The sequence below is a fragment of the Hemicordylus capensis genome, chromosome 1 (genome assembly GCF_027244095.1).
Source record: "Hemicordylus capensis ecotype Gifberg chromosome 1, rHemCap1.1.pri, whole genome shotgun sequence".
NCBI lineage: Eukaryota > Metazoa > Chordata > Lepidosauria > Squamata > Cordylidae > Hemicordylus > Hemicordylus capensis.
In genome coordinates this window covers 403,244,468-403,305,415 of record NC_069657.1, presented here as the reverse complement: position 1 = coordinate 403,305,415, position 60,948 = coordinate 403,244,468, and the positions used below count along the sequence as shown (strand labels likewise).

Sequence of the window (60,948 nt, the reverse complement as noted above, 5' to 3'; positions counted from 1 at the left end):
TGTTCAGTGTGATGACCTTTGTGGAGAATTTTCTCCAAAGTGGGGATTCTCTCCAAATGTCAGCGTTTTCAGAGTCTCCCTAAAGGAAAACTGAAATTCTGTTTCAGGGATTACTCCAAAGTAGAACTTTCAAAGCATTTTCTCAGACTGTATTTTCATATTCCAAGGCCTGAACAGAGTCTGTGTCTTTTGGAGAATCTTCTGAAAATGTTATTAGTGGACATGGCTAGAGCTCTCACTCATCAGGGTTCAGCTCTCTTCCTGAGGGCAGCAGGGCTGTCTTTAGAGAGCCGTGGCAGGGTGTGGGCCCCCCTTCCAGTTAATTCTAATGCGGGTTAAAAGAGCAGGACCTGGGGCGGTTGTCCTGCTTGCCATGCCCTAAGGACAGCCCTGGAGGGCAGAGCTGCTAACTGGGGGCAGGTGAGAAAAGAACCTCCTTGTCCTCGACCTGGATGTACCAGGAGGCCCAGTAAGGGAATCATCACCCCACCTGCCTGTGCCTATCTGCCCACAGATCTGCTATTCCGCCTCACTGTCAGTGATGAGCACCCGACTGGCCCCAATACACATCCTTGAGGGCAGCACTCTTTGGCTTGAATACATTTCCACTCCAATCAAAAGCAATGTCTGAGTGGTGCTACAAGGAGCATGTCTGTAAATATTCTAAAATGCAAATGTAGATAAATTTTCTTTGAAGAATTGCTTCTGATGAGTTCGGGAGGTGTGTGTGTGTGTGTGTGTATGTGTGTGTGTGTGTGTGTTCCCATTTTGTCATCATGTGCGTGTGTATAACAAGGTGGGGTGTGGCGAGTTTGAGTCTTTGCTAAGCCCCAGCTGTGTAGGATGGTTTTTCCTTCTACCTCATTCCAAAGGTGCGGAAGGAATCTGGGTAGGGCATGCTTGTCCTACCCAGCTGGAGCTTAGTAAATGACCAAGCTCCTCACCTCCAAGTTCCTTTACACTCACACACAATCAGGAAAAAAAAGAGTGCACACAGCTCCTGAAGCTGGGTAGGATGTTTGTCCTACACAATTATTGTGTGAACAAGCGTAATGAAAACATTTAAGTAAAACTCAAACATTATGGTGTTGGGCATAGGAAATAAATGATATACCAGTATGGTGATATCTTCTATTCCCAGGTGACCAACCAGTGGTATCCCAGATGTTGCTGAACTACAACTCCTATTACCCCGAGCCACAATAAACAGTAGCTGGGGATGATGGGAGTTGTAGACAAGCAACATCTGGAGTGCCACCAGTTTGGAACCCCTGTTCTATCTGATCAGCACCTGACCCGGGAACCCAAATAGTCTGGGCTTCTTCAGAACTTGGAGGAATATTCCAAGAGCACAGACCTACAATTGACCCTGCGATTGTGCCATAGAACACTGTGCCAATAACTGCAAAGCAGTAGAGAATATGTCAGCAGAAGAGTAATGTCATAAAGAAGAGCCCAGAAGTGGAGTTCTGTGATATAACAGGAAAGAATGCTGCATGCAAATGAGGTGGGTTTATGACATGTGCTGCCCCAGTTCAGAGTGTGGACCTTGTAAGTGGCCAGAGACAGCAGGTGGAAGCGTTTCCTTAGTGTGGTTCTCAATGGATACAGTGAAGGGCTTGGGTGGCCTCCACAGAGGAAGGGCTTTGACAACAGGGTCAGTATTGTCACTGCTGAAGGTACTCTTGCTGCTGCTGCCCTCCCCATTGCCAGCCAGTGCTGGAAATAAAGAGAAAAAACATAACAATACATTAGTCATAGGCATGAGATTGGAGAGCACGGACAAACCAGTGGCCAATGCCATGAAAAATGGCATCATACAAGTAGTGGAGGGAAGCAACATCCAGCTCAAGATCTTTGGGCAGGACTTCAATGTGCAGACCTGGGAAGTAGTCTACTTTGCTGAGGTTCCTGAATTCCATAATGCCTCCTGCAATAAAATGAGCAGTGACTTGGTGGTAAAGTCATCCATTGATGCCATACAGGAGGCTTCTGTGGTGCTGAATGTGGCAGTTGAGACCCTGAGGAAGCCAGCCAAATTCAAAACCTATATGATGTGTCTTGATCTCCCTGAGCCACAGCCATGGAAGTTCACTAACAAGGATTTATTCATCCAAGTGCTTAAGGAAGAGAAACCGCTCCTGCCTCATTGGTTACTAATCTGCTCAATCTTTGTCCTCGTAGGGCTTTCGGGCATGTTCAGTGGCCTCAACCTGGGCCTGATGTCATTGAATCCCATGGAGCTGCGCATTGTGCAAAAGTGTGGCACAGCCAAGGAGAGGAAATATGCCACCAGGATTGAACCCATCCGCAGGAAAGGCAATTACTTGCTGTGCTCTTTACTGCTCAGCAACATTTTAGTCAACAACTGTCTCACCATGTTGTTTGACACCATCATTGGCAAAAACATCCTGGCCATCCTAGCCTCTACCGTTTGCATTGTCCTCCTTGGAGAGATTCTCCCCCAGTCCATCTGCTCTCGTCATGGCTTGGCTGTGGGGGCCAACACCGTTGGGATCATGAGGTTTGTCATGATTGTGACATTTCCACTCTCTTACCCTATCAGCAGATTCCTGGACTTTTTGCTTGGCAAAGAAATGGGCACCATCTACAATCGAGAAAAGCTGATGGAGATGCTGAAGCTGACAGCATCTAACGACCTGATGAAGGAGGAGTTGAACATTATCCAGGGGGCTCTGGAGCTGAGGAACAAAACAGTGGAGCATGTCATGACTCCATTACAGGACTGCTTCATGATCAACAGCAATGCCGTCCTGGATTTCAACACAATGACTGAGATCATGGAGAGCGGCTACACTCGCATCCCCATTTATGATCAGGATAGGTCCAATATTGTGGATATGTTATATGTCAAGGATCTGGCATTCGTTGACCCTGATATCAGCACCCCTCTCAAGACTATCACAAAGTTTTATAACCACCCAATCCATTATGTCTCCCACAGTACCAAATTGGATGAAGTGCTTGGAGAATTCAAAAAAGGTAAAATGGTGGGACCAACATCAAGTGCTTTGCTCATGTTCTATTTGCAAGTTTTAGCAGACACAACTTTAAAAATAGACCAACTTGTGATTTTTAGGATAGTTAAAAGGAATTGGCCATCAACCAGAGCATGTGAGGTCAAGACAGATAATATTTAAGGATGTAAGATTGCTATCCCCAGTCCACACACACACACACACACACACACACACACACACACACGTTCTGACCAGAAAAAAAAGTTATGCAGGGTATGTTGGTATGGTGTAGACTGAGTTGGAGAAATGCCAACTATGTCCGGTGCCTATTGGATAGAATCTGTGTCATCATAACATGCCTCCCCCTTCCCAAGCTTTACAAGTAGTTTTTGTAGCAGATTACAGCCTTTGTCTCAGAGCAAACCCATGTGAGGGGAAGAAAAATGCTGAGTCATCATCTCTATGCTTTCCGAGCAAAGGCTTCTCCCAAAACCTTCCTGTAAATCTTGGAAGTTTCTAAGGCTGCTGCCACCACCCAATTATCAGCAGAGTTTCACACACACACACACACACACACACACTTGGGTGGAAATACCAGGGGAAATTCTCCTTCTTTTGCTATTGGAAAAGTATACAAAAACCTTCCATGTGCAAGCTTACATGTGGTGAGAAAACTGGTAGTTGCTGAAAGTATGAGGTGTGTTGCACAGAGAAACTCCCTCCTCACCTCCCACTTTCCTGAGTTAAAAATCCACTCAGAGAGGCTTGCAAAATGCAAAGAACAAAGAGGGGAAAACTTTATTCAAATGCTACAGACTGCTTCGGTTTGAGGCTCCCTCAGCTTTTAGTTACAGGTAAAATAAATACTCAGTAGGTTACAAGAATACTTCAAAAAGCACCCCAGCTGATGTTGGGGCAGCACACTTTAAAAATCATGGTTGCCCAGTTGCAAAGAACATGGATGTAGGAAAATACAGAAGCACCTTTAAAAGTTTACAGATAGACCATTCTTGAACATTATCAGGGATTTACAAAGCACACAAAATAAATATAAGTTTCTAATGCAAAATCTGACTAACAAATGGTTCCCTAGGCTGAATCCCTTTTTCCTTGAAAACTCACCCACCATCTGATGAGAATCAAGCTTCCTGCAATCCTGTCTCTCAAGGATCTTCAGAGGTCATTCCATGAGAGAAATCTCCAGGCTAGCTTTTGCTCACAAGGGAGCAAAACTCCATTGCTCCTCACTAAGCTTTACTGCCTATGCTTCTCCTACCTCCAGCCTAGCTTCTTCTAACAAAGGAACCTTCTCTTCCTTCTCATGGCTCTCTAGGTCCCACCCACCTGATGTGCTGATTGGCTGAGCCCTGGAGTTCACCAGCCTCAGCCTGTCAGTCAGAACAGGGTTCACTTCCAGTTTACTCTTTAGTGGGAGGGCTGGCTGGTCACTACAGTGTTAAATTGTGTTCAATTTATATTTTTTTGTAAGGTGAAAGAGCATTCCATATTCACATATATACATACAGTTTAGTTGCAGCTATTGCTACTCAAAGAGGTACCACCAATTACTGAATGAAGGTTTCACATACTTTTTCATGCAAGGATGTTTATCTTTCTGTAGTGTGAATATTCATAATATACCCTTTTTGCTTGAGTTATTTAGTGGGGTTGCCTTTTTCTCTTAACAAGGTTCAATTTAGAATCTAATCATGTTTTGAATAAGAGTTGTGCTAACATACAGACCATCTTAGGGGGTTCACAAGCCTTTTCTCAGCAATGGTATGCATCTTAAAAAGAAAATGAAAGACATAGCTGGACAGCCTAATGATGCACAAAAGGAGGGGCAACATCTGCTGGATAATCTCCTTGGATTAAGAAACAACTTCCCCATCTTTGCTGCTGTGTATGTTTGCCACACCAGTGGCAAAGATGGGCTCAAACTGCAAGTGAAGGATCTACTATTACTGCTTTTAAAATGTGATGTGAGTCTTCTCTCTGAATTGCTTTAGTTAAGGGAGAATGGAAATAAGAGGGAATGTGGGAACAAAAGGGTGAAAGGGAAATAACAGGTTGGATTCAACAATGGAGCCAACCAGTTATTGACAATCAGTAGGGCTCTTCTCACAATCAAGAAAGGAGAAGCCTCCTACTTTAATTTGGGAGCCATGCAAGCTCCAAACTGGCCATCATGAGAATTCTTTAAGCAAGGGAGGAGGAGGAGGGAGGAGGAGGAGGAAATGCTAGTCTGTGAGCAAGGTATGGAGACAGGTGGCAGGGTGAGCCCAGAACCTGTAACCAGCTCCTGAGTGAGGGTGGAGGGAAAGTACTACCCATGCCTCCCTCCTCTGTACCCAGCTCATAGGCAACCATTTTCCCCTCCCAAGTTTGTAGAATTCTCACGATGGCCAATCAGAAGCATGCCCAGCTCCCAAATTAGGGTTGGAAGCTTCTCCCATCATAATGCTCATCATGAGAATTGCCCTAATAGATGGTAGAGTTGGGTACCATCAAATAGGTGAGGCACTTCACTATGGTGCTTTTTGCATGTGCATGGAGATCAACGCTACAGTGACTGAGTGATGGTGTATATGGTTTAGAAGGCTTTTAGAAAAGGAAACTGGGTATTCCCATTAGGAGGAACCTGCTAACTTTAAGGCCTGTTCCAACAGTAGAATTTCTGCTTCAAGAACTATCTGCCTCATGCAGTGGTGAGCTTTTTTTTTTTTTTGGCCTGCCTATCCTCCAAAGATTCTCCTTCACTGGAAGTTTTCAAACAAAGGCTGGACAATCATCTACCAGGGAGGCTATAGCAGAATCCCTGCACTTTGCAGGGGGTTGGACTAGAAGACCGCCAAGATGCCTTCCAGCTCTAAAATTCTATGTCTATAAAACAAGGGGAGGAGTCAACTGACCTCTGTGCTTTGCTGGCTGCACTCACCAGCAGTGCTATGCCCACTGCACTGACCTTGTGGCATGCACAGAGACAAAGCACAATGTTTAATGAGACGTGGAATCTGCTTATTTTATAAGCTTGTTCACACAATCTGAAACAGGGTCAGAGGAGCTGCCAGCCAGGCAGCTAGACTCACTCCTGATTGGTGGTCATGTGGACCCAGAAAGCAAGGAAGGAGGAAGGAAAAGTAGGAGGTGGGAGATTGTGTAGGAGGTGGGAGATGAGTAGGACAGGCAAGCCAACCCACATTCTGACCCCAGTATTTTACCAAGGGTGGATGAACCCCCCTCCTGCCTTATACATGATCCCTCTTTCTTCCTCCTTCTTTGTTTTATAAGTTCACATGATTGCCGATCAGGAGCACACTTGGCTCTCCTACTCTGGCTGGCAGATTCCCTGACCCTGTTTTGGGTTGTGTGAACGTGCCTAGAATCTTTATTTGGGGATATTTAGCTTGCCTTTCCACTCAGATAGTGCCCAGTTACAGCTTACAATGAGAAAAAAGTACAATTGATCAAGAAAAAACAACAATAAAAACATGAGGATGTTCCTTCACCCTCCTGGGTTGGTCTCCCTTGCCTTGCCTTGCAACAGCAGCAGCGGAGAAGGAGGGGGGCTAGATGGCCCAAAGTTCCTCCTGTTGCTCTCACAGCTGCCTTGGGCTGCTTCTGCTGCATTTATAACTCTGTGTCCAGTTGATTGCAGAACACCATTGGCCGAGCCCCAGTGTGGAAGCAATCCACAAGGAGACATGGATGCTCAACCATATTGATGCCTTGGCTTCCGTGTATTGTACTTTTTCCTGGAAAAGGGATGGTCTGTTTAAATTCTCCACACTCCTGAACGAGCACTGCTGTTTCTTTATGGACAGAGTCCTTTTCCTAGCATGGAAATAACAGTGATAGAAAAAGCTTCACCTGTTGCATTTTGCCTGTAATGCAGCTGTTAAAATCACAGAACTTCTGGGCAACATCCAGACGAATGAAGCGCCAGTGCTATGTGAGCTGCGTTTCAGCTGAGTTCCCAACTAGTGAATGCAGCCGTGTTGTTTGTGGGGAGAGGGTGAATTTCAACACTTCCCCCTTCCCTGGAAGTCCTCTGTACCATCTGAACATATGTTCCCAAGGGTTGTGCAATCCTTGGACATATTTTTGGGAGGCACAGAAAAAGCCTGACACATCCACTAGGCAGACCTAGATGGTCACCTAGGCCACCAACCCTTGGAACAGGGAGGCACTACATTCCTCCCCTCTCCAAGCAACCATTGACATGTGTGACTTGCTGGGAGTGCTTATTTGCTCTCCTCCCCAGAGGGGGAGTGGGGACATGCTGTGTGGTGTGTGTGTGTCGGGGGGGGGGCAGTGGGCAAAGCCAACTATGCCTTGCCTTGCCTTGCTCTATCTCCCACCCCAAGTCTCTCCCATTCTGGTGAATGAGCAACCTATGCAGCTCAAGTTAAAGCCAGGACTCTGCACTTCTTGCATACCTGCCAATCTGTCTCTATTTTCCCATGCAGGTGAATGTTGGCAGGTATGTTCTTGGCTATCGAGTGGGGTAGGGGGGCATGGCCAGGCACCAAAGTAAAACTCCACTTAGGGTGCCAAAAACCCTACGGCCAGCCCTGGGCACACAGTCCTTCTGGAAGAAGGGCAAGTTGTCCAATTAGCCCCTTCCCTTGCCTGCATAAGTGCCAGTGTTGCATTGGTCTAACCCAGCAGAAGCATCAGTGCATCTCACATAGAGTGAAAGGCACAGTAGAAGGCAGGCAGGCAGGCAGTCCAAGTTCATGCCATTGAGCAGGGCAGGACAAATTCCGGCAGTCCAAGGTCAAGCCAGTAAGCAATGAGTACAGAGGGCTGAGCAGGCAAAGCCAGGCAGGCCAAAGTGAATCTGGTAAGCAGCAGGTGCGGAGGGCAAGGCAAAGGCAGAGTCAGACAGGCGGAGGTCAAAAGCAGTCAGGGCTGGGGACCAGAGGACTGGCTGACAGCAGCCAATCCAAGAAGAGCTCCCCTGTTGCTCCAATAGAGGCCTAGAGCAGACTGCAGACTTGTATACAGTGTCGCCAAGGTCCGTAGGGTAACTCCACCCCCAAGAGCAAGACTTGGATGATTTAAAGGGGCTTCACCTGATGCCTTGTCTCTGGCCCTGGCAGGACTACGATGCCTTGGTTTCACTTGCAGATTTCTCCCCTTCCGAGCTGAATGGCAGTGCAGTGTCTTCTGGCCTTACAAAGGAGGGCTGGAGCTTGGGGTCCTGCACCCCATCTCCTTCCTTGTCCATGATCCCCTCCAGCGTGGATGAGGGGCCATAGCTATGGGCTGTGACACATATTCACTGTCTCTCCTGTCTCCTTAGCATAAAGCTGAGGTGAGACAGGCATCCTCCTTTGAGAAGCAGGAGTTAGGGGAATATGAGGCTGACCGTGGACCTTGGACAGGCTGCCACCACCTTCTCCCTTTGTGGCAACCCCCCTTCGCTGCACACCTGCCACACCCCTTGCACCAGTGTTACAAGCACGTCAATGCAGGGGGCATGGCCAGCACTGGGGAAGGGACGTGTGACCCCTCACCCTTTCCCAGCCCGCCTTTCCCAGTGAGGGAGAGAAAGGAAGAACCCAGTCAGCAAGCAAAGCACTGGCTGGTTGGCTGGGAAAGGGTGAGGGGCCGTGAGCCTCTTGCTCCATGCCTGCAAGCACGTCATTCACAGCCCAGGGGTTTGTTCCTCATCTCATCCCAATGGTAGGTGTGCCACTGGCAGGAATTGCAATCCAACTGTTGGAATTGCAGTAGTAGCTGGATTCTTCCTAGCCAGAAATCATCCCCTTTCACTCCTAAAGGGAGGCAAGGAGGAATTAATAAATAAGAAGATATAATGGCGATGAAATACACATACTCCCATTCTTCAGATGAAAATCATAGACCACTTCAATGCATCCAATAAAAATAAATAAAAGAGCTTACAAATGGAGCAAACACATTCCAATGTCCAAACTTCATTGTCAATGCTCTATTTCAAGCAGCTGGGGGCACTTGAGAATAAATACAGTAAGGGAAACTAGATAACCAATCCAAGGACAGGAGAAAAGTGAGGGGGGGGGGAAGGAGATGAGTAAATTTTCAAAAAGTAACCCTTTTATTGACCAATACATTTCATTGCCTCTCTCATTTTCTCCTTAACATTAATAGAGGGCTGTAAATGTTCAGTATACATATCCTCGTTAATCTTACGCTGCACTATATTTCTTCAACAGCTAGAATAAGCACCAGGTGTAGTTCTCTAAGATAAATGCTGAAGAATTAGTTAGAAGTAATAGTTACAAACTTCCAATGGATCAATCTAAGAAAATAAGATTAGAGAAAGGGTTACCTGTACTTAAAGTTCCTTATGTGACTGACAGATTTATCTGGCAAACATGAAAGATTTTGAGAAAAGAGGATATGAAAATTAATGTAATTTGCACAGCACCCATGACTTTAAAACAGCATTTGGTCAAGACCAGTGGTCCCTCTAACAGGGATTCCCAGATGTTGTTGACTACAACTCCCAGCATCTCCAGCTGCAATAGCCTTTGGGAATCTGGAAATGTTAGAGGGAACACAGGTCAAAACTAGACATTATGATAGGGATTGTCTGATTTGTGAGAAAGAGGAGGGTTGGTGCCAAGTTAAGCAAACAGTGTATACTTTTGTATGCATGGAATGGGAGGAATTTTATATTGAGGAGACAGGGAGACCCCTGTTAAAAAGGTATAACATGCATTAAGCTGAAGTGCAATATAACAAAGATTGAATGAAACCCTGGGCAAAACATATGAAATAAAAATGTGAAGGAAGAGTTGCACAAACCAAGGTGCTTATTCTATGTTTCTTTTCTGTTGAATGTAAAGGATTGGGGATGGGTAATGAAATCTGAGCTGGGAATGCCATCAGTTTTCCACATGGAAGCAAAGTGCTTTGTACAAAGTATAATAAGAAATTTTAGATACTATATTAACAAGACAGAACAGCCATGTCCTGAAGCCAAGGGAATACTGAATGCATTATACATTGAATATAATACTTTAAATGTTTTATTAAATTAAAGTTTAATAAAAATTCACCCCTTGCCACAGTAATCTAACCAGTGTCTGTCCTACAGGTAAATCTCACCTGGCCATTGTCCAGAAGCAGAAGGAAGATGACAATGAATCCATCCATGATGTGATGGGTGTGGTGACCCTGGAGGATGTGATTGAGCAAATCATCAATTCGGAGATCATGGATGAATCCAATCTCTACGGTTAGGTTCATTCCCTCCTCTTCATTTTTCTAAGAAACAGCAGGGTGTGTGTGTGTGTGTGTGTGTGTGTGTGTGTGTGTGTGTGTGTGAGAGAGAGAGAGAGAGAGAGAGAGAGAGAGACTACCAGCTCCGTCACCTGGAAGTCCTAGGATCCCCCGCATGAGTGTGCGGAGCATTCTTGGGAGAGCTCCAAGGCCGGAAGGCTGCTTGTAGACTCCTGGTTGGGGGTCTACTCATGTGTTGCCATGGTGCGGCACACAATCAGTAACACAGGGTTAGTAGAGCGCTTTAAGAGGCTATATACACATATATATATATGTGTGTGTGTGTGTTTGTATCAGAAGGAACAATGAAAACACAATTTTTACATATATACTTGGTAAAGTATGTTATATTATATCACAAGCCTAATTGTACTGGAAATACCTTTAAATGAAAATATATTATGATTTCTTACTTAGGATTCATGAAAACCTTTAATATTTTTTAAAGAGCAGCTGAACAGAAAGAGCAATATAACATTCACTGTGTCTGCATATTATATAGAATTTAAAACATTTTCATTCTCCTTCATTTTTCAACCAATTATGTAAAATTTGAAATTTAAAAAAGTATTTAAAAAAATTATTCAGAAGCTCAACCATAAGGTAGAGGCCCTGAGCTGTAGCTTACTTAGCTCGTAACTAAATCTAGCACGGTTCATGGCAATCCTGGAAATAGTTGTATTGGAAATGGAGTTTTAATGTGCTACACAAATGGCAGTTGTCATCTCTGAGATAGGGTAGGTGAGCTGTTATTGCTAGCGATATGTGTTTGTTGTTGTTTACAGTGTATATCAACTTATACATATCCCTAGCAATGGAAGCCCATCTAGCCTGTTTCAGAGATTAATGCCATTTTTGCCTCAAACTATCTCAGGAAGGTGGGAGGAACAAAGGGTCATGCAGTGGGTAAAACAATTTCCCCTTTCTGTTGAAAAATATTGAATAATCTGTGATCAACATTACCTTTTATGATTTAGAATATATATAGTATTGAAGAGGCATGGCTATTTCATGGATTGTCAGCAGATGGTGCTAAGAACTTATGCAACATTCTTGAACGTTATGGAGATTGCTCATTACATCTCCCATCAGAATTTGCTCTGAAGTAGGGATGTGCAAATTGATTTTAAAAGACTTTTTAAAAATTTCAAATTGCGATTTGTACCTGAATCTAGCTGATTTGGGTGATTTGGAGACAAAACAATTCACCCCTATGGTCCATTGGCTAGATTCAGATCCAAATTGAATTGCGCCTGATTTGATTCAAATTGATTCAAGATTCGGATCCCTCCTATTAATTTCCCCAGATTCCCAGCTTTCATTTAAAAAAACAAAGCTAAGCTCTAGCCCTTGTAGAAGTGGAGTTATGGAGCAAAATGTGTGGTCACTATTTTTCAAATGTTTGGATTATTTGGTGTATAATAACTTTCCCTCAATGAATCCCTATGAGGATTCATTATACATCTTCATTTCTTCTATTCATTTTGACTGTCTTTTGGACAGTGGAACACAGGAAGCTGCCATATACTGAGTCAGACTATTGGTCTAGCTAGCTCAGTATTGTCTTCACAGACTGGCAGTATCTTCTCCAAGGTTGCAGGCAGAAATCTCTGTCAGCCCTATCTTGGAGATGCCAGGGAGGGAACTTGGAACCTTCTGCTCTTCCCAGAGTGGCTCCATCCCCTGAGGGGAATATCTTACAGTGCTCACACTTCTAGTCTCCTATTCATATGCAACCAGGGCAGACCCTGCTTAGCTAAGGGGACAAGTCATGCTTGCTACCACAAGACCAGCTCTCCTCCCATGCCAGTGCCAACTGTCAACTGCTATGTGCCAGCCACACACCCCTCCCACCGCAAGGCAGTGGGGTACTTCTCAGTTTACATTCTAGGGTTTCCCCCCCAAGTGTTTAGGCTCTTTGGTGTCTAATAACCTTTCCTCATAATGAATCCCTATGAGGATTCATTACACACCAAAGAGTCTAAACACCTCAAAAATTCCTAAAATATAAATTGAGTACTCAGCAGCTTGTGGGTTGGGGGGTAGTTGGAGCATGGGATGCCACTAATTCCCCACCCCCACCTGCAAAGCAGTGGGGTCAAAATTGTTGGAAATTCTCTGTGGTGAGAGAATCCCTTTCTCATTAGAGCAGAGTGCACAGAGGCACAACACAGCGGTAGTCTAGTTAGACGTGCGTGTGTGCTGAGAGTAAAGTAACTTGGAGCCAATTCATAGTTTCAAATCAATATATAAGGCATTTATTAAGGAACTCCATTCTAGATAGGAAAGTGAGGAGTTAGGATCTCTAATCTATATATCTAGCTGGATGCAGATGGATTCTGCATCTTCTCTGCACATAAGGTGCAGGGAGAGAGGCTTGCCATGTTGCAAGGTAGGAGAGCAGGTAGGGAAGAGAGAGAGGAAGGAAGTTGAATCCCTAAGAGTAGCAATCTACATTTCAAAGGGATAGCATGAGAGCAGTGGAGAAGTGATGACCAATGTCTTGACTCTCTAGCCCTCTGACTTACTAGTCTGTCCTCCACTGTCTGAGACAAAGAGACAGTGCAAAGTCCTTTAACTTGGCTTTTTGGTGTCTAATAACCTTTCCTCATAATGAATCCCTATGAGGATTCATTACACACCAAAGAGTCTAAACACCTCAAAAATTCCTAAAACATAGATTGAGTATCCAGCGGCTTGTGGGTTGGGGGGTAGTTGGAACATGGGATGCCACTAATTCCACCCCCCCCACCTGCAAAGCAGTGGGGTCAAAATGAACTGAAGAAATGAAAGTGTGTAATGAAGACACCAAAGAATATAAACACTTCAAAAATACCTAAAAAATAAATTGAGTACCTCAGTGTGTGTGTGGGGGGGGAGGGGGGAGTTGACATCGCAGTTGACAGTTGGCACTGTCCAGAGATAGTCAAAATGAACAGAAGAAACAAAGGTGTATAATGAATCCTCATAGGGATTTATTATGAGGAAAAGTAACTGAACACCAAAGAATCTAAACATTTTAATATTCCTAAAAATTAAAATGAGTGCCCCACTGTCTTGCAGGTGGGGGGTGAGTGGGGGTATAGTTATTATTATTTCTTGTTTACACAGTCAGACAGGTGTTACTGACTGGTTTGTTTTATCCAGACATCGAGTCCTTTCCAAGGACCTGGGATGGCTGAATTTTATCATCAATACTGTTGGTTATTATAGATATTGTCGCATTGTTATTATTACATTTATATCCCGCTCTTCCTCCAAGGAGCCCAGAGCAGTGTACTACATACTTGTGTTTCTCCTCACAACAACCCTGTGAAGTATGTTAGGCTGAGAGAGAAGCAACTGGCCCAGAGTCACCCAGCCAGTTTCATGGCTGAATGGGGATTTGAACTTGGGTCTCCCCAGTCCTAGTCCAGCACTATAACCACTACACCACGCTGGCACTGTCCAGTGACAGTCAAAATGAACTGAAGAAATGAAGGTGTGCAATTAATCCTCATAGGGATTCATTATGAGGAAAAGTTATTATACACCAAAGAATCTGAACACTTGAAAAATGACTGCACATTTTGCTCCATAACTCCACTTCTACAAGGGCTATAGCTTAGCTCCCCCCCCCTTTTTTAAATGAAAGCTGGAGATCCATGTTAGGGTTAGGATATGGTGATGTTGAATCCCCATTATTTCCTATGGTGGAAATGTTCAAAATCAGTAAAAACTAAAACAATTCATTAAACATGAACCAAGTGTCCCACTACCTTGAAATCTGGTTTATAGGTGGCACCCATGGGGTAGGTGGCACCCAAATATGGTGCCCCTAGGACCTTGTTAAGTGGCCCAAATTGATCCATATTGAATCAAAGCAAATACAAATAGAATCTGGGGTGATTTGTGGCGGCGGGGGGGGGGGGTAGATTTGGACACAAAATAAATCAGGGGTGATTTGTTTTGGGCACAAATCGAATTAAAAAAACATTGATTTGTGCACATCCCTACTCTGAAGTCAGAATCAATCATCATCTAGAAGGGTCCAAGGAATAGGAAGGTGAACATTCTTTTAGATGAAATCTGTAAGGTTAACATTCTTTCAACTCTAATGATGCACTGTACACATGTGTGCACATACACACACAGACAGTCCTTCCTATAATCATATCCAGAATATTGCATAATGACTATTAGCTTCCTTTTTCATCACCTTCCTTCTTCATCACCTTCCATCTTCATCACTTTCTTTCTTCATCACCTTCCAGCTGAAAGTTGCACCAGAAAACGAATCGTCTACTCAAGGAAATGGGATTTCTCTGCCTTTAAGGACAGTGACAGTGATGTCAAAGCAAAGATCAGCCCTCAGCAACTACTGGCTGCAGTCCGCTTTCTCTCCACAGGTAGACGCCTCAGGGACCATCTGTACCATTGAGTAGGGGCCACTTAGCATGGCGGAGACATCTGCTGTGCCTGATAGGGGTACAACTACAGCCATTTGCTCACCAATACTGTGGGTCTTGGTCTAGTAACCCCAGCCTATATACTAGGCTTGTTCACACAACTGTTGGCCAGCTAGAAGAAGAGGTCTGGGTAGGAGGGTCAGCCACACTCCCAGTTTTCAATCATGTGCTTGCAAACCTTAAGGTAGGAGGTGAGAAGAATGATTGTGTGCAAGGCGACAGCTGGGTAGCATGAGTGCACCCTACCCAGATTCTCTCCCCAGCTTTTTACTGAGGTAGGAGAACAAACCATCCTATCCATCTGCTGCCTCGCACATGATCATTCTCTCACATTCTAACTTAATGTTTACAAGCATATGACCACAAATTGGGAGCATGTCCAGCTCTCCTACCTAAGCTGGGCACTTATTCTACCCTCCTGGCAGTCATGTGAAGACGCCTACTTATTTCACACCACACCCTTCCATCTGTGGCTGCATCCCCTTCAAAGATGCAGACATGAAGAAGCAGTATAATACAGAAAAGTAACTCTGGCTACATACAGAGCTATACATACTCCCTTTCCCTCTGAGCTGTGTTCTTGTAGAGCTCTCATTAATTTCAAGTGGGGTTGCGTAGGGAGATGTCCCAGGTGGATCATGCCTATCATGGGTCAGAGCTGCCTACTTTAACCACTCCTGCAAACAGCACCCTTGGTTGGCCACCTGACTTTGCCACATGGCTGGCTGGCTCTGAGAAAGAGTCAATAGGAACATAAGAAACTGCCTTATACTGTCAGACCATTGGTCTATCTAGCTCAGTATTGTCTTCACAGACTGGCAGTGGCTTCTCCAAGGTTGCAGGCAGGAATCTCTCTCGGCCCAATCTTGGAGAAGCCAGGGAGGGAACTTGAAACCTTCTGCTCTTCCCAGAGTGGCTTCATCCCCTGAGGGGAATATCTTGCAGTGCTCACACATCAAGTCTCCCATTCATATGCAACCAGGGCAGACCCTGCTTAGCTATGGGGACAAGTCATGCTTGCTACCACAAGACCAGCTCTCCTCTCCATGAAAGATGCTCACCCTTCCTGGAGTCCCCCTTTAGCGATTCTTGTTGACTGCTGTGTTCTCTCCTTGTCATGCAGAGGTGGTACAATTCTCCCCAGTCCTCATTTCCGAGAAGTATCTGCTGCGTCTCCTTAAGCACCGTGATGTCATCTGCGAGCTGAAGCTCAGCGAAGAGAACAAGAATGTCCCTCCCCGTCTCTATTTGTACCAAAAGAATAAGCCGGCCAATTACTTCATTCTCATCTTGCAGGTACCTTGCTGAGGTGCTCTATTCCTACAGCAAGCAAAGCAACCAGGAAAATGGAAGCTGTTCCTCCCACCAAGCAGATGCCTGGTGCTGGAGTCATCTCATATGGCCCATGACTGGTGGCCAATTTAAATGTTATGGCTTCCGCATGGGGGCCATCCTAAAACGCTTCCAGTCAGGGGCATTGTTGCTAGTACTTAAAACGGGTTTTAAACAGGTTTTGTTTTAAAACAAAACACACTTTCCCCGAAAAGATCTCTCTTCAATTATTTAACCCGCTGCCACCATCTATCCATTTTCGGACAGAAAGAAAAAATAATCCCTTTTAAAACCCCTTTAAAATAAACCCTGGAAATGAGGTTTATGTGATCATGGGGTGGGAGCAGTAGGAATAGACAACCAGAGACAAAATATAAAAGAACCAAAACAAAATTACTTCAATGTAGGGAACAAAATATGATGGCGCTTTATGTTAATATAGGATATACTAGTGTTGCTTGCTTGCTACAGTTACAGAGAAGTGAAGGAATGAAACAGGGGCGGAGCCACCATTGAGCGAGCGGGTTCAAAGATCTCAGGCCTCCAATGAAAAGGGCCGCTGGAGGCCCCATTGCTCGTGGCATCACATGCGAAGGCAGCGTGGCCTGATTGCCAAGAGGCCCACCCCAGTCCTCCCCCTCTCATTTCCAGGCAGTGATTGCTGCCTGACAGCATTTATTTCCCTTCCTCTCCCTCCAGCAAGGGAGAGGAAGTAGTGTTACGCAAAGGGGGTGTGGCCCGGGCTTTGGGTAAGCCTGAACAAGCTGTCCCCCTTTCATGTCAGCCCTGGGGGGTGATGTTGTCTGCCCCCCCTCGCTCACCCCTCCAATGCCCCCCTCCCGGCCCTCCAGCAGTGGCATGCCTGCCTTTGCTAGGAAAGCATGCAGCAGTACAATGGCAGGATGGGGAGAGTTTGTAGCCTTTAACCCTTTGTGCTTGAGGTCAACTCTGGGCCCGAGTGAACAGCGTGTGACCCGTGACAAGCACACGTGGGGCGGGGTGGCCTGTGGCCCACCCAAGCATTAGTGGCACATGTGCAACTGCCTTACCTGCCCATATTGTAGCTATGCGCCTGGAGCTACCTCCTGCTTCTGAAGCATAGTTTGGATCAATTGCTGAGAAAGCCCCGATGCAGTATAGGTACTTCCGGGCCGATCCCTCTGATCAAGCAGGGTTTAAGATTCTAACACTGCCTCTTTGTTACAGGGGAAGGTGGAGATAGTAGCTGGCAAAGAAAACATTAAGTCTGAGAATGGGCCTTTCTCTTACTTTGGGGCAATGGCCCTGAGCTCATCTCTTGTGGCAGGTAAGCTGCAATTCTCCTCCCTCTGAGCCATCCATGCACTGGATATGTGCATCCCATATGGACTTTAATCAATCCCAAATTACCAGGAGAAAAATGACACCAAGGAAAGAACATGGCATTATTGCCTGGAATTTTGGGAAGAAGTACTAGCCAGGGGATCCCCAGAGATTATTGGACGACAACTCCCATCCCGCCCGCCTGCTGCAATGGCTGAAGACAATTGTGGCTGGCGATGATGACATTTGTCATCCAACATCTGGGAACTCAAGGCTGGGAACCCTTAGGCTAGCCCTTTTGTGGGCAGCATGAAGAGAAACTCTGTTTATTCTGATTTTATTATTTTCAGTTAGTGTGCATGCGTGAAATATGTGGCCCATAGGCTGTGCCACAGAGTACCATTGTGCACACTTCTACATGTGGGACTACAGAGTACAGGTATGTGATTTTTCTATAGCTACTCCCCTCAGGCTGTGTTGAGCCAAGACAGGCAAGCTGACTGGGGACTAGACCACAAAAGAGGCAGCTGTGGCACGGAGACATTTGGTGATGAGGCAGCAGCCACTGTGTTGAATGGTATAAAAGAGGAATGTTGGAAGCTGCCATCGACTGAGTCAGACTATTGGTCCACCGAGCTCAATATTGTCTACACTGAGTGGCAGCAGCTCTCCAAGGTTTTAGGCAAGAGCCTTTCCCAGCCCAACCTGGAGATCGCAAAGCAGATGCTCTACCACTGAGCTACAGCCCCGTCTCCTAAAATAATCAGTTAATATAGGAAGCTGCCTAATACAGAGTCAGACCACTGGTCTGTCTAGCTCAGTATTGTCAGCAGCTCGCCAAAGTTTTAGGCAGGAGTCTTTCTTTGCTCTACCTGGGGATGCCATGGATTGAACCTGGGACCTTCTGCGTGCAATGCAGATGCTCTACCACTGAGCTATGGCCCCACACCTTACAGGAGTTACAGGAACATCTTACGGTGCTCACATGTAGTCTTCCATCCAAATCCAAACCAAGGCAGACCCTTCTTAGCATGGGGGACAATTCATGTTTGCTACTACTGGAAGACCAGCTTTCCTCCCCAAAGATGTGCAAGCAAAGGAAGTTGAAGAGTGTGCAGGTGGGCTGAGGGAAGGTGCAAAGAGGGAAAGGGAGCAGGGTGGAGGATACATTTCCTGCCTCATTGTGCCCTCTTCTCTGTCTTTAGAATCCAGCTCCATGGGTCACCTGAGCAATATCAGTCCCCAGACTTCAATTAGCCACCAGGACCATCAGGATCACATGACACGAACCTTCAGAAGTAGTATAACCAACAACTTTGTCCTCCCTAGCCCCAGCAATTTCCAGTACATGCCGGACTTCAGTGTCTGTGCCCTCACTGACCTACTCTATGTGAAGGTAGGTCTAGATTCATTGGTCTGAGACCCAAGAAGGAGATTCTGGGAGAAATGAAAGGTGATTATACCCCAGTAGACACCTGTATATTCATTCATCCAGTGGCTCTAGAGCAAGGATTCTCAACGCTGAGTCCCCAGATGTTATTGGACATCAATTCCCATAATCCCCAGCACCAGTGGCCTTTGGTTGTGGATTAAGGGAGTTGAAGTCCAATAACATCTGGGGACCCAAAACTGAGAATCCCTGTTCTAGAGCAGCAGTTCCCAACCATGGGTCTTCAGATGTTGTTGGACTATAGTTACCATCATCCTCACCCACAATGGCCAGGGGACGATGGGAGTTGTAGTTCCAAACACAATCGAACAGATCCAATAATCTAACAGAAAAAACGACAGAGAATAAATATATGAATGTAAACTTTATCTCAGAATTCTTTGAAGAAGCAGGTTGTTGAAGGCTCTGATTGTTTCACATCATAGGCAGAGAAGACCTGTGGTCCCTTATGAAGATTTATTTTATAACACTGAAGTTCTGAAGTTCTAAGGAAGTCCTTATTGATATTTGTGGGAGAATATATGAACTCTTATGGGTGCTTGAAGAAGGAGTTTGAAACAGCGTTATAACTGGTGTGCTGTCGTTCTTACATCTAGTGTGTTCTTACATCTAGTTCTTATATTTATCACGAACAATATAGTTCTCCTGTTTTATTTATTATTGTTTGGTGCATTTCATGTTTTGTCAGTGATTTGGATTCATTAATATTACCATATTTAGGTTATTTCATAATTTTCTATGTGGTTTGCATTCATATATTCATGTGTTGTCCTTTTTTCTGTTATGTTATTGGATCTGTCAGGTTGTGTATTGGATTCCTTTCAGATCCTTTATGCTATTTGTTTGGTGGCAGTTGTAGTCCAACATCTGGGGACCCAAGGTTGAGAACCCTTGCTCTAGAGAGCTGCAAGGTTGCCTTCAATGGAGGCTCAAAAGGCATTGTTAGACCTCAGCTGCAATCCTCAATACACACACTTACTTGGAGTTTGCACACAGAGACATGATTGCTGAGTAAACATTGTCAGGACTGCAGCCATAAACTGGTTGACACTGCAGTTCTATCTCCAGTTACCTGAGAGTAAGCCTTATAGAATATAGCAAGGCTTACTTCTGAGCAGACATGAGTAGGATCACACTGTTAATTGTCATTTCCTTCATTAGGGCCAAATTAAATTTAGTGGCAGCAGATCTGTGGACAGAATTGGGTCTCCTCGGAATGGGAGAGGATACAAAGCATGGAATGGGTGGGGCAGAAGGGGGCGGAAACTCCCCCCCCACACACACAATTCTTCCCATCACATGTTTTCACAGTGGCATTCCTATACTGGAAGTAATTCCCTACCAGGAGAACAGCAACAACAGCCATTTAGATAGGCAAGTGCAGCTATGGGGAGGGTTCAGGTGCTTCTCCTACCTACCCATGCTCCACTCTTATACTGCCTCTTCTATACAGGGAATTGGAAGGATTTGTGTTGGGTATTGCCAGAATCACACCTACCCAGAATGCCCTCCTGCGAAGTGATGCTAAGGCAGTGACCTTCACTGTTTTTCAAGAGGGGGGCCCCTTTGGCAAAAAACAACAACCCTTCAATGTGAGAAGCATTGCCCACGACACCGATCTCTGCACAGTGCTTTGCTTCCCCCCAGTGCGGGGGGTGGTGCAGAGAAACAGAGCACTATCAGGCCCCGGTATCATCTTGGAAGATGCGCATGGGGCCCTGGGAAGTGTAGTCCTTCCCAGCATGTGCCTACAGAGCTCTAGGGAGAAATGCCTTCCAAGATGGCGCTGGGGCTCAAAAGGGCTCGGTTTCCCTTCAAGGAGTCCTACCAGCACTGGGCAAAGTCCAGCACCTCTGCATGGTGCCAGGGGGACTGTGAAGAGTATTTGGCTTAAGCTTCACACGGACTTAATAAACGATTAATCAGGAAGTCACACTTAGGGCCAATGGGAGCTGGCAAGGGCTCCTGGGCTTTGCAAGGAAAAACACTGCACTAAGGGATCAATGAATGCTAATTCCCAGCACCTCACCAAACTACAGGTTCCAGGATTCCTTAGAATCAGCTGTGGCAGTTAAACTGGTGTGGATTCAATAGGCTACTGTATTTACCTGATTAGAAGTTAACTCTGAATGTAAGAAGATTCCTTAAAAGATAGAGGCTAAATACAGGTTATACCTCTATTTTACTCAAAGGAATCCAGGGGAATCTAGATCTAAGATGACTCTTTCCCTCCAATATTTAAGAGGAGAGAACTGGGGCGGGGGGACCTCATCTTAGATATGGGTAAATGTGGTCAATTGCGATCATTGTGCAAGCATCTTATCCAAGTTCAGGAGCTGGGCCCACTTCCATTTTGTGACTGTGTGAGACTAAACAGCAAGGGAGGAGACATGGGGAAGGGCTCACCTGTGAGGCTCCTGCTGGGTAGGAGGGCTTTTCCTCCCACCTCATTCAACAGCTGAATACAGCTGCTGAGTAGGACAGAGCTCTCCTACCCAGTGGGCACCTTACAGATGATCCTTCCCCCACCTCTTACCTTGCTTTTTACTCACACATGATTGCAAAATGGCAGCACGCACAGCTCCCGAACCTGGATAGGATCCTTCTCCTACCCTATTGCAGGTCGTGAGAATCAGCCTTCTATAAATTTGTAGTGTTGTTATGTCCAAAGACACAGAACCTCTTAATCAGGATCAGGAGTGTTCCAAACATATTCTGTTGAGCAAGCAAGCAAGCATTCCATTGTGTCCCAAAGCACATATACAGGCCTTCTATTCTTGGTTGATATTTTGCCAGCAGGCTGTTGAGCTAGGGAGCAGGCAGAAACAGAGATCCAGGCCTGATTCTCTGCCAGCGGTTGATTGATTCTGCTGGCCACTTGGGGCAGGGGCAAAGGGGCCAAAGCTTCAGTCCACACTAACTTGATGGGCTGCCGGCAGGGCCCACTGCTGAATTGGTAACTGGAGAGGGAAGATGATGTCCTCCATGGAGCTTGATTTGGCCCGGGGAGGGTGCCAGTGGCTAACCCGTAACCTGTTGTCCTTCTGGGCAAAGAGGCACCTTCTAAAGTGATGCCTCTCTCCTACTTGCCAGCAGGAGAGCAATTGTCCCTATTCTGCTCAGCACAACATCCCTCTAGTGGCTATTGCTAGTGTCTCCCTTCTGTTTCTTTTTGGATTGTGAGCCCTTTGGGGACTTATTCTTTTTTTTCTGGCCCCTTTGAGAAGTTTTATTTTGTTAAAAAGCAGTATACTATTATTTAATAATGGAGGACATGTTGAATAATGGTGTGCATGTGCAACAAACCAAGTTGTGCATGCTCAACAAGCAAAGTTGTGCTAGTGCAAAAAGATCACAGATCTGTGTGAAGGCACAGAGATTTTCAAAACTCTTCTCTTGCTTTCTTACACCAATGTTACCCTTAAAGCATGAGGTGTGCCACAGGCTGTGCACCTGTTGTCCATGCGCAAACATGCTTGCACTAGTGCAACACCCAGGTTCAATCCTTGGCACCTCCACATAGGGCAGGGAACAACTCTTGTCTGAAAATTTGAAGAGCTGTTGCCAGTCAGTATAGACCAGGGCTGCTGCATCAATTTGGCCCTCCAGCAGTTGTTGGCCTACAACCTCCATCTTCTCCAGCCACAGTCAGGAATGATGGGAGTTGTAGTCAAACAACAGCTGGAGGGCCAGAGTGGTGCAGCCGGTGTGGAGACAACACTGAGCTAGATGGATCAATGGCCTGGTTCAGTGAAGCTCTTCTTGTGGTCTGTGAGAAGAGCTTCTGTTGGGTTTGTGGGGAGAGCGGGCAGCCATGGAGCAGCCAGATCAGCCACCCACACAACTGCCGGCTCCATCATGGAGCCGGCGGGGGCTGCGGGGTTCAGGGGCCGCGTGGCCCCCAGAAGTCCCGGGATGCCTCCACATGAGTGTGCGGGGCATCCTGGAGAGACCCTTGAGCCTGGGAGGCTGGCTACAGCCTCCCGGTTGAGGGTCTACTCATGTGCCGCCACATGCCACGGTGTCACATGAGCAAAGAAATGAGGTTGCTCGCTCCATTAACTTCATTTAAGGGGTGGGTGTTCTAGGCAGGCTAGCCACCTTGGGAACACTGGGCTCGCCTCCCTTAGCCCACTTTCCGTCGATTGTGGGAATAGCCTCAGTATGTGACAACTTCATATGTCGCTATTCTTAAAGTTCATGTACCACTTTTCAACCATAAAGATCTCAAAGTGGTTTACATAGCAGAAGCAAAACAGAGACTGATCTTTATCCCCAAATGGTTCCCTATCTAAAAATAAACATAAGGGAAACAACAGTTGCAGCCACTGGGAGGTTTTCAGTGCTGGACTGAAAAGGAATTGTTGCTCGCTCCTGTAGATCATACCTGTGCATAAAGCCACTGATGTTTTTAATATATTTTTTAAAGGATAAGAGCAACAGAGGATTGTGTATGCTGGACACTGGACACACATTTCTGAGTAGCCTTCTTTCTCTCCACCCCTCTCTGTAATGCAGATCACTCGGGAACAATACCAGAATTGTATGTTGGCCTCACTAACAGAAAGCAACTCTGCAGCAGAGAATCGATTTCGAGATCAAGTTGAGACCATCTCTGAACCTGAGCCTCTCTAAACCCAGCCTCTTTAGTGGCCTGTCCTAGTCTGTCCCAGGGCTCAGCCAGCTCCTCCCCAAGACAAGAATGAAGGGAAATTTGCGTCAAAGTGAGAATAGCTCTGTGATTAGAACAGACCACGTGGACCAGATTCCAAAACATATGCCTGCTTCTCCCAGTAGTGTGAGCAGTAACAGATTTTACTTTGCTGTCCTTTATTTCCTTAAGATGATCAATAGTCAGCACCATGATAAGAAACACAAGACTGTGTTTGTTTTGCCTCCTCTTCATCCCCACTACATCTCTGTTTTTGTGTCTTTCCAGATAGGAATCAACTGCAGGATGCTCAAAGTGTTCACACAGGTTCCCAGCACTATCTTACTCCCTACAGACATGTGTCAGCAAACTTCTGTATAACTTCCTGGCACAATATCATCCTTCGTAAATATTAACTTCAAATGACTTATTTAATGCATAAAAAGACATTAAAATAACTTACAAATTATTCTGTAACCAAGCAAACATTTCAGTCTAATACATCATCCTTAGTGCTCTATTTAGCATGCATGCTGAATTTAGCATGCATGCTGAAGGCACTTAAAAACAGAAGCTGAGAACCGAAAGTAGCAAACCAATAATAAATAACCCATGAGGGAGGAGAGGGCAGAGCTTTTGCAGATATAATATTAACTCTTCCAGTGGCCAATGGTTCTCATGGCTTCTTCCATCTCATCTCATCCTTAACATTAATATTAGGTCTCAATTGTTCTATGAACATTGCCTCCCTGATTATTAAATTCCCTTCAACAGCTAATAGTGCTACTTTTGTTTTGGTCACTCTGATCCCTCCATTCACAACAATTATAATACAACTGTATGTCTTTGGAGCAGTGCAATGCATATTTAAAAGGATAACAATGCATCTTTGTAAATATGCCAAGCATGGGGCATCACACAATTTTTGCAGCTCTTCTTGCAGGCCAGCTCTTGCATTCTGAGAAGAACCCACCCTTTTAGTTACTACTTTTGTGGTGAGAGATTGTTCTTGGAATGTAAGATGGTGGCACTGCAAGAATCATACAAAGTGCCTGCTTGGCATGTACAGAGAACAAGACTGGATTACGATGGAGTGTGGAAGCATGCAGCAGCATGTGTACACGGTATAAGATAAAGAGCTTGGAACTTGGCTTGCACAAAAGTTTGAATATCTTGCAACTTATCGCTATCTGGAAAGACCCTTCGTTATTACTGGCTCAGGGTACAGTCAAAGGGTACAGGATACAGGGTACAGGAAGTTCTGCTCCATTGAAATGAATGGGAGCTGAAAGCCCAATGGCCATCCATTTACTGCACAAGCAGACCTGCTCATTTCAGTGGAGATTACACAGGAGAACATTCCAAAAGATTGGACCCACAGGAGAGAGTAAAAACATCCACTTGCTATTTTAAAATGCTTCAAATTTGACTTGTGGTTGATAAGTATGTTCACTAGATTTCTTGTGCTTTCTTTCCTGTTTTGTTTTATTTTTTGCAAAATACAAATGCAATACAAAAATCATAGAAAAAAATAATAAAATGTAAAAAATAAATATTTTGAATAAATTCTTTATTTTTAAAAATTTACCTCCAGCCTCACCTCTTCTCTGGCTGGGTCTAGGACAACTCTTTGCGGCAAACTCTCTGCAGCCAACTCACTGTGAGACACCTCAACACGGCCGACTCACTGCAGGGACAACTCAGTGCGAATCTTCGACAAACACTTCAAAGCAGCTTCCTGTTCTCCAACAAACCCGATAGTGTCCTGCACTTCAAAGCAGTTCCCTGCTCTCTCAATAGGGATGGGAAGTGGGCGAAGGAGGCGAAGAGCAGCCCACTTCTGCCAGCAACCCGCAGACACGCAATTATTACTTTATTCGAATTAGAGTTTAATAGAATGTCTCCTCCTACCTCTGGGGTACAATACATCAGAAGGCAGCTCACAAAAAGGTAAACAAACCCATAAACAGTTACATGAAAATATTTGGTCCAACATGCTAAAACACAAATGATAAAAATCAAGTTAAACTTAACACGGGGGACTAAAAACAAAGTAAATTAAAAGTCTAATGACATTTTCGTTAAGCTATTTGATAATTGTGAGCTATGGCACGCAAGTATTCTATGCGCCTTCTATTGCCGTAATTGGACACAATCTTTGAAAGATGCTCATCTGTTTTGAGACATTTCTTCATCTTGACTGGAGGACTGTGGCCTGAAATGAACTGTTCGTAACAGTTGAAGATTTGTATTGAGTTGTCCCTGCAGTGAGTTAGCTGTGTTGAGGTGTCCCACAGTGAGTTGGCTGCAGAGAGTTGGCTGCAGAGAGTTGTCCCATTCCCCCTCTGGCTAGGCTGGAGGCAAGGCAAAGTTGGAGGTTGGAGGTGAAGTGAGGTGAGGTGAGGGTGGAGGGGAGCAACAGTCCCATCTCCCAACTGAATTCTTTTTTTGTGCGTTGTTTTTTGTTTTTTTACAAAATACAAATTCAATACACATATGTATATGTATGTAGCTAGATAGATAGACAGATATAGATATATAGATAGATAATCAAATGTAAAAAATAAATATTTTGAATCAATGCATTAGTTTTGAAACAATTCAGCTTTACGCTTTATATTATGCCTCTTAACTTCTTTTTCTGATCATCTATCTCCACTCCCATATTTATTCACTCCACCATTTTGTCAATTTGGTGGAAATGCTGATGGGTTTGCATGTTCCTTTTCAACTCTAGGATTTCCTGTTTCTATGAAGTTATGATATTTGCTCAGTAACAGTCCCATCCCCCAACTGAATTCTTGTGACTTTCAGTTCAGCCCCCAAGGTTCTGACATAACAAAGCCCTAAGCAGTGTCAACTTTTCATATTATTGGGACTGCTTCCTTGCCCACATCCCATTATTTCCCCTAAGACTGACTGACATGACTCCCTTAATGCACCAGAGATTAAAGGTCTGGAGGCTTTTCTGACCTTGAGCATTTCACAGAGTTCTATTGTGGTATGTGATGGCTGCCATTAAGCAGGCATTGAACTATTTCCAATTAGGGTATGCTACACTTCATATTTAGGATCGATAATTAGGTTCACATTTAGGATCGACCATCAACAGTAACAGATCCAACAGTCAAGAAATATGCCACAGACTAGCACTTGGTATGGTTGCAATGAAGGCCTTGGAAAAGATATTTAGATGCTGTGACGTGCCTACACCTACAAAAATTAGAATCGTTCGATGAAGTGGGTTGGCACCCATGAAAGCTTATACAGTATTAAACTAGCCTGGAAACGTTTCAGTTAGTCGCAGAGTGCTACCTATTTCTTTACTTTATCAAATATTTGCTGTTTTTTAAAAACATGGCTAGACACTCATCATCTTTTAAACTAAATTGTCCCATCAAGGACCATTTCTTACATTATCTAGAGCAGGGCTTGGCAATCTTTCAGCAGCGATGTGCCAAGTCTTCAGGGGCGGCTGAAGGAGAGGTGCCTCTTGAAGCGACGTTGGCATCCTGACCTCGCTGCCCCTGCCCCACCTCTTGTGCCAGGCAGGCCACGGATACTGCCCCAACCCCCCACATCACTGACCACACCCCAGCCAGTGGATTCATCACTGGGCTGGAAGCTCCTCACTGATCGCCACCTCTCTTCTCATCGGCAGCTTTCCACACTGTTCTCCAGCGAGCATTAAGCATTGCCAGCTAGTCTGTCTCTCTAGAGAGAGGAGTATGACTTAGATTTCATTGCTGCTTTGATTTTTAGAAATGTTCCATGAGAATTCACTGTTGATATATTTGATTCCACATAAAGAGATAGACACTGCTGCTCTAAGCAATGCCACTGAGGAAGATCCTTTTGGAGCTGAAACACATCTGGCTTCCTATGACTTTTGAGATTGTCTTGTTTTAGAATTTGATAGCAGATTGATTTGGATTTTTAAAGACGGCAGTATTCTTGGGATTTACTTTATCCTCCTAATTTTGGATATGAAGATTGTCCCTATGATTATTGTATTTTTTGAATGGGATAGATTTTTGTTGTTGTTAAAACCCATTATACATTTCTACATGTTTGTGTTATTCTCTGAATTGTCAATGTATTTTACTTCTTTATCATTGTTTTTAGCATTCATTACTTCTTTGATGTTATCATTTTGGATTTTCTGTTGGCTGTTGCTGTCTCTCTGTCCTTCAGCAAATGGTTTGTGCTTTGTCTCGTCCACTTCAGGAGCAGACACAACCCAGAAGCTAGTTTCTTCAGGGGAGAGAGAGCACACCTGTGAGGAAGATTGGCTGCTATGATGCCCACTGCCTGCCTTTGGCTAGTATATCACTGCTTGCCTTAGCAGGCAGCCCACATCCAGGATCAGTAGCCAGCTCTGCCAGCTGGCTGGCTCTCTCTTGTGCGTGTTCTTTTTTTCAGAGCATGCGTGTTCAAGGGAGGGAGCCAGCCTGCCTGTGCCACTAGAAAAACCACCACCACTCATCCTGGATGTTCACTGCCTGTTACAAGCAAGCAGAAACATGCCAGCCTGAATCTGGTAGCAAGCACTGTCGTGGCCAGTCTTTCTGGCAGTGTGAGTGCTGCTCAAAACCATTTTGCATGCTGCTTTTGGCACCCGAGCCATACATCACTGACCCTTGACCTGGAGGCAAGTCTGGGTTTGCCACTGAGGGCCAGGCTACATGTGATGCTAAAACGGTCTTCGATAGATGTTCTTAACATCACATGTAGCTCTATTGTCTGTGGACTGTCTGTCCATTAGGGAGCTGCAGGCAATCATGGCTCCTTGCTTAATATTCCTGCATGACACACATACTTAAAAAACTGCTGTTTGCCATGCAGTTAAAACAGCTTTAGGTTACACCTAAAAATATAATTTGTGAAGTGGCCCAGGGATACTTTGAAAAAAGACCCATTGGGGAACCAATATAATAATAGGGTTGTACAATTAACTTTCCAGAATCTGTGATCCTGTGAACGTTATTTTCCCAGAGTCTGTGAGCCCTTGCATGGCTATGTAACATATCGTGCAATGACATATTTGTCCTGTAGCAAAGTCCCTCCCGCCCTGCCCACCCAAATCCACTACCAAATCTACAACCAAAACAACTGTTGCATAATAGCTAGTGATGCATTTCCCCTCCATTCTTAATGGTCCATGCGTGTCAGGATCTATACATCTTTCATTTCCTGGGTGCATCTGTAGGCAATATGTTGTTGAGCAAGAGGAAAAGTTAATACAATGAGCAGAGATAACGGTAACATCCCTGCTTTGGCACACAGGCTCACAGTGAACTGAGGTCCATTTAAAAGCTATTCTCCCTGATGCTGCTGCCCTGAGATTATTTTTACATTCCTCCTGCATCTTTTGCACTGTCATGTGCCAGTGCTTTGATGCTGATACTTCAAAGGGGGAGTCATATGCATATGATGCTTCAAAAGGGGTGCCAGTTGAAGAGGCTGTTTCCATAAGCAATTAGGGATGTGCACAGAACTGGTGCCCTTCGAGCCGATGGGGGTGGGGGTGGGGTAGCTTTAAAGATGGGGGAGAGTGCACTCCCCCTGCTGCGCTTCCCCCTCCGGCGCTCTGTGTAAAAATAGTCCGGCGGGGTGGCAGTATACCTCCTTGCCGCCCCATTGATCCCCCGACCGGAAGTGACCAGAAGTGCCCGGCATGCTTGCACACGTTGTGCGTGCATGAGTGCAACATGCATGTGCACATGCACGCTGGGCACTTCTGGTCACTGGGTTGGGAATCAACGGGGCAGCAAGGAGGTACGCTGCAGCCCCACTGGACTCTTTTTACACAGAGCACTGGAGGGGGATGCACAGTGGTGGGGAGAAGTGCACCCTCCCCTGTCCTTAAAGCTACCCCCCCCCACCTTCAAACTAGTGGAACCGCCAGTCTATTGAACTAGTTTAGAGGTCCGCGAAAGGGCCTCCGAACTGGTCCGTGCACATCCCTATAAGCAATGAGAGTGCCCATTCTGTACTATTCTGCGCGTGGCAGGAAGCAACTAGACAGACGAGGGAGGGAACTCGCTAAAGGCAAGAGGCTTTTGCTGATGGGGGCTTAAGCTGAAACAACTCCCGCTCCCACCATCCCCATACAGTGAAGCATTTGACTATACAGAATAAGCTACTCCAGATGCAGGCAAAAGAAATCTACAAAAGCTCCTAAAGCCAAGAAACAAAACAAAAACCCTTCCTGTCTCTCTCCCACTCTTAATCTTTCTCTTCCAAATCCTGGCACAGCACGGTGGAATTAACCATTGTGTTATTTAGGAGTGGCTTTCAACTCTTTTCATATCCAGGATCCACTTCCCTCATTTTAACCTCCTCCTCCAGACTCCCAATCTGCAGCATTAGAGTCACTCACTCACTCGTTCACACATTCAGTCTATGGCTGCATTGACACATACTGTGGAAGTGTGGATCCAATGGACCTGCAGTTCCACTCCCTGCCACCCACTCTCCTGTCCAAATTCGGACGTCATGGAGAGCTCCCTCTCTGCAGTCAGTGAGGAGGGGGGAAACAGCTGTCTGGGCTTCCTTCTTGATGGAAGGACAGCCCCAGCAGCCAACAGTAGACGGAGCAGCCAGCTCCGGTTGGGAAACAGCCAGTCTGCAGAGCCACATTTGGATTAAATACAGGAACTACTAAACAAGATGTCCAGGTGGCAAAACACTCTACAAACCGAAGGTATGGGTCAGAGTCTGGGGATGGAAACCGCTCGTCCATTTTTTGGTCAGAAATGCAGTTGCCCGCATTCAGACATACACAAATTGAAACTGGAGGCCCCTTTGCCTCAGTTTTCATGTCATGTGTGAATACCTATCTATCCCCTGTTAACTAACCCCTAACTGAGGAAAGAGGCACCTTTTAAAGTGGTAGTTCTCTTATATTTAGCAGGGGGAGAGCAACTGGCCCTCTCCAACCCCAGCACAGCATTCCTCCTGTGGCTTTTTCTGGTGTCAGCCTTATTATTCTTTTTAGATTGTGAGCCCTTTGGGGAAAGGGGACCATCTTATTTATGTATTGTTAATTTTTCTATGTAATCCACTTTGAGAACTTTGGTTGAAGAGTGGTATATAAATATTCATAGTAGTATCTATCTATCTATCTATCTATCTATCTATCTATCTATCAAACTTGCATTCTCCAACCATGGCTACTTATTTCTAGCTGCAACTACAAATCCTGCTCAGGCTGATCCAAGTGTGTGAAAAGCATATTATACTTATTCATTTATTTTAAAATATAGGTACCATGCCTTTCTTGTAAAAAAACAAAAAACCATGCAAGAGAGCCTACAACAATACACAATGGCAAAAATAAAAATCACAAAAAATAAGCTCTAAAGCTCTAAAAAGCTCTGAATGAAATTAATGGGGTCTACTTTCTATTTTTAAAAAATGTTAACTTACCTAGGACCCCTTCTTTATGCTGTGAATTTGTTTTTTATCCAACTGTCAGCACATGGGTTATAGAAGGGTGTTGTCTGAGTGACCACCATCTTGAACCAACATGGTGGGTCTGCCAAAAATACCCCTCCCATGTCCTGTGAACTTGGTTTGTACTTGACTGCCAGAGCATGAGCTTCAAAGGTTCATTGTTTATACTTTGAGTGGCCACCATCCACAACAACATGGCAGACTGGCAAACAAATGTCTGTGTTAAGGTCCACTAGACCTCTTCCCATGTGATGTGAATTTGCTTTGTATTGGACTATAAACAGAAATGTTATGAGAGGGGGTGGATCTGAACATAGGAGGAATTCACTCCCCTTAGGTAAGCAGGGTTCACCCTGGCTGCATATGAACAGGAGACTTGATGTGTGAGCACTGTAAGATATTCCACTTAGGGGATGGAACCTCTCTGGGAAAAACAGGAGGTTCCAAGTTCCCTCCCTGGTATCTCCAAGATAGGGCTGAGAGAGATTCCTTCCTGAAACCTTGAAGAAGCCACTTCCAGTCTGCGTAGACAATACCTAGCTAGATGGACCTATGGTCTGACTCAGTATGTGGCAGCTTCCCATGTTCCTATGTTCACTCAAGTTTCCTGATCATCCATGAAACTCGTGGGATGGGCCTGGGATAGTCACAATCGCTACCCTCATAGAGTTGGTGTGCAAGAATAAAGTGAATATACAACCCTGTATATAATGTCCTGAGCATTTTGGAGGAAGATTGGAATACCCCCCGCTCACCCCAATATTGTTTCCTCTAGCTTTTCACCCTTCTGCACTGACAACTGGCCAGGCAGAAAACATTGCCTAAAATGAGGGGCACAGAAGTCACGAGAAGTCTCAGAAGTCACTGAGAAGTCATGGGGTGTGTGTGTGTGTGTGTGTGTGTGTGAGTGTGAGAGTGTGAGAGAGAGAGAGATGTTTTATGCACACATTCCCTCTCTCTCCATAGTTAAAGCCTGATGACTCCTGCACAGGGCTTCTGGCAATGTCACGATCTACTACTGGAGGAAACACCACTTTTTCCTCTGGTTACTGCAGCACCCTTTGAAGAAATCAAAGCCCTAGAGTGATGGTGAAAGGTCTAATTCTCATTGATACGGTCTTGAGGTGACAGTTGTTATTCCAATCAGCTTTGACACAGGATAAAACAGCATTTATTTTCTAAGCAATTCAAGAGCCTCTTCAGAATTCATGAAGTTTAAGGCCAAATAATTACATGTATTGATCTTTATGGCGTGAAGAAAATTTCCAATCTAATGCAGACTGGTTTGGTGTTAGTGCTCAAATTAGGTCATGTTGAGGCTTGCTCTTCATCTTGTTTGTTTGTTTTTTAACCCTAGTGTGTGACATGGGATTATTTTACCCACTATTAAAAATAATCAGACCTTGTCAGCTCTGCTGTAGGTTTTGTGACATGACCAGGGTGACTTCAGGATTTAAGCAGCGGGGATTTGAGTATTTCAAACTTCCATCAGATTATTCTCAGCTCTTCAGTGTGTCTGTCATCTGCTATATATTTTGTCATCCTCAGAATAGGTTTACAGCCTGATCCGAAGCATGTTTACTCAGAAGAAAAGGCCACTGATTTCAGTGGGGTTTATTTCCATGTAAGGCTGAAGGACTGTAGCCCTAAACAGCAGGTGTGAACATGTCGCACCACAGGGTGCTGGGGGGGGGGCAAAAGAACAATGAATGGACCACATGCTGAGTGACTGTAAGAGGTGGAATTATGTGTTATACATTCACATAAGCAACAAAGTCCTGGTTGTCATTTCTTCTAGACAAAATGCAGCACACCAAATATAGCTGGAAGAAAACCACATTCCAAGTCCAACTGCACTTAAACAGCAGTAATTTTATAAACTGCTGTTAAAGTAAACAATACAAGTTTCTTTCATTTCTCACTGCACATGTGTTACTGCCATTCTATTTATTTAGAACATTTGCTAGCATGTATTGAGGAGAAAGAACGTTACAGGGGGAAATGTGTGAAACAGCTGGCAAACAAACTCCACAGTCTAGCATTTCCCCCCAATTCTTATTTTAAAAGTAGGGTTTTTAAGTCTGCACACACTCACCTCCTTTGATGGTTCTGTCCAAGAATTCTCTTTTATAAATGTGGCGAGTTGGCAACAACCTTAGCACGGAGGCAGGTAGACAGACCAGCCACAGAAGTCTTTTATAGCTTACTGGACAATTTTAAACCAGGAACGTTGCTCCTACGTTAATAATTAATAAATATGTATATATCCCTTTCAAGAACAAGTTCTCAAAGTGGTTTACATAGCAAAAGCAATGAGAATGGTTCCCTGTCTCAAAAGAGCTCAGAGTCTATAAAGAAACCCATAGCAGAAACCAGCCACAGCCCCTGGAAGAAGGGACCCTATGCTGAGATTGCTCACTGTGCAGCAGGCAATGCTTTAAAGGTGCCTCTTTGCTCAGTTAGCAGGGCTTAATGGAGAACACCTATTACCCCTTTGGCAACACAGGGAACCCAAATTGGCCAACTGCTTATCACAGACCCTGTATATTTGTAGACAACAATGGTGATGAGAAAGATTTATCTATATGCCACGCATCCTAATGATCCTTGATGAAAGAAGACGCATATCTTCACTCTAGTCCGTGATTTGTATCAAGCGGGAGGTTTGTGTGGCATCCTGACATCTGCTTTTCTTTTGACTGGTAGCCAGCATGTTGGGAATGTCTCAGATTTGCCCATTACACAGGCAGCTGTGCAAGGTACACACAGCACCTCAGGCTAAGGAAAGTGCAGCGGACATGTTTCAATGTTCCCTTTAACAGCCCGTGACAGCTGTATCAGCTATATGTGTTTGCCTTTACCTGCCGCGCTCTGCTCAACAGTCAGCTGCTGTCTTGACAAGCTGTTCTGCATCTCTGCCCAAGCTGAACAAATGGAAGGGACAACCAACACAGGACTGCTCAAATCATATTTCTCTTGAGTTTCTGTCCCTGAATACTAGGCTTGGTGTCATCTGCATTTGGGATGCATTATGCATTTTGCTTGAGATATTCTGATTGCAAGACGTGGGCTTCAGAAGACTTCAAGGAGCAAAATGGCACAGGCTGGACTTAATTTGTACACAGACTTTGCTATGGAAATAGAAGTGTAAAGGATTTTAATGTCCCCATAGCTCACAGAGGAGCAGTGTTAAGGTTTCCAGCTTTGGGGGACTCAAAATACCAGTATTCTGGGCATTTGAAAACCAAATGGACACACTTATTAGGCTTTGGCAAGTTTCTGATAAGGTATAAGATGAAAAAAGGATGTGTGTGAGTGTGTGTGTGGCAGGGATAGTTCTCAATGGGGCTCCCAGCTTTCTAGTAGGATTGCCATCAATTTTCTAGCAGGGTTCTAGTGCCTTCAAGAGCTGTTTGGCAAGAGAAATCCCACAAAGCTTTCCTATTAGCACAACTCTGTGCAGGAGAAAGCTGCACCAGATGAGCTTTTGCTTGCCAGTCAGCTGTTAAAGGCACAGGAACACAGTTAGATATATAGAGAATGAGAGTACGGCACTGGGGGGTCAAGAAGAGAAGAGCACAGATTGTCTTCAGTCTGAATGATGGTATTTCAGAAAGTTTACAAAACTACTTCTAGCAAGGAGGACAGACGTTAGGTTCTTAACAGAGGAAAAAAAGATCTCTAAATACCTAAATCATTAAAAATCTGCTGCTCTAACTAAGCAAGGATTAGGGATGGGGCATGGGGGCAAGGGTAGGGGGCCAGCTGCAATATAAACCAATAAACAAACAAACAAAACAAACCCCAATCAAAGCCTGAGAACCACAGTCAAGTAGAGCAGAACTCTCTCCATCTCCCTCATGCAGTCATGGGACAGAATCTTAAGCAGAGCAGAAGGAAAGCCTCACGTTGCCAGGGGGAAGAGAGACAGAATGATAAGGCCAGTGCACTCTACAGAGCAATCCACTACGCTTGGTGTAATCTGTATCCACTAATTCTATTGCAAGGTTGCAAAAGGTAGCATTATTCCAGGGTAAATTAAGCTTTTTGCCACCCATAGGCAAAAAGGCTTTTGCTACCCTTTTACTTTAAACAAAAAAGGTTTGCCTTTTTTTTTTTTAAGGTAAAAGCGGCGACATTCTCCTTGCCCACTTCACCCTTGCTGCCAGAGGCGTATCTAGGGAAAATAGCGCCTAGGGCATGCACTGAAATTGCGCCCCTGTCCAAACAGGGATGGTGGGTCGTGTAGTCAACAATATCTGGAAATCCCTGTTAAAAGGAACACTGTACCATCTAGACATGGTTGTTGATCAAAACCTGAAAACATGAGCCATTTTTTATTAAAAACTTAGAACAACAGTTGGGAGTTATGTGAGGATTCCCGTGTCATTTTCTGTCTCATCTCATGCTTTTTAAAAACCATGACTTTGTCCTAAAGGATCACCTGCCCAAATTCCTGACAGCCTTTGTCTTGTGATGACTGTTGGCTCATGATGGGGTATATGTGCATTCACCACACTAGTACTTACTTTGGTACCAGGAGGGAGGAGGATACATTAGTTTGCCACACTAGACAGAGGCATTTGCAACAGGAGCAGACAGCCAAGTTCTGCCAGGGCCAAAACCAGCCCTTGCCAGACTAAGAAATCATTGTAATTTGCCCCTTCCGGTCACAAGCAGTGTGCTGTTCTTTTATTATTGACTCTCAGATATCCTAACTCTCAGATATCTCAGTCATGGATGGAAAATATAGGGTCAATTTACAAGAGACACATTTTCTACATGGAAGTTTCTTCTGTGCAGGTGTTGTGCAGAAACCCATGTGTAGTGATCAATACATATGTATCTATTCCACACAGTTTCTTACAAAAATGACATAGCCACAGGAAATTTTGCTTCACATTAACTAGTTCTGCGTGATAGGCAATGGACAAGAATTTGTCAAAAGAATTTGGGCAGTATAAAAATATGTTAAATAAATAAAATATTTGTTTTTATCTTGTTGTAAACCTACCAGAGACATAAGTTTTGGGTTGTATAAAATATGTTAAATAAATAAAATAAAATGATGTTCCATTTACCAAGAAACGCAGACAATGTAAGCATAAAGCTGGATACAATAAAGCAGGAAGTGCATCAGAGACCCTGGGCAACAGCAAGGTCTTTTATATGTTGTTCTATATGCAAGGAACTATCATATTTGCAAGGAAATTCCTGTCTCTAAAAGTCATTTCACTTTATGAAATACATATATTTAATTAAAGGATAAGCAAAGTACAGTGTTTAAGACCCACACACCCAGTTCTTTTCCTTATGACCAGAATAGGGTCATGTTCTACTGGAATATCTCCTATGTTTATGGATAACTTTCTACTGAATTTTTCTCTTAGTGGAACCAAGCTAGGTGTGTTATTTATGTTTTAAAATCTAAATCTAGATCAATTTGCTTGGATTAATATTGAACACACAAAATTTGAATCTAGATTAATTTTAACCTGCTCCTTTGAAATGAAATTACATTAATATAAACGTAAAGCTGGCTTTATTTAACTGAATGACTATTTACATTTCAATTATTTTTAAATCATATGAAGTTCAGAATAATATCTAATTCAGCAAAGGAAATTAGTTAATTTTAATTCTGTTTCACTGAATATAAATTTTTGGCAGTTTGAGGAAAGCAAATGTTTACATCAATTGCAAACAACTTGTATTTTTAGAGCTAAATGGCTATTTAGTACAATGTGTTGGATGTAGAGAATTTTGAATTCATAAAAATGAAAGTGTAAATCAGCTTTCTCAGTTTAAAAGCTGCACCTACCAAAATTCCCTTCCTCCATATACAACTAAAAGGAAGACACTCTCTCCTCCTTTGCAGCTGAGCACTTGATCTGCAGCCCAGTTCCTTCCTTTTCCCCACCAGCAATGGGTTTTCCCTTCTTCTATACAGTCAAGGCTTCCTTTCTCTTCCTTGAACTCACCCTCTTCTTGCAGGATTTCCATTGAAAAACCTCCTGCCTTGCAAACTGCAAGCCACAACTGCTCACAGGTTGGAAAATGCAAACACAAGTTTTTTTGAACAAGAAGGAGGCAGGACAGGATGGAACCTGGAGAGCATTCACATTTCTGGACCTCTCTAGGCACGAACTCTCTGTTCATTTAACCCTTTCAGCCTCTCCTGAAAAACTAGTTTGTTGCGGTTCTCTTACATTTCTTTTATTGTATACATTTTTAAAAAGAAACAAACATCCTCCGTGGAGGCAGGGGGGAAAGCATCAGCCTGAGAAAGCATCAGTCAGATATAATTTCTTTGAGACTACTTGAGAGCAGGCGTGGCACAGGCAATTTACTTACTTTGGACTCTGGGGTGGGTCAGGACTTGCAGCAAGAACATAAGACGAGACAGCAGGGCAGGCAGCCGCAGTGCTTGCAAATGGAAACAAGCAACCCCACCCAGGTTACTAGGATTCCCCCTCCCCAGCACTTGCCAGTGTTTCCTGCCTGAAAGCAAGCCCTCAAATGACTCAGAAGAGCTTGCTCAGGCTCCTCGGAGCTTGAGGCCACGCCCCCTTAAATGTCACATGCAAAGGGGAGGGGCCTCAAGCTCCTTGCTCTGGCTCTTTGGAGCTTGAGGCCACACCCCCTTTGACACCACATGCAGAGCGGGCGTGGCCTTGAGCTGCAAGTCATTTCAGTCAGAGCTTGCTGGCTGAAAGCATCTATTCTTCCTTTCTCTCCCTCTCCGGAGGAGGAGAAAGGGGAATAGATGTTTTCAGCCAGCAAACGCTGGCTGAAATAACGCAAGTGCTTGCTGGGGGGCGGGCACCTCTCTGGACCTCAGTTAGGGCGGGGGCGGGGCATGGCAGGCAGTTTGCGCCCTCCCTGCAATGGCGCCCAGGGCACATGCCTTGCCTGCCCCACCCTTGTTACGCCCCTGCTTGCTGCAGCCACCGCTGTCCACAGAGAGGGACAGCAATATCTGAGGAGGAGCAAAATTTGCTGCTCCTCAAATTTTGCCGCCTACTCTGCCTCTCTGTTAATCCACCACTGGCGGTATTGGTGGAGGAGAGAGAAGAAATGGAATGGAGAAGGTGGTTTTGCCCTCCCAAATGGGAGTGAAAGGGGTTCTGAGAAGCCTGGTTGGGGTCAATTTTGTTAAAACATTATCCATTCACATTTTCTGCTCAACACTCATACAATGAGTGTACAGTATACACAGGTACAGTTTTGTATACAGGGAAAGTTATTCACACATTATGTTGAGTGCAGCCACAGCAGTATAATTTTCATCCACACCATGGCTTTGAGAGACCTGTACCCAAGTTCACTTTTTAAATGAATGCAGGTACAGTCATTCACACAAAAACACAGGCGAGTGTACAGACATCTGTCTGAAGAGGGTTTTAGGCATTCATAGTAGTCTGCATACTACTGGTTACTCCCAGCTCCAGTTTTGTTCATTCATTTGTCATACAGTAGCTGCAAATAGAGCATTTGCTTATGTCCTGTTGAAGGTACCACAGGAGAGATGATAGTCTCTGAGGCTATTCTCACGGTCATTCATAATCGGGCTAAGGGAGCCTAGCCCAGTTTTGCAAGACCATGAGAACCACCGGGCTCGCAGCCGAGCCCGGTCTTACCAAAGTGGGTAACCTGCTGAAATGCCCCTCCCCTTAGCTGAGGTTAGCGGAGCGAGTGCTCTACTAATCCGGGCTTTTCGATCGTGTGTTGCCATGGCACGAGTTCACGCCACAGCAACTCACAAGTAGACCCCCGAGCGGGAGGCTTAAAAGCAGCTTCTCTAGGATGCTCTGTGCTTTCGTGCATGCCCAAGCATGCTCCAAGCATGCTGGAGCTTCCGGGGGATGCGCAGCCTCTGATCCTCCCAGCCTCTGCTGGCTCCATAACGGAACTGGCAGTCATGTGGGTGGCCGGTCCAGCCCCCCAAGGCTGCCTCCCTGCTCGTCTGTGGGGAGAGCGGGCTAAGCCCGCTCTCCTGGTAATCCTCTTGAGGGTAGGCGGTCTCCTCCGCTAACCCTCTCTCTCTAACCCTCTCTCTCTAACCCCCGCAAAGCCCACTCTCGAGGGTTAGCGGTCTCCTCGCTAACCCTCTCGAGGCGAGTCTCACTGATCGAGTGACCTGCCTCTTTTTGTGAAAGCCTCTTCATTGATACATTTGCAGAATGGAAGAGAGTGGTGCAGCCAACTCTTACTGAAGGCATTCTTGGAGTTCGCCCGCACTCCACACACACATGTTTCCCCCATATTTTGTATAATATTAATCCATTAAATCTCCAGGATTGCTTTACATAGTGACCTGGAGATTGATGCTGATTCCTGGAGACTTTTTCATGATTTTTCAATCCTGAAAAGCTGGCAACTGGCTGATAGGCTTATTACAGTTAACCCCAGCTAGAATGAGTTTCTGGCCCTAGAAGTCAAGAAGCTCTGACAACAGCAGCTTGCCTTGCTTTTCAGGCTTCATGAACTAGTTTGCTTTCTGGCATTTGTGGTTTTCATAAACCAACACAGACATTGAATGACTCAACTTTCTTCAGATAATCCACAGTGCAACCTCTCTCCCTCTCTCTCTCTACGTATACAAGAAGCCTTGATGTAGAAACTATTGAATATTCAAACAATATTTCTATTAATTTTAAAAAGGATTTGGATTATTTCCTTTTGGAGCAAGTTCAAGAGGCTCTGTATAAGACCTGCATGTTCAATTTGTGTCCGGCCTCTTGGTAACCAACTAAACAGTGGGATAGCTACCACTGTACTGTGGAGGCAAGGGTCGGGGGAGGAAAATAAAACAGTTTGAGTTTCTTCATAAGAAACTGGTGTGTGTCCTTCTGGAAGCAAGAGAACATACCCACAACTCTATTTCAACAAGGGGCACGTATTGCAGACCATAGTTCTGTGCCTGAAGAAGATTTTGAAGCTGGAGTATATGCAGTCCTAGTCAGCTCACGAATGCTAAATCCCAATCTCAGTCCATGAGATCTCTGATTCAAGTCCTGGAGTCTGATTGCCCTTTGTTAGACTGACAGTTTTAGGTTTCATTCTTTCACCTGAGAGAGAGAGACTTCTGTCTTCTCCCTTCCCCTCTTCCTGTATGTAGCTAGCAACTAGGCATGTAGGTCTTATTATATCTCCCTGATGGATTTCCTAAATAAACTTCTTTATTTAGAATTTTAACTCCATGTCTCCAGACAATATTAATTAGCTGTGCTCCCTTACCTGGGCACTTCCACTGTAGCTGGGCAGATAATGAAATCTCCTCTCTTAAGCTCAATAACTGTGTGTTATACAGAATGTTTCTTGGGGAAGGGTGGGGATTGGTAAAAATCGTGGGCCCCCGCCCCATGCATGAGCATCTGTGTTTCAGAAGTGGGAGGACATTCCCTGCACATGTGCTTCTTTAGGCTGCGTATGTACAGCATTAGTTAGGTCAGCCTCTGTTATCAAAGCATTTGCAAGATTTGTAGGCTTTTTCTTTTTAAGACAGCTATATCTGCAGCATATACAGATATAAATTTCTAAGATGTTTTTCTCAATTCAGTGGTGGATTTAAGCAGAGGCACTCTTTGGACTGGACTTCCAGGTGGAAATCCAGTCCTCAGCACTGGAGGGGGGGGGGGCGGCACCAGGCGGGGCCTCTAAATGTCATGGGTGGCCAACTGCGCTACTCTCTCTGTGGCTCATGGCCCGCTTGCAGCCTGCCCAATCTCCTATTGTGTGTGGCCAGGCTGGGGTTGGAGTTGGGGGCTGAGAGCCAAGCAGCAGCTGCTTGTCTCCATTGCAGTGGCTAAGGCATGGGGCCTGGCCGGGTCTGGAGCAGGCAAGCCTCTTCCGGCTTTCTCACACCTGCGTAGTGTGAAATGTGAGTGTTGAACGAATGTGATGTCACATGCATGCAATGCTCTGGCATTGCATTCAGCTCTCAACCCCCATTCCCCCAGCCCGGCCATGCACAATAGGAGATTGGGCGGGCCTCAAGCGTGGGCTGGCCTCCCTCAGAGAGAGTAGTGTGCTCAGACCCCCAGGAGATCATTGGGCAGCAAGTGGGCTGTGGGCTGGCTGCAGCCGCCCTCAGAGAAGCTAAGAAAGCAGGCAAGAAGCATGGCCAGTCCCAGCCTCTGGCGGGACGCTGGGGTGGGAGGAGGCCCAGCTTGGCCCACTGCAGCAGACAGAGCATGAGATGGTATGTGTAGGTCAAAGATGAGTTGGACTTCAGAAGAGGAAAATTCTCAAAAATGAGGGGACTGGTAAGAAGGAAGTTGAAAAGGAAAGTCAGGAGGGTCAAATCACTCCAGAAAGCATAGAACTTATTTAAAACCACTGTACTAGAAGCACAGTTGGGATGTATACCAAGAAGGAGGAAAGGTACCACCAAGTTCAGGAAGATGCCAACGTGGCTAACAAGTAGAGTCAAGGAAGCTATAAAAGGGAAGGAGACTTCCTTCAGAAAATGGAGGTCCTGCCCAAATGAAGAGAACAGGAAGGAACATAAACTTTGGCAAAAGAAATGCAAGGACACAATAATAGCAATAGCAATAACATTTATATACCGCTCTATAGCCGGAGCTCTCTAAGCGGTTTACAATGATTTAGCATATTGCCCCCAACATTCTGGGTACAATAAGGGATGCAAAGAGAGAGTCTGAGGAGCATATAGCTAGAAGTGTCAAGGGGAATAACAAAAACTTCTTTATCAGAAGTAGAAAACCTGCTAGGGCTTAGACCCTTAGATGATGAGGGTGTGAAAGGGATTATTGAGGATAAGGAGACTGCAGAGAAGCTGAATGAGTTCTTTGTATCTGTCTTCACGGCAGAGGATACTGACCACATACCCTCTCCAGAACTGAATTTTTCAGGTTTAGTGGCTGAGGAACAGAGTGAATTTGAGGTGAAAAGGGAAGATGTACTAAACTGTCTTGAAAAGCTAAAAATTAACAAATTGCCAGGGCCAGATAGCATCCACCCAAGAGTTCTGAAAGAACTCAAATGCGGAATTGCCGATCTCCTAGCAAAAATATATAACTTGTCCCTTCAATCAGGCTTTATACCAGAGGACTGGAAAGTAGCCAGTGTGACTCCAATATTCAAGAAGGGATCCAGGGTAGATCCGGGAAATTACAGGCTGGTCAGTTTAACTTCAGTGCTGGGTAAATTGATGGAAAGCATACTTAAGGACAAAATTGTTAAGCATATAGAAGAACAGGCCTTGTTGAAGGAGAACCAGCATGGCTTCTGGAAAGGAAAGTCTTGCCTCACTAACCTTTTGGAGTTCTTTGAGAGTGTCAACAGGCACGTGGATAAAGGTGATCCGGTTGACATAGTATACTTGGACTTCCAAAAAGCTTTTGACAAAGTTCCCCACCAAGGCTCTTGTGTAAACTTAGCAGTCATGGGATAAGGGGACAGGTTCATGTGTGGATCAGTAACTGGTTGAAGGACAGGAAACAGAGAGTAGGAATACATGGACAGTTTTCACAATGGATGGAAGTAAAAAGTGGATCGGTACTGGAACCAGTGCTCTTTAACTTGCTCATAAATGAGCTAGAGGTTGGGATGTACAGTGAAGTGGCCAAATTTGCAGATGACACTAAACTATTTAGGGTAGTGAAATTCACAATGGATTGTGAGGAACTCCAAAAAGATCTCTCCAAACTGGGGAACTGGGGAACAAAATGGCAAATGCGGTTCAATGTAAGCAAGTGTAAAGTGATGCACATTGGGGCAAAAAACACCAACTTCACATATATGCTGATGGGATCTGAGCTGTCGGTGACTGACCAGGAGAGAGATCTTGGGGTTGTGGTGGGCAGCTCATTGAAAGTGTTGTCTCAGTGTGCGGTAGCTGTGAAAAAAGCTAATTCCATGCTAGGAATCATTATGAGAGGGATTGAAAATAAAACTGCTAATATTATAGAAATCTCTGGTGCAGCCTTATAGAAATCTCTGGTGCAGCCACATCTGGAGTACTGCGTACAGCTTTGGTCACTATATCTTAAGAAGGATATTGTAGAACTGGAAAAGTTTCAGAAGAGGGCAACCAAAATGATCAGGTGCCTGGAGCACCTTCCTTATGAGGCTAGGCTACAGCATCTGGGGCTCTTTACCTTGGAAAAGAGGTGACTAAGGGGAGACATGATTTAAGTGTATTATGCATGGAGTGGAGAGGGTAGACAGAGAGAAATTTTTCTCCCTCTCTCACAACACTAGAACCAGGGGTCACCCCATGAAACTGAAGGCTGGAAAATTTAGGACTGATAAGAGGAAGTACTTTTTCACACAACTCATAATTAATCTATGGAATTCCTTGCCATGGGATGTGGTGATGTCCAACAGCTTGGATGGCTTTAAAAGGGGCTTAGACAGATTAATGTAGGATAGGTCTATCAATGGCTACTAGTCTGGTGGCTGTGGGCCATGTCCAGCCTCAGGGGCACAATGCCTCTCCATACCAGTTGTAGGGGAGCTACAGCAGGAGAGAGGGCATGTACATAGCTCTTGCCTGTGGGCTCCTCAGAGGCATCTGGTGGGCCACTGTGGGCCTTGTGCCTGATCCAGCAGGGCTATTCTTATGTTTTTTTGTCAGTGGGTAGTACCTTCTTCGGAATTTTTTCTAAAAACAACAACAAAGTAAGTAAGAAATTAAGAAATACTGCATCACAGCTTATTTTGCAGCAGAGGTGGAAGTGGTGAGGGGTGGTGGTGTGCCTCAAGTGGAGTGAGGGAGACTAAGGTGGTGGTGGTGGGGTCTCGAGTGCTGGATCTCCAAAGGCCTTTAGGTCCAGGCTCTGAAATTGCCCAGGTGGCCACTAGATATAAAGGTGTTGCACAGAACATACATACTAGAATGCATCACTTCAAGGTATTTCAAATGTCTTAGATGAGTAAATAAATATTAAGCAATGAAGTTAGAGAGTTATTTCCTACCCCCTTATTTAGAAATATTGTGCTTACTGTAGCTCTGTTGAAAACAAACCACAATTTTTACTAGAAAAATGAGAGGTGAGGGAAGATGGAAGAGAGAGATGAAAAATGAGGCAATCTGAGACCCTAGATCCATAGATCAAAAGGAGGTCAGGAAAATGTGAAAAAGCCCTGATGATTCCCCCCCTAACTTTTCTACTTTTAATAAAAGCTGATCTTGGGATATAAGGCTTGTCCAGATTTAGTCTTTGCCTATTTGCCATCTTTTTACCCATGAACATTGTTTAATGCCTCTGAGAGGTATCAGGCCTGAGGTCTCATCTCTGCTTAACTGCCAGTGGGAGACTTCAGCATTCTTCTAGTTTGAAAATTAAACATCCGGACACTGGTGGCTACTCCTCTGACACCTCCTGTTAATGATGAAGAATTACATATTACACTGGCAATGGGCTGGTTTGACAATTCAATTACATATTACTAATAGCACTATTAATGCCTGGTAGCTTATCATTACAGTAAGATGCGTGCATGTGTCCAAGTGCTTTGGGTCCGAGGAAAGAATGATATGAATAGAAAGTACACATCTGTATTTTCTGAAAACGACGGCTCTGGTTTCAATATTTCTTACCATCTGACAGCAAAACTGAATTGACATGGGATACTGCTGGGTGGAGTTAGGCTCTGGGCTATTGATTTTCTACCGGGTGCTGCATTGGTAGATTAGTAAGAAGGAAGCAGATTGAGGACAGAGAAGTTGATCACTTTGTTATTTATGAAGTGTCTTTTTAGGGGAGTGCTCAGAAAAGGTCACCAAGAGTGCAAAGTGTTAGGAGACGAGGAAAATTGATTATCATCATCCCTGCAACACAATGCATCATGCCTGTCCTCCTCTCCCTTTCATCTTGGTCCTTGGCTAGAAGAAATCCTTAAATGTAGGTTTATCCACATGAGTTCAGTGAAGCCTGAACTTACCAATGGACTTGCTGCTGCTTCTACACCATAAAATAAAACAAACAGCCCATTTTCAACTTGTGATGTGATGGGCTTACAAGACAGCACCTATTTTATTATTTTTATACTCACCAAGCAATGAGTGACCATAACTGCCAGCGAAGTGGAGATCCAGGCTTTGGGAGACCTAAAGCAATGAATTGTCCATGATGGGAGTATCAGTATTGATTGCATTGGTAGAGGTTGAAAAAGGAAGGTGCTCAGACAGATCCATGCATGGATGACATGATAAAAGCACAGGTGAGTGGGGAAGAGGGACAAGTGGAATAAGCATGGTTCTTTCCTCAAGTGGGAATTCCATCAAGGACATTTACAGAGCTCCACTGAGCTTTCTTACTTGCTTGTTTATTTTTATTTATTTATTTAAAACATTTATATGCCGCCCAAAATGCAGTCTCTGGGCGGTTCACAGCAAAACAACAAAAACAGTCAGTCAGTCAGTCAGTCAGTCAGTCCTTTATTGCGGTCATAGACCAGTGTATAGTTAAAACATACATACTTACATACAAAAAAAAAAACTCAGCATAATAAAACGGACAGGTTATAACACAATAGTGACAAGTTAAAATTAAGGCAGTTGTGGTGAACTCCAAATAGGTCTGACTGAAAACCTTATTGAGCAGAGCACCCTCCATTACAATCATGAAACAAGAATCACAGGGGAAGGAAAGAAAAAAGCAGAACATTATTGAAAACCTGAGCGGATGGTGCAAATGATATGACAGTACCTTGCCATTTTGGTGATTAGGTTGTCATCAGGACTGGACAGTAAGTACTTCAAATAGAAGTCATCCAAGTGCCCAGGAAAACATTGCAACAAAGGGGACACTAATCTTAAGCGGGTGTCCCTATAGAAGTTACAGTAAAGTATGGTTGCGCAGTTGTCTCCACTTGACCAGACCCGCAAGGGCAAAGTCAAGCAGAAAAAGGGGTACCTTTAAATCTTCCCTCCATAACAGCAGATGGAAGCGCATTAAGACGGGCGAGCGTCAGAGCACGTCTAAATTTGGGAATGGTAATTAGACTTAAATAGCTAGCTGGTTTAGTGTTAAAGGTTTGATCCCCCAGAAAAATATTCTTAGGCAGAGAAGCGACTTCTTCCTGCAGTTCCATGTCCATGATACATTGTTTAATCTCAATCCTGGCACGATCATATCCCAATTTTATAATCTCGTCCTGAGAGAAACCATAGTGAGCCAATTTGTCAACAATTTGGGTCTTCCACTTAAATCAGAAACAATCAGTCTTAATAAGGGAGGCCAATCCTACGCAAGAGAAGACAAATTTTAACCAGAATGATATGCTATTCCTCCAATAACAAGTTTCCAATCTAATCATACCCACCTCTCGTCTTAGCGTAACATTGGGCACACATCGGGGGACTAGCAGTATAGATCTCAGAAATTTAGACTGCAGGGCTTCTAAAGCCGTAAAGTTGCTGACAGGTCCTATTTGGGCTCCGTACAGCACTTGAGAGTGGACTTTAGATACAAATAGTTTAACCGCAGCGGGGATGTAAGAAGCCCCCCTCGAGAAATGAAAAGAGGTAATAAGGTTTGTAGTTGACTGTGCCGTCAACAATGTGGATTTGAGATGGGCATTGCGTGAACCTGATGATTGAAAAACCACTCCTAGATATTTGAAGGAGTTGACCTGTGCAATCCTGTGACCTTTGATGGACCAACAATATTGCCTAGGTCATTTTGCAAAGACTAGGACTTTTCCATAATTTATCTCAATGGACTCTTGGGAGCAAAATTTTGAGAGGAGACCTAACGCACGTCTCAAACCGATTGGGGTTTGGGACATGATTGCCATATCATCTGCATATAAAAGAATAGATACATGTTTATTTGCTATTTTGGTAGGATGCATGGAAGGTATAGATACAAAGGAGACCACCGAGTTAATATATAGATTAAATAATAAGGGAGCTAAAATGCAGCCCTGCCTCACACCCCTGTATGTAGGTATCACATTCGAAAGGGACCCCAGTGCATTGCATCAAACTTTCAGAAAGGCACCTTCATACAAGGAGGAAATCAATAATAGCAACCTTCTGTCAATTGAAAGGTCCCACAGTTTGCGCCAAAGCCTTTCACGGGATATGAGATCAAATGCGGATTTAAGGTCAATAAAGGCGACATAAAGTCCAGAAGCTGGCTTACTGGAATATTTTTCAGATAAAAATTGCAAAATAAGGGCATGCTCCAGGGTGGACCGGCCCGGCCGAAAGCCAGCCTGCTCCGGGGCCAAAACTTTATTTGACTCAATCCAATCCTCCAATTTACAAAATAGGTGTTTAGCATATATCGTACTAATCACATTTAGAAGGCTGATTGGGCAGTAATTTTTAGGGTCATCCCTATTGCCCTTTTTATAAATGGGTATAATAATAGCTACCCCCCAATCAGAGGGAATGTTAGCCGTGGAATCGATGTATGAAAAAAGAGAAGCGATTAGGGGTACCCACCAGTCAAGATTAGACCGAAGCGCATCAATAGTGATAAAGTTGCTTCCTGGGGCCTTGCCTCTAGGGAAAGATTTAATAAGGCTTTCGACTTCGGTGCACGATACAGGGTCCCAACTGGGGATCATGGTGTTATTTAATTCATTGATAATGTTAACATCCATCCCGCTAACCCTTTGATAGAGGGATCGAAAGTGCTCTTCCCAAGCAGCAGCTGAGATGCAATAAGAAGGGGAGGAAAAAGCTTTGCCCATTACGGGTGAGATCAGCCTCCAAAAGATAGCTTGATTCTTTGATCTAGCCGCCTCAATTAATTTGGCCCAGTTTTCTCTGGCAGCTTTAAATTTCTTATCTCTAATTAGCTGTTTGTATTCTGATTTTTTCTTTGAGACCACCTGCTTAGAGATTAACGAGGGATCAGCTACATGGCTTTTAAAGGCCCTTGCCAAATCCCTTTTTGCATTCAGGCAATCAAGGTCGAACCACGGCTTAGATGAAGCCTTGAGGTTATTAGTAGAGTAAGAATGAGATTTAACTAGCACAGGAAGTAGAAGGGCCAAAATATCATGATAATAGGCAAAAATGGAATCCCTCTCCTGAATAGTACGTGGGGCTAATATCGCCTCTCGCAAACCACTAGCTTTATCTGAGTTCAGTATTGCAGAGAAACGAAAAGCACATTCTTCTGTCCATTTGGCTCTGAGGGACCCTTGCTCCAGTTCTAAATGGGACAACTGTCCATCCACCAAATGGATTAAGTCAGTCGACCATAAGCATAGCACAAGGGGAGAGTGATCACTTTCCGGGCGAGGAACCACCCGAAAAGAGCTCACTCGTGAAGCCAAATTGCGTGAAATTGCCATGTAATCAATCAAAGAGGGGTTGGAACCAGACCAATGGGAAAATTCAGCGGGAAAATCTGTTATAACGGAGCCATTAAGGAGATGAAGATCCTCCTTATGGCATAAGGATAGAAGACGGAAACCACGGATATTAGACCTAAGGTCCTTAGAGTACCTTGTAAGCAAGGGCGATGGAGTAGGGATATCAACAGGATGGTAATGGAATTTATTACAAAGAGTGTCGTTATCAGAGCCCAAGCGAGCATTAAAATCACCAGCCATTATCACAGCGGTCCCCAAATAGGCTGCTCGAGTAGAGGCTATAAAGGCCTCTAATTTATGCCATATCTCGTCTATGTTTGTACAGGAACCAGCTGGTGGTACATAAATAGAAATCACTATTATATTAAACGTTTTCAGGGTAATAAGAACGGCAAGTGCTAGCGGATCCAATTGCCCAATTAGAGACACTTTACCCCTAAGCATGGTGGAAATAAGAATAGCCAAACCCCCCTTTGGCCTACCCCTTTTTGTACCTGGTACAGCATCTAAAGAGTGTACCAAAAAACCAGACAAAGAAATATTACCGATAGCCCATGTTTCCTGTAGCAAAAGAATATCAAAACTGCTAATAAAGGAGCGAAAATCTAAATCAGAGATCTTATGTTTCCAACTGGCCACATTCCAGGAAAGCACCCTGAGTTGTGCCGTGAACCCCACAAGTCAATTTTGTTCAGAGTGGGGGCACTCTTTGTCCGGAGCAGCAACACTCTCCTGCACAGGAGGGGATCTTCGTAGGGATTCACAATTAGTAGCTGATGACATGTCCAGCAGAACATGGGGTGTTAATGCAGGTTCCTGTGTAGTGTCAGCTGGTGGATCACAAAAAGGATTGGAATCCCCCCGAGCGGCCAGAGCATCTGAAGTCACCATAGGATTGTTTGTGGAGGACATATGGTTAGGGTCCAGGGTGGACAGTAAAGCATCAAAGTGCGGATCAGTGAGTATGCCTGTCCATCTGTTTTTCTCCAACAGAACATTCTCTTGAATGGCTATATCAACCAGCTTCAGTAGCTCCGTACTATATTTAGAGGCATGAGAAGGTTGTATGATGCTGGGTGATTGCGGCTCAGAATGAATGGAGAGGTCGTTAGTTGTCCGAGTTGAAACAGGGATTGAAGCCAAGGCATTTTTTCCTATGTTGTTTCCCAGCACAGCCAAATTATCCACAATCTCGGGCAATAGTAAAGAACTCTCGTGTAATTCAGAGGAGATCATATCAATGAGATCAGGAGAGTCATTAGGTCTAAAAGAGTTAGTTGCAGCTGTAGCCGGATAGATAAGCAGCTCTTGCCTCCCTTGTTTAAGTTCAGCCAGCTGTGAAGACTCAAAGGGAGTGGAATGTCCTTGAGAGTCAGTAATGTTGAGAGAATCATTTGCAGGATTCAGGCTGTTAGCTGCACCAACATATGCGTATAGTCTAGCATGGGATAAATTGGTCTTTTGTGCTCTCTCTTTGGTCTTCTGTACATAAAGAGGCATTGGCTGGAGATCAACAAAACATCTTTGGGTTCTAATGCCATATCTGGCCAATAGCCGGTTTGAGTGAAACAACATCGAAGGAAACCTTGCAGATTTGAACGTGATCATAATCCTTTGATAAGAATTAAAATCAGGAAGATAATTGTAATGGACTATATCCTGATGTGCAATAAAAGAATGCGTTAAAAGTCTCAAAGAGCAAAGTATGGCTTCCTTGTGATTCCATTTAGAGTAGTTTATGGGAGTTCTAGGAATCAGGAGCGTAATACAATTTGATTGCAGAACATAACAAGACTTGCTAATACGTTTCTGTGGAGAAACAAACAGAGGTTCTCTTGTCCCCATTTGCATGGGAGGGGCACTAGATGTGATAGCACAATTGCATTTTTTAGGGGAACTACTTTGTCTGGAAAGTTTTTGTTTACAAAACAAAAATAAAGAGTCCAGTTTCTTTTCAAGAGAGTGCAGATTTTGCAGCATAAGTTTAAGGGTATTTGCAGTAAGATTGCAGAACTGGGAGAGGGTGGCATTTAGATTTCCAATGTCTTGTGAAACTTGAGCTGTATCAGTCTGACAAGAAGCCATAACAGTCCTCTCATTAGGCTCTACATCTGGATTAATTAAAGACTCCAAAGGGCTGAATCTGTTCAACGAAGCTGGTATATGGGAGGCACTTACTCTGGTGAGTAAAAAATTATCCATCCGAGATTGTTTGGGATGGCATTCCTCCTCCACATTGCCAGCTGCAGGACTGAGGTGAGCTCTCTTCTTCTTCGTCATAATAGATGAGAAGTTTGAGCAATAAAAAGATTTGAGCAATAAAACACAAACAGCAAGGGGAGGGAGAAAATAGCTAAAATCTCTGTCCAAGAATTAAAAGGTATTAAAAATGTTTAAAAGTGTTTAAAAGAAAATAAGATAAGCAGTATAAAGATAGAGACTAAAAGTAGTATAAGAGTACTAAAAATAGTATAAAAATAGAGACTAAAAAGAGAGGAAAAACAGTTACAATGATGAGAAGTGGGGGAGCTCAGGAAAACACGTCCATCCGGCCAGATAAAAACAGATAAAAAGATTAAAACATCACAACAATTAAAATTTAAAACACAATTAAAACAATTTCTAATTAAAAGCCTGGGTGAGCAAATGCATCTTGACTGCCCTTTAAAAAGTTGTAAGAGATGGGGAGGCTCTTATTTCAGCACAAATTGTATTCCAAAGCCTCGGGGCAGCAACAGAGAACGCCTGTCCCTGGGTAGCCACCAGACGAGTTGGTGGCAACTGCAGATGGACCTCTCCAAATGATCTCAATGGGCAGTGTGGTTCATAGTGAAGAAGACATTCTCTTAAATACCCAGGGCCCAAACTGTTTAGGGCTTTATAGGTTAAAACCAAAACCATGTATTTTGCCCGGAAACCAGTGTAGATCTTTTAAGATAGGAATGATATGATCTCTCCTAGATGACCCAGAGACCAACCAGGCTGTCGCATTCTGGACCAACTGCAGTTTCCGGACTAAGTACAAAGGCAGCCACACATAGAGCGCACTGCAGTAATCAAGTCTGGAGGTGACCAGCGGATGTACTACTGTTCTGAGGTCATTTATCTCAAGAAATGGACTCAGCTTGTAGGGATGTGCGTTTCGTTTTGAATACAAAACGTTTTGTGCCCCAAACAGGCCATTTTGGCTGTTTTGTAGCCAAAATAAAACACCCAATGCTCAAAACAGAAAATTTTGTAGCTGAAACAAAACGTCCCTGTTTTTGGATACAAAACGTTTTGTTGTTTCAGCTGTTCCGGAACTCCATTTTTCAATTGCAAAAAGTCTTTCTCCTTCAGTCTCCATTTTGAATTTTGATATCTGTTTGAATTTCTGGCCCTTCCAGCCTGCAGATTGGCCAGTAAAAGCATGGGCTGATCTGCTGGCAATTGACACCTCATTCCTTTTAAAGAAATTTAAGTGTGAAAATTTACCCTCATTGGCCAGTGAGGCAGTGTGCACACTGCGTGGGGCAGTGTGAATTTCATTGTTGTTGTTTAATACTGTTGTGTGTACATCAGTTGCATTTCTGGGGGGGGGATGTGGATGTGCATGACCTTTAGAAATCTGCCTAGTTCTTTGCAAAGCTCTGCTGTTGTTGATGATGTGTGATGTTGATGTTATTTTGGGTGGATTTGGGCAGAAAGGTGGCTTTGCGGGCAGAAGAGTGGGTCAGGTGGTAGTGCCCCAATGGGTGCCTGCTGCCACCCAGATTCCAAAGGACTTGGGGAAAGGGCTGATTTTTAAAGAATTTCTGAAGTTTACATGTCTTTGGGGCAGGTTTGGGGCAGAAAGGGGGCCTGAGGGGCAAAACAGTGGGTTGGGTGGCAGTGCCCCAAGGGGTGCCTGACACAACCCAGATTCCAAAGGAATAGGGCAAAGGGCTGATTTCTTAGGAATTGTTGAAGCTTACACGCCTTTAAGGTTTCATCACTAGGAAAGAATGGAGGTTTCAGCAGACCCATAACTCCACCTGGGAGGCACTGGGGTGGCCGGGAGTGAGTGGTGGTGTAGTGCACATAGGGTGCCAACCACCTGATGGGTTGCTAACTCATGGGGTTCTGTTGTATCTGAGGTGTTCTGAGTGTAGAGTCTCTGGTAGCATATGAGATTTTCAATGACAAACCATGAATCCACTCTCATATGCTACCAGAGAATCTACACTCAAAACATCTCAGAAACAACAGAACCCAGTACCCCATGAGCTAGCAACCCATGGGGGTTGTTGGCACCCTATGTGCTCTACACCACCACTCGCTCTTGGCCACCCCGATGCCCCCCAAGTGCAGTTATGGGGCCGCTGAAACCTCCATCATTCCCTATGGGGAAGAACTTTAAAGATGCATAAACTCCATTAAATCTTTAAAAATCTGCCCTATGCCCAATTCCTTTAAAATAATTCTGGCAGCTTCCTTGCCCCCACTGGGCACTACCATGAACCCTACTCTGCTCTGGGCCACTCCTTTCCCTCCAACGTGAAACTATACTTTTGCTGAAACCTCCATTATTCCCTATGGGGAAAATTTTAAACTTCAAAAATTCACCAAAAATCAGCCCTTTGCTCAATTCCTCTGAAATTTGGGTAGTAGCTTCCACGCATTGGGCACTACCATCCCCGCACACTAGTTTTGCACTGGGGCCATTTTTTAAAATCCAAAACATTTCAGATTCTGATTTTGCCATTTTGAACAAAGAACAAAATTGGGGTGTTTCGGATTGGCTGATTTCGAACAAAGAACAAAATGGGGGTGTTTCGGATTCGGGCCAAAAACAAAACAGAAAAAACCAAAACGCACAACCCTAACAGCTGGTGCATACCTGCTCCTTCTGGGGAAGTGTGACCACATCCAGAACTGGCAGATCAAAATCATCTCCTGAGTTCAGACCCTGCACAATAAGTTCCTCCGTCTTATCTGGATTCAGCAACAGCTTGTTATCCCTCATCACTGCCTCCAGGCAGGCATTTAGGGAGGTTATGCCTTCTCCTGATGATGTTGACATGGAGAAAAAGATTTAGGTGTCATCAGCATACTGATAACACCCTGCACCAAATATCCTGGTGATCTCTCCTAGTGGTTTCATGTAGATGTTAAACAACATCAGAGACAATATGGAGTCCTGAGGGACACCATACCGAAGTTCAGTTTTTTAAGAACAACAATCCCCGAGGGACACCATCTGGAATCTGCCCAAGAAGTAAGAGTGGAACTACTGCAAAGCAGGCCCCCACTCCCAACCCCTTCAGATGCTCCAGAAGGATACTATGGTTGATAGTATCGAAAGCTGCCAAGAGGTCCAAAAGGACCAACAGAGTCACACTTCCTCTGTCAATTTCTAATTCGAGATCATCCGTCAGGCTAACCAAGGCAGTCTCCAACCCATAGCCCACCCGAAAGCTGGTCTGAAATGGGTGTCTTCACCCATTTCATATTATGTGTCTTCATATAATACTTCATATTTGGTGTCTTCACATTTTATAAGTCTTCACTGGACAAGTGCTATATTTTCATGCTATTTATGAGTCATGATATAAGTATCATGACTCAGGTCCCAGCATCCCCTCAACCATGGTATGAGGTGGACAGCTCCAGGGAAGCCTCCATGCTTGTGGATCCCCCCAGGGAAAGTGGACCCAGTCCCTACACCATGGCCAGAGGATAAACCCTTACCCTCATCCTTGGATTCAGCGGAATTCTTGGAGGAGCAGCCCACCACAGTGGAGGCCCCCTGATGCAGTCAGAGTCAGCATCTGCAGAACTGGACACTGGCCCTTAAAGCTGACAGATTCTGCTGGACAGGAGAGTAGTGCCAAAGCTAGCAAGCAGCAAGCAGACCCGCTTAAGGCCTCGGTCAACTATGCTGTCCTCTACTGAAGCAATGTCAACTACACCAGGCCAGTGAGCTCTTGTTCTCAGCTCCTGAAAAGATGAACAGTGCGAGACGTTTTATTAATCTTCTGTAATTTGCTCTTTTAATATTGTAAACCGCTTTGGGTGCCTTTGTCAAGGAAGAAAAGTGATATAAAAATGTAGCAAATAAATAAAATACATACAGTACATATACCTATGGTAGTTACCCTGCACATAGTTCTCCTGTGTCCTGCTCCTGGTCCTGGATGTTATCTGGTGTACTGATCCTCTGCTTGCCTCTGTGCCTGGTGTGAGCCCTTATCTTCTTAGGACGACTCTGATGTGATGTGGCAAAATGAATATTCCCCTAAGAATCCCACAGCGTTTAATGGATACTGGCCTTTTTACAAAGGGGCATGAAGAGATGTATCTTATTTTGAATGGTATGTGAAACCTATGCAAAATTAAGCAAATGAGCATTTCAATATCCTGTTCCTGGAAAGTCAAGTAAACGGTGATTAAGCAAAGATGAGTAAGGAGGCTTAAAGTTGCACTGTTTTTTCCTATTTAGTCTGCAATTGATTTTTAACCTTCTAATTACAAGTACCTTCTGATGTAGTCAGTCACAGGAGTTAGTGCAATAATATTGGTTGTATATTGTGGAAGTTAGTTTAGGTGTAGTGTACAAATAATGCACAAATAGGGCCAAACCTTAGCCCCAATGCTGAGGTGGTCAACCTTTGGCTGGACTGAACCACATGAGACTGCAGGTGGGGGATCACGTGTCTCACAGCTCTTCCATAAAGAAATGCTGTACATTGACAAGTAACATTTCCGGGGTGAGGCTTGACTAGAACCCTTTCCCCTGATATCTAATGTTCTGTGTGAAGGCCAAGTATCTTGGCTGGGGCGTGCTTATTCTCCTCCTTTGAGGGTCTCCTCTTGGTGGCACTGACAGAAGGGTGGGGTTGGTGCAGTGTGCCCGGCCACAACAAAGGCCCCGCTGATGAAAGCTCTGAGGCCTGAATATACATCATCATCATCATCATCATCATCATTAATAATAATTCAATTTCTATACCGCCCTTCCAAAAATGGCTCAGGGCAGTTTACACAGAGAAATAATAAATAAATAAGATGGCTCCCTGTCCCCAAAGTGCTCACAACCTAAAAAGAAACATAAGATAGACACCAGCAACAGTCACTGGAGGTACTGTGCTGGGGGTGGATAGGGCCAGTTACTTCCCCCCTGCTAAATAAAGAGAATCACCACGTTAAAAGGTGCCTCTTTGCCAAGTTAGCAGGGGTTAGCATCCATGGAAGCTCTATAGGTTAGGTCCAAGCAATGGATTCTGAGCTTTCTTGTTGAAGCTCTGGCATTCAAGCACAGGGACTGGGTCACACTGGATCAATGGATTGCACATTGTCAATAAACATGTTGTCAATAAATACCTTGAGATGCATTTCCTTTTGTGTCCATCACCTCAACTTCGTCACCTCCAGAATTATCAATAGAAAAAATATAGCAGGAAATAGACTGACCAAAGCAAAATGGTGTGGGCTTTGTCCTGAAAAATGTAACAAAGCTTTTGGCCTGAATATAGGCTGCCATGGCATTGCCAACTTGTGCTCCTCACTTCCAATCAACTTGTACTTTAGAGATCCACTTGGTGCCATCCTCTGAAAGATGACTGACTTTTCTCCCTCCACATCATTTATATCTGTCCCTTGGTAAGGCTGCTGACAACCACTGCTCTCTGCCTCTTCTACCCACATCCTCGCTCCCTCCAAAAGCAATCCCTCTAGCAAAGGAAATGATGAAGCTGTTCTATGGGTGGCACTCCTTTAAAACAAGCTCCCCATGGTGAGAAATATGAATACCTCTATGTATAGAGCAAAAAGCCAAGAGTCAAGGCAATCAAGGTTTGTGCTTGTAATCAGAAAGTGCAATTCCCCCTTTGTGAATCTATTTATAAAACTCCTCCAGTGTTACTGAGGGAGAAACAAAATTAATAATAATCGAAGCAGTTTCCCAAGTGACAGTTGGCCATGAGAATGAATTGGAAGGACAATTTATCTCCTCAGCCACTTTGAAGCCTTTTAGCCCGGGGAGATTCCTTGTCTAATGATATTAATTGAATACATCTATACCCTGGATACTTCAGCTGAAGTTCAGTTTTTCCTCTTATTTAGAAGCAGCAATGAATCCACTGATCATCCAGACCAGCAAATGCCAATGAATGACAATACTGCTGATAATGGCGTATACTCCTGTTCGACAGACTCACAAAGCCATCTCCAAGAATTATTGTAGGAGACCAATTCATTCCATCAGTGAGTGCACAAATTCTTGCCCTTTTTATACCTACTGCCTCACATTTTTGTAGAGGACATGTGGGATAGCTTCCCATGCTTTAGATATCAGGATAAATTTACGGCGACTACGACTATGACAAATATTTGTACACTGCTTTTCAACAAAAGTTCCCAAAGTGGTTTGCATAGATATAAATAAATAAGTAAATAAATAAAATGGCTCCCCGTCCCCAAAGGGCTCACAATCTAAAAAAGAAACATAAGATAGACACCAGCAACAGCCACTGGAGGGATGCTGTGCTGGGGACAGATGGGAATGAATCACTCCTGCAAGCTTGCATCAACACCCAATACGACAATTTTATTTATTTATTTAGCCTTATTTATTTATTTGGTTTCGGATAGCGTGATCTGGCTTTGGATAATGTGATTTGTCCCTCTTTTCTTCTTGATGCCTTGGAAGTAGCATCTGAACCTCGGGTCTCCAAAACACTGCCTGGGCAAGATGTAGCATGGAAGGTGTGTAAGAAACACTCCTATGAGCTCACGGAGCAGCCAAGGGTGGCTGAATGGATTCTGGACATGCTTCAAATTCATCAGTTTTTTGTTTAGATATCTGTCCTAAGCCCTGAATTATGGATTGGACCTGGCACAGGCATTTGTTAATGTTCTCCACGCCCCCTGACCCCCCGCATAAAGAAGGTCTCCCATATGCACAGTGAGCTGGTCAGGGAATTCAGCTGTGAAGCTTGATAAAGCATCCATCTCAGTGGAGGGGTGCTGTGGTATACCTGCATCTCTGCCTGTTCCTAGGTTACTCTTCCCTCTTTCTTCTCTTGCCCCCTATTTGGCTTAGGGCTCTAAGAAATAGCTGGAACCTCATGACCCCAGCCAATCGGGGGTTTGGTCTGGTGTCCAGATTTACATATCCATGTTGCGTCCTGCACCAGATAATAGAACTTTATTGACTCTTGGCTAAATTGTGCACCTGCTGTTCCTTAACCCTGTAAGACTTGCCTCCGAGGAGGATTGGTTGGGCCATACCATTACAGCCATTTCCAGTTCCATATGCTGCTTGAGGAAAGGTAGCCATTGATATAGTAGGCCCTTTGGAAGGGGCTTCTGTGGGTTGCCAATATGTCATTAATTTAATTTACTATTATAGTAAATGGCCTGAAGTAGCATTTTCATCACAAGCTACTTCTGCTGCAGTAGTAAGGCTTCTCTCCAGCATTTTCAGTAGAGAAGGAAACCCGAAAGAGATAGTTTCTGATAATGGGACTCAATTTATCTCTTTGGAATTTGAAACATTTCTAGCAGAACATAATATCATACATAGGAGAACACCTGTATATTACGCTCAAGTGAATGGGGAAATTGAAAGGTTCAACAGAACCTTAAAAGATAGTTTACAAACAGCAAGACTAGAAGAGAAAGCATGGAAGAACTTTACTTCTGAATTCTTACAGGTATATAGAGCTACACATCATGCATTAGCACAAAAATCATGTATAGAGTTGTTGCATGGGAGAGAGATGCAAACTAAATTGAATGTGGTTGGGGTAGTAAAATCAAGACCAGATATTTATTTGGAGCAGGATATGAGGAGAAGGGCGGAAAAGAAACAAGGAGATTCCAGTGTCATGGCTCAGACCTCTGACTCAGAAGAGTCAGAGGAGGAATGGGAGGACTCGGTTGGGAGTGCAGGCTCAGAGGCACAGCAACAGGATTTGGCAGGGAGAACAAGACTCTGGAACTGAGGAATTGGAACAGCTGCCAGACAAGAGGGATGAGGAGGCTGATCAGGAAGAGGTGGGGATTTCACTTGTCTTGAGAAGACGTCTCAAGAGGAAGGCTCAGTGGGAGACACACAGGCGCAGGATATCACAGGAGAGGAAGGAGAAGTGCTGACTCAGGAAAGCCTGATTGGCTGCTGGTTATCTTGAGCCCTATATGAAGCAGTCTGTTAGTTGCACAGATAGCTGTCAGCAACTTTTGCTTACCACAGACCATGTTCCTATTTAGAATTCATCAACCTTTTGAGTTCCAGTTTGCCCTTGTTCCGTTAATTCCTTGCTCTGTTGTCCCTTGTTCTGTGCATTCCTTGCTCTGTTGTTTTCTTTTCAGTTATTACTCAGTTATCGTAGAGCAGGGTACCTCGTTTAGTTCAGGGGACTTTATTTGTTTACCACTATTATTCTTTGTGAGTCTTTCATTTTCCTACGTGCAGCTTCGCTGCTACTTTCTGTTTAACTCACAGGGGGAGAGCTGAAGGGGTTGTAAATCCTGTTGGGTTAGCCGAGCTAACAGATTTACGACAGTGAGAGACACACTCTCTCTCTCTCTGTCTCTAGATCAGTCTTGAGGGGCTAAGGCATGAGAATTTATATGTGGTTCATATGGATGGGTCAAGAAACCAGGAATTAGAGGAAAAGGGAAGAGTAGATTTACATCTCCTCATAAAGTCATTAAAAGGAAGGGAAAGTATACGTATCAGTTGTCAGATGGAAAAGTGTGGAATTCTTTCCATTTGGCTCCAGTGAGTATGGAGGATGGTGGTATTTCACAGACAGCACCTGATAACTCTGATTCAGTGCCTGGATTTCAACCGAGAGTAGAAGAGGTCCAAAGGACCCAAAGGGGAAAATGAGCAGGATCAAGAGGAAGCTGAAAGGTGGTCAGTTTGTGCAAGACATTTACCAGTATGGACCAAGGATTATGTAATGTAAATTTGTGTGTTAATCTTATTTAAGAAGGGGAGAAATGTGGTGATGTGATTTTAAGGTACTGTCCCTTTAAGGGGTTGAGACTAAGAAAGCAGCTACTACGACTACGAATATTTATATACCGCTCTTCAAGAAAATTCTCAAAGTAGTTTACATAGAAAAATAAATAATACATAAATAAGACGGTCCTTTGTCCCCAAAGGGCTCACAATCTAAAAAGAAACATAAGATAGACACCAGCAGCAGCCACTGGAGGGATGCTGTGCTGTGGTTGGATAGGGCCAGTTGCTCTCCCCCAGCTAAATATAAGAGGGATCAGTGTTTACTTAAGGTATAAAAGAGAGCAGAGAGCAATGGGAGTTAGTCTTGCTCTGCTTTGACTCACTGCTTGCTCTGCTCTTACGATGATGTTTGTACTGTCTTGAGAAGACTGCTTATAATAAACTTTTATCGACCTTATTGCTCGTGTGTCCTGGATGCAACACTCAGCTTGGTGGGCCTGTTGGGGATCAGGTGGTGTGTTGCATGGCACCCCCAGTTTGGTGTGCATGCTGTTTTGCAGCTGGTTGATTCTGGAAGAGGGAAGTGTCAGCTGGCCTTGGTTCTCTGTGTGCTCACTGCATACCACTCCCTCAGCCTTTGGGTGGGCCTCCTTGGCGGTGGACTGGGACCTGACTTTTGGGATGTTGACTGATGCCTGGTGGCTCCCCACTTCCCCAATTTTCAGGGTTCTTCTATCTTTGGTGGCTGTTCCCAGGAGGCTGTTGACTCAGTGGCTGGGGCAGGGGTATGCGGTGTGCTCACCCTGGTTGTACATAATTTCCTTCCTGTCCCATGAAAGGCATTAGGTATTAGAGCCTGGAGGCTTGGGCATACTTTTGTTCTTTTCGTTGTTAGTCCAAGTATCAGAGCATGTCTGGATTCAGCAACTTTCTTTGACCACTCGATTGAGGTGCAGGATCTTGGGCCGCACTTCCCATCCTTCTGCCAAGTGTCATTTTGGAAGTGTTCTTTCTCCTGCTGCTTTTGTTGCTTGCAACCACCTTCTGTCAAATATCAACCTGCTTTTCTGCCTTGGATTATCTGCAGTTGCCCCATTCCTACTTCCTGCTTGGGCTGCTGCTCCTGCTTCATTCTCCCCCTACTCCCGACTCATAGGTAAGTGGAGCCCACCTGTTTAAGTTCAGGGTTGATGAAACTACTGCCTTAGGGCTAGCTGGGAGACCTGCCACATTCAGCAGGCAGTTCTGGGTCATTGCTCATGCAATGGATCATGCCCCTCCCCCGCGCCACCACTCTGGGACTAAATCATTTTCCCCTGGCTTTCTCTTATTCAGGGTAGAGCTGATCTCCCATTTGGGGGTGGGTATGTACCAGTAGAACCAGATAATATGATGCCATTTTCCCTTTCCATAAGGGTCATGGGTAATTTTGGATCTCCCTTTTGGTTTTCCTTGGATCTCCCCCCTCTTTTCCCCATCTGTTGGGTTGGTTCTTCATTCCATGGGTCTTTTCCTTCAAGTTATGATGCTTTGAACTCTGCTGTATACTCACCTTTTTACATTTCCTGATATACCTTTTAGGGCTGACTCTATGTCCATCTGGATCTTGGAACATGACATCTCCCTGAGTGAAGCATGGCACTTCAAGGACCTCCATTTCAGTTTCTGGTCTGGAGTGGATATTTACTGGGCATGTCGTACTGGAATGCAGTGGGCGGATCTGCTGCCTGCCTTAGAGGCCCTGGTAACTTGGCAAATACCACTTGCCTGCTGGTGCTGTACCTCAGGGAAAATGAGGGAGGAGAGGTAGT

At 44.5% G+C, this 60,948-nt stretch overlaps 1 protein-coding gene across 3 annotated transcripts; it reads left to right on the top strand.

Annotated features, from left to right (window-relative positions):
• Positions 1–1,564: 1,564 nt before the first annotated feature.
• Positions 1,565–26,020, top strand: LOC128349462 (metal transporter CNNM4-like). Of its 3 annotated transcripts, XM_053305787.1 has the most exons (7): positions 1,565–3,003; positions 10,072–10,212; positions 14,510–14,644; positions 15,828–16,000; positions 17,243–17,342; positions 18,544–18,734; positions 23,307–26,020. In XM_053305787.1, the coding sequence occupies exons 1-7, from the start codon at positions 1,602–1,604 to the stop codon at positions 23,421–23,423; spliced, it is 2,259 nt and encodes a 752-aa protein (XP_053161762.1). In that variant the 5' UTR covers positions 1,565–1,601; the 3' UTR covers positions 23,424–26,020. The 3 variants fall into 3 exon arrangements, 2 of the variants coding, with proteins under 2 accessions (XP_053161762.1, XP_053161771.1); XR_008318825.1 differs by lacking the exon at positions 23,307–26,020 and having other exon boundaries at positions 1,574–3,003; positions 17,243–17,777; positions 18,544–18,674; XM_053305796.1 differs by lacking the exon at positions 18,544–18,734 and having other exon boundaries at positions 1,574–3,003.
• Positions 26,021–60,948: the final 34,928 nt, after the last annotated feature.

Bases quoted from the DNA above. Each gene is read 5' to 3' on its own strand.
- LOC128349462 (XM_053305787.1), top strand. From the start codon at position 1,602: ATGGATACAGTGAAGGGCTTGGGTGGCCTCCACAGAGGAAGGGCTTTG. The intron at 3,004-10,071 runs GTAAAATGGTGG...TCTGTCCTACAG, and splicing joins GCTTGGAGAATTCAAAAAAG to GTAAATCTCACCTGGCCATT. The intron at 10,213-14,509 runs GTTAGGTTCATT...ATCACCTTCCAG, and splicing joins GGATGAATCCAATCTCTACG to CTGAAAGTTGCACCAGAAAA.